The sequence below is a fragment of the Erithacus rubecula genome (assembly GCF_903797595.1).
Source record: "Erithacus rubecula genome assembly, chromosome: 20".
Classification (NCBI taxonomy): Eukaryota; Metazoa; Chordata; class Aves; order Passeriformes; family Muscicapidae; genus Erithacus; species Erithacus rubecula.
The window spans coordinates 8,778,166-8,834,929 of NC_136672.1; the positions used below are offsets into that span (position 1 = coordinate 8,778,166).

Consider the following 56,764-nt stretch of genomic DNA (forward strand, 5'->3'; position numbering starts at 1 on the left):
TCTGAAGATTGAACTGCAAAAAGAAAGAGGAAAAAAGGAGAAATACCCCACCTCTTGGTGCTGGGGGACTGTGAGGGTGAAAAGGGCTTGGTTGGAGGGGCTGGGTGAGCATGTGGGGCTGGGGGACCCCAGTGCTGCTGATGGTTGGATTGGGGGGACCCCAAAGTGCTTCCAAAATGCTTCAGGCAGCTGTGGCAGAGCCCTGCAGGCTGTCAGCAGCAAAGCAGTGCCTGCAGCATCCCCCAGCACTGCTGGGCTCTGATCCTGCAGCAGCAGCAGCAGCAGCACCAGGGCATTCTCAGGGCTGCCTCTCCCAGCTCTTCCAGGCAGGATCCTTCCCCTCTCAGCAGCTCTTTGGAGGGTTTTTCTTGAGCTGCAGCTCTGTGTACACGTGCAGTGAGCAGAGCAGGGTGCTCTTACAAAACCCACTCATCAACAAGTGAGAGCTCCGTGCAGCAAACACCACCCAGCTCTGCTCTGCCATCGTGGACCTGGCAGAATCTGATGGGCCAAGTGATTCATCCATCAAATAATTTCCCAGAAAATCATGCTACTGGAAGATTATGCTTTTTATTAAAGGAAAATATCACTCTCCATGTTTGGTACTTCTTGGCTTTGCCACTGAATTTTAAGCAAAACACAAGATTCTGTTTTGTGGGGTTTTATGATTGATTGAGGAGAATGGAGCTGCAGGGTGTAAATTTGGAGGGGGGAGTTTATCCCAATGCTACTCAAAGTTCTGTTTTGTTTTTTATCAAATGTTAACATTTTAATAGAAGAGCATAAGGATCTCCAACTTCCCCTGGGAAAACAAACTAACCCTTCTGAAGAAAGGGAGAGAAGTGTGGCATAAATGGGGACATTGACTCCCCAGAGTGTCTCTCTGACCAAGTAAGGTATAAAAGCCTGATATCCCTCATGGATCTATGCCCAACTACACCAAACATCTTCATAACAAAGCTGTCTCCTCTGTGGCCTGAGCTGTCTCAGATTTTCCCTCAACTGCATCAGCACAGGGCAGCCCCACATTGGCACGGAGCAGTGCCATTCACACACCCATGATGGTGCTGAGTGGTCTTTCTGCTTTCTTAAAAAAAAAAAGAAACAAATAACCAAAAAAGAGAGAAAAAAATATAGGAAGAAAAGAGATGAAAAGAAAAAGAAAGCAACAATTGCAATCGAACACGCCTTGGTTCAGTAATGACTCACTTGATGGAGAACACATCGTGTAGTGAGACCCGGACATTTCCAAAATGACAAATACTTTCCGAGCCCTTTCAGGCTGTGTTTGGGGGTGCAGGGCTGTCAGTGCTCGGGCTCTGCGTCCATGCAGCTCTCCCAGGGGTTCTGGGGGAAGCGTGGCAGTGCCAGCAGCAGCAGCGCCAGCCCGCACACGAACAGCAGCGCGAAGGCGGCGCAGGCGCAGGCGAAGGACCACGAGTAGCTGTACTGGATCCAGGCTGTCTCCTTGCTGTCAATCATCCTCTTCACGGATTGCCTCATGACTTCAACGGAGATGATGATGCAGAGACCTGAAGGAAGGTAGGAGCGGTGGGTTGAATAACCAGCTGTCAATTTTTCATCCTTAATTAACCGCCTCATCTGTTGTTTTGCATACAGGAGCTGCAGTGAGATTCACAGGTGAGTCACTGACTTCAGTGTTTGAAGGAAGCAGTGCTCAGAACTGCCAGCAGCTCTGCCATGACTGAGGTCAGCCACTGACTTGTTGTGTGTGATCTTTTAGGCAGGCTGGGATGGGGAATTCAGAGTGGGGGAGGAATAATTGCATTCCCTGGGGAGGTTTTTCAGAGGTTGAGGAAGATTTTGTGTTGAGGTGACAGTTTGCACCTCTGTCTTTCGCTCATTGTGGCGTGTCAGAACATTCCTGGCTCGTGTACAAGTGCAGTCTTTGTGAGTTTGGGAGGCAGTTGTGTATTTTGGGCCTGGATCAGCCATCTTGTTGGTTTGAAGCTCAGTAAATGAGATAGAATATTGTGTGTCCCAGACTGGGATTGACAGTAAATATACTAGAGGGGGCTGAATATACTTTTAAAGGGGGTTGGAGAAAACACAGACCTGCTGCTGAACAGGATTTTTTCACACCACACAGAGACCTGTAGTCTGTGGCCAGGAAGGAAGTTCTTTCAGGGCATTTTTAGAAGTATCTCTGTTCCCTTGGGATCCATCTTAAGTTTCTCTGTGTTGTCCTATGACCCAAGTGCAGAAATGTGAGCTGCTCATACCTGCAAAGGTGTAGAACATGGATGCTGGCTTCAGCAGATAATCCCTCTTCTTCCTGAAGGACAAGAGGACACAGATTGTCCCAATGATGGAAAAACCAACGCTGAAGATGGCAATGGCTGCAGCTGAAATGCTGTATTCTGCCAAAGGAAAAAAAAAAACCAACCACAAATGACACAGTGTGCGCATTTTGAGCCATCAGCTGTGGGGATGTTGCAGTAAGTCACTCTGTGCATCTCTGCAAGAGAGGGGCAAGGTGGCTTTGGTGAATTATTTCCCTCAAGTGTAAACAGGGCCAGTATTTGCTGTGTATCTTTGGAATATGAAGGGTATAAAAGCAGAGCAGGAAGGCGAAAATGCTTTCTGAACACCCCCTGAGGCAGCCCAGGGAACCTTTGCTCATCACCCCCCCTGTATGGGGCTGCTGGATCACTGGGCTGGAGCTGCTTTCTGCATGGAAATGTTATTGTCAAAGCCTTGCTGGGTTCCATGCTCTCATCCCTTCCACCACTCTGCTCCTGGACTAAATAGAGAGCTCTCTGCTACCTTTATTCCATGCATTCTGCAGGGCCCTGGCCCCTGGATGGTGCTGATGCTGTCCCAGAGCAGAGAGCAGAGAGTTCCATGGGCTCAGCACAGCACAGCTCAGGCACAGCAGCCTTGGGGTGAAGTGTTCTGCACAGCTCATTTCTATTCCTTTGCCTTTACAACACTGATTTCCAGCTCTGTGAAAACCCAACTTCTTCAAGTCATGGGATTAAACCCTTCCCAAAAGTCCTGGTTTTTGCTAAACCATCTGCTGGACACTTCCCCCAGCCCAGCACTGCTCAGTGCCTGGGTGGAGGGGGAGAGTTGGTAATTGAGTAATTCAGGCCTTCATTTGCATGTTCTGTTCGTTTTCAGATTAGTTTAATATTTAACACATGTAGCCATGCATGAACATCACAGTGCCTGATGATATTTGCCTTTCAAGCCATTAAAAAAAAAATATCTCCCAGGCAAAATCATGAAGAATTTTTTTGCCTGTTACTAATTAGCTCCCATCCAAATGAGCTATTTCTGCAAAGGAGAACAGCAGATCACTCTTTGTTCTCCCTGCTTTTCATATCACTGTTTTATTATCATTTTCTAAATGTTTCTCTTTTCTCTGTGCTGGAGCTGCCTGAAAGTATTCATTGCATTGTAAAATCTTTTGCTGGGCTTAAGATTTTCTTTTTGCCCCAAAGAAAAGTTCTTCCTGGTTTGTTGGTTTTTTTTGTTTTTTTTTTTTTTCCTGAAGAAGAAATATTTTCTGATTTTGTTCTTCATTGCCTTGAAGGCATTGGGTGCATTTTGAAGATCAGGTGGCTGTATCAGATAGCAGATTAGTGAGCAAAAGCAGGTGACTCAGATACATGCTTTTCTATCCAGTTAAAATTCATGTCTTTCCTGTCTTTGGAAGCTACTGTTTTAGGGAACTATCTTCAGGGTAGCAGAAGTAAAGCAGATTAATACATGTAATGTATCCAGTGGCTCACATTTTCCACACTAAATAGGTTGTGTTGCAAACTCTGAAAGAGTTTGTCAACAAAGAGTGGATGAGAAAGAGAGAGGAGCATGTTAGGGGAGCCCTCAAAATATTTGGACTTATTGAAAGTGTTAAATTTGTCCATGGAAGACAGTTCTGCTGTAAACACTGACAGTTTGTGTCTTTGTAGGATTCCTGGTCCTTCCATTCATTGATTGCTCTATTTTTTACAAGACTTTCATATAAAATCAATATGAAGCATAAAATTCTTAATGGTCTTCAGAGAGCCCCTGCACTTCTATTCAGGGTCAAGACTCTGCTTGGGGTATAATTTATTCATTTAGGTTTTATTAATATCTTCCCCTTCAATGGCAAAAGCTGAGTGTCACTGATAGCGCCAATGTTGTAAAGTCATTTTTATGCTGGAAGGGCTTTTTGCAATTTTCCTGGATATTGACATTGTTATATATTTGTGGGACAACTTATGTAAAATCATATTCATGGGTGTGATCATATATAAAAATAATTGTCCCCAGAAAGCTGGGATTTGACCTTGCCAGGGCATTTTCCACATTTTCACCAACTGATGGTGCCTGTTAGAAATTCTGCTGCTTTCAGTGGAACTGGGACTGAACTCTCATTTTGGGAACCCCGTTCCATTAGATCTTGTGTGTCCATCACTTCATACAACATTAGGAAAATATTCTTTTGGACTCATTCTCACCTTTCTGGGTGGTTACTTCAAATATCTCCGAGGTCTCTCCAGGAGTGAAGTGCTTGAAGTAGGAGCAGTTGTGGTCTGAAAGAGAAAAGAAAATTCAATTTTGTGCTCTTGGAAGCCTCTGATAAAATGCAGTAAAACTGAATTAGCTTTTTATTGATGTACCAAACTTGCAGTGGTTTTGAGGCTCCCTACCCTTGGTGCCACTGGGGAACTGGAGTTGGATCTGATTTCCTTGGGAGCAGATGAGGACACTGGGCTCCAGCACAGACAAGGCCGAAGCCCCTCTGTATCCCTCGCTGATTGCTCTCCTGTTTAAAATATGAATTACAGAGGATTTTTCTCCTTCTGTCCTTGGCCATCACAGGTTCTGCCTCCCAGTGTTGCAGCATTTCCTGGGGATGGCACCTGCTGTGCTCACAGCTGAGCTGGCACTCCCTTCCCTCACCAGCCCACCCACATCAGCCCATGGGGTTGGTGGCCTTGGGGTCAAACAGGGAGGATGGAGTGTCCCCATCCACCTTTCCCTCCTGCTCTTCCCTTCTGCAGCTCCCTCTGTGCCAGTGGGGGGGTTTGCTGCATGCAGGAGGTTTGCTGCTCTGGGGGTCCCAGGGATGAGGCTGCTGCAATGCAGCAAATCACATGGTGCTTTACTAAAATAGGGATGCTAAGAGCTTTTTTTTTGGCTGTCAGTAAAAAAAGAACAAAGCAAAAAAGACCAAAGCTTTTTGAAGCCCAAGCAGTTGCCCAGGGAAGGGAATGCTGTATGAACCAAGGGCAAAGAGGCTCATGCTGGGCTTTATCCAAGTTTGATCCCATCAGAGGACCTATTAAGTTAAATTGATAAGACAGCAGAGTTAGATAGAGAGAGATTTATGAAGTTCCTCTGTCTGGGCTTCACATGAGCACAGTGCCAGGTACAGGGTGTTTTTAGGGGGTTGAGAAAGGAGTAGGGATCAGGACTGTGGGGACAAGGGAAGTTTCTAGCTGGTCTCTCCATGGCCACCATCCTTTTTCCTGCTCAGGAGGGAGCAATGTCCCTGCTGCCAGCAGAACAGGAGATTTCAGCCTCAGGCTCCCTGCAGGATGGGAAGGGTCTGGGGAGATCCTGCTGACTTGGAGCTTTGGCAGCAGCAGGGGAGGGGTTGAGGGTGTTCTTGCTATTTATAACTGGTTTAATTGAGGGTTTCAAGGGGTGTGGAGCAGGGAGAGCAGTTGCTTGCCAGGAATTTGGCTGGAAGGGTGCACTGAGCTGGGCTGGGGGGACACACTCAGCACCTGCCCCAGCACCCCTGGGGCTCCCAATGGCCCAGGAAACAGAGCCAAGACTGCCTGAAATACAAAAATAGGGGTCCCTTCCCTTAGGGGCATCTTTTCTGTTAAATAACAGAGTTAGCACCAGCCTCCAGAAGGTGCTGGGAGGAAGCCTGGCAGAAGCTGTGGCTCTCTCCACACCCAGGCTGGGACAGGGGACAGGCTGCTCCAGCACAGGTGCAAGACCACCCAGGCACTGCTGTGGGTTTCTGCCTGTGAGCATTTCAGTGGTTCCTTACAGTATTAGTGTCTCTGGCAGAAGATCCCTGTGTTCTACCTGTTGGTTCTTGTGGGTTTTTTCTGTCATCTAAATGGTGGCTGCTGGAGTTAGTGACTCAGGGAGGATTTATTTTCCCTCTCCCAGGAGATAGGTAATTGCAAAGCAGCATTTTGGGCCTGTTAGGGGAAGATTCCTTCGAGACACTCTTATCTACTTAAGTTTATAAGCTGACTTTTATTTCATCTGCAGATTCTCTTTGCTGGAGACAAGGTTAATGCTTAGCTCTAGAATCTCCTGACCTGTTCTTTATTATCCTTGCAAATGACTGGAAGAAATACATTTGATCTCAGCCCTCTGTGACTCTAATTGTGAATTGTGAGCCTTAAAGCAGTGGTTGTGTGCCTCCACCAGCACTCAGTGGTGGCTGAGGCTGAGCATTGTGTCTGGGACACTTTGGGATTGTTTAGTGTAGTTTTCATTAATTCTCTAAAAAGCCTGAACTCAAAGGAGTCTCCAGGTGTGCAGTACAAAAGTGGAGGCATCCAGACTCGGTGTGATGGGAGCACAGCACAGCTCTGTGCCCACTGCAGGGGATCCAAACCAGCCCAGTCACCCTCCATCCTCATAAACCTTTCAGAGGTGGGCTTGTCTGCAGGGGATGGAGACACCTCTGTCCCTTGTGGTCCTTGGCAAAGCTCTGCCAATGTGTGATAAAAGGGGTCATCACACAAGTGGATCGGTGTTTTTGGAAAATGCACTTGTGATGGGAAAATAGAACTAGATTTGTTTTGGTGAAATGCTGAATTGTTTTCAGTTTTAAGATGCTCCCATGCTCTGCTGAGCTGGGGATATCTGTTTCAACAAGTCTGTTATTCAGCAGAACTGAGGCACTGCAGTCACTCTGGTGCCACCATGACTGAGAGAAAAGCCCATTTGTGTCACAGCAGGTTTACATAACAGGATTTACGCTGGGGTTGATAATGGGTGAGCACTGTGTGGCAATCTTCCACTCTCTCCACCCCAATTGCATTATCTCTGCCACGAGGTCACCCCTAAGTGCTGGTGGGGACAGTCCAGGGGCTCTGTGGCTGCATGAATTCAGGATTGTAATGTGGTTTATCTCAGAGTTTCCTCACCCCTCCAAGACTCCTCTCACAGCCTTCCTGCTCCCTGCCCTTCAGATCCATCACTCCTGGATGCAGGAGTGGAGCGTGGGATGCAGGAGAAGTGCAATCCCACTGAACTGTGGCTGTGCCTTGGGGAGCTGCAGTTTGGAGACTTTTCTGGAGAAAGAAAGGCTGGAAAGACCATGAGATGTTTGTGCCATGCAGAGTTTTGGGTGCCAGCTGTCCCCTGTGAGCATTGGAGGGACAGGCTGGGAAAGGGCTGGAGCCCAGTTTGCTCTGCAGCCTGAGATGGACAGAGCATGGGATGGTGGATGGAAAATCCTGGGTTTTACTGTGGGGCTTCCACTTGTGATGAATTTGGGAGACAGGACCTTAGAGGAGGTGTTAAGGTGGGGCCTGAGCCATGGAGGGGCCAGGCCTCGGCACACACAGAGTTTGGGAGATGGTATCTCCAAGCAGTTGGATTTACAGCTGTCCTGCAGGGTGGGTCTCCTGTAACAGGAACATTCAGCCCTGCAGACAGCACATCTGCCAGAGCACTCCTCCTCCAGAGCTGCCTGCGCTCAGGTTCCTGCATTCACAAGGACCTGTTTAGGCTGTTGAACATCCCTGCTGCTGCCCAGAGCACAGGAGCCACTTTTCAGGACAGCACCAGCTCTGGAGTTACAGGCAGTGATGCTGAACTCTGTTTACAGCTGGTAGTAAAATACCCCAGTGCCCACTGACCACAGTTAAAAATGTCTCAGTATTAATCTGAATTTGCCTGGTTTTAACAACCATCTCCCTGATCTTTTCATTTGTTACAGCAGGATGCTGAACCCTTTTCAATTTGTCAACAACCTCGGATGGGTGCTGTAAAATTTTAAAGCTCTGCCTAAATCACAGCCCTGCTTTGTGGACTGCAAGCCAAGTCATCCTCCCCATTCTGCACTGTGCTGAGCTCAAAACCTAATAAATAACGTTAATCATGCCATCCATTTCCTCCACAGGGAGCGACTGGTAAATGGTTATTAATTCAGTGATAAATTCTGATGCCTCTTTCTCAGTCCTGGCAGTAATGTCTGGTTATATCTCATGATTTTCAGGAAGAGCAGTGCCTGCATCTGCTCTTTTACTGTGCGTTTGTTCATTCACATTTTCTTGGCTGCTGCAGGTTTCACAACCCTGGTGTTTCCCTGCCGACATCCCTTCCCAGAAGTGTGAAATCAATCGAGCAGGAGCCGTGTGGCCACAGCCTCCCTCAGCAGCCCCAGCCCCGGGCTCTGATCCTTTCCCAGCTAAAACAGGGATGAAGGTATTTATGTTATAATTGAGGTGCCAATTTCACCCTTTGGAATGTGATTATGACTCAGGCTGCCATCCGAATTCCTGAATATCTTTAAAAGCTGGATGAGGCAGCTCTGGTGTGGGGGCCAGCCCAGCCCCTCCATAATTCCCAGTTATTCTGTGCCTGGCGGAATGCAGCGCTGGGATGTGATTCAACGTCTGTGCGAGCACATGCTGATGTCTGTCAAAGATAGTGGCTGCTTTCCTGTGCCCTGCCTGCGAATCTGCTTTGTGCAGACAGCTGGATATTTATGAGTTTTATATTTACCCCACGGTCGTGCAGTTTGGCTGTTTATCCACCGATTTCTATTGTTTTTTCCTTTTGTGGGAGTTGTGTGTGTGCAGGGAAGGCGTGCAGCGAGGAATACGTCTCCAGGCACGTAAGTACCTTCCTGAGAGACATTAAGCATATGGATGACACACTCCCAAGTTTGGTTAGAGACAGATCCACATGCTGAGGCTCAGCTCCTCTCTTCACAACATATAATTTGGCCAATGAGATAAAGAATTGCGGTAATACAGGCAATATACAGTCAGCCCAAGCAGGAAGATTTTTCACAGGAAATTTTCAAATATGTGTTAACATGTATTTCATTTCAAGCAGTGAGTCTAACACGAAGGCAATCCTGTTATTTCTGTTCTGGAAAGCATCCAGTACCCTATAAGCCTTCTAAAAAAGCAGCGTGGCTCAGTCACAGAGGGAGCGTATTAGTGCAAACGGCGTGGATGTTGCTGACTTGGCAATCAGCAAAAACATAATGAGCTCCTTTAGCCATGGGAATGGAGCAGCCTTCCCGGAAAGCTGCCGAGCCCACTGCCCTCCCCATCCACTCAGCTGGACCTGGAGATGTGTGTGGGAGCAGGTGCCTCTGGTGGGAGGTGAGGAGGCTCCCTAAGTCCTTGAGAAATTGATTCAAACTCCGGTTATCACTCTTTTTTTCTGGAAGTTGACAAACCATCCTGCAGGTCTCTCCCTCCCTGCCCTGAGGAATGGCTGATATTGGAACAGCTCAGAGACAACCCAGTGCCCACCGTGGATGGGCTGTTCCTCTGGGTTTATATGGATCTGGAAATCCTAAAGGTCCAGCTGTGTTTGGTGGACCCGTAAATCCTCTCTCTTGCCTGCTGCTGTCAACATGCCCTTGGCTGGGGTTCAGCAAGATTCCCTCCATCCCAATCTCCCTCTGTGATTCCCACTGTGCCCAGTCCTCCTCCCCTGCTCCCCAGCACTGTCACTGCTGCACGGGAGACTCAAATATGGTCACAAACAGACCAGGGCACCACAGCAAAGCAGCCCCAGCAGGAGGGATGGCAGCGAGGTGTGTTTGCACACCAGCACGAGAACAGCCCCATGCACCCCATCCCAACCAAACCCAGTGCCTGTTTTCCTCCTGCCACGGGGCACATGGAGCCTATTTTCCTTTGCCATGCCCTCCCCAGCAGAGCCTGTGTGAGTCCCGCTGCTTTCTCACGTACCTCCCGGCAGACTGATGGGCCCGCAGCTCTTCTCTTTGGCACCTTGCTCCTGCACGAAAATCCGCTTGGTGCAGAGTCTCCAGAGGCCGAAATGAGCGGCCTCGCAGCTGGTGGTGTTCTCCTCCAGGCTGGGGCTGAGCACGGCCCAGTGGTCGGTGACCACGGCGGCGAAGAGCAGCGCGATGCCCACCAGGATCACCGAGAGCGCCAGCCGCACCTTCAGGGGTTTGCCCGCGTCCATCCCGCCCGCCGGGGCTGCGGCAGCCCGGGCACATCTGACAGCCCGCAAATGTCACCCGGGGCTCCGGCAGCTGCTGGGCTGGCCCAGGACGCTCCCCGTGCCCGGCTCAGCTTTCGGCCCCGTCCCGCCCGGGCTGGTTCGGATTCCCACGCCCGCCCGAGCGGCTGCAGCGCTGGGATCCCTCCACTTGCTGCATGCCCAGAAATAGGCATTAATAGGATGATTAACTTTTCAGCGAGGTTATAAAAACATCTGTGTTTATAACAGTGCTGGGCCTGAGTTCAGGCTGATCCTAAGCAGTTTAATAGCCCTGGAGCCCTCTTGCCCCACGCCTGTGGCTCTCAGGAGCTCAGAGGTAAATGTGCCTCCAGAGCTCACAACTGTGGCACAGAGTGATAAAATAATTCAACTAGTTTATTTTATTATATATTTTTATTATAGTTATTTTTATTCTAATTTTTTATTGCAATAATTTTTAATTAAACTGTTCTGAGTAGTTGGGGGTTTTTTGTGGGTTCTGTTTTTTTGGGGGTTCTGTTTTTTTAGGTTTTTTTAGTTTTGCTTTTTCTGTTGTTAGGTTTCTTGAGTCTTTTTTTTCTTTTTCTAATGCAATATCTCTTAAATACTTGTTTGCTTTCCTATTAACCAGGTACTCCTTGATGCCTGCAGTAGCCACCTAACACATCCAACCTTTCTCCAGAAATTATTTCTCTTGCCTTAAGTCCAGATTGCTGGGGCTGGGCCAGCCTCTCTCCTTCCCTTTAATATTTCAGCTGATTGTAAAGCCAATTTGATGGTAATATCAATGCAGAGGCCACTGTGGAGGTGACATTACAATTGTGATGTCAAACTGAGGAGGGTGACAGTACCTGAATTTTAAAAGAATGTTTAAAAAAATGCCAGTGGAAAGCTGCAAATATCATTGTGTCAAGATAATGTCAGAGCTACTCCACTCCTGCTTTATTAACTCTCCAGTTTGATGTCAAAATAAAGGTGCAGAGGTGTCAACTCAAGTTGATGAGGCCAATGTGGAGCAAAGAATTAAAGTGTAGGGAGAGCATGGGGAAGGGAGAGCAAATAAAGTGTAAGTTAGAAAATACTGGTTCAAAGTAACTGTAATTGAAATATGATTTAGAGGGGTTAACATCACTCTGCTTGATGTGTGACAGGGATGGTTTAGACACTTCTGTGGAGCAGAGGGACATGTGGGCACTCAGGATGAAATCTGGAGCCCATTCTTGCTGGGATGTGGGAACTGTGGGCAGGAGCAAAGGAACCTGGAGCAAAAGTGGAGGGGAAGGGGCCAGGGAGGGCAGTGGGGACATGGAGCAAGGCAGGGACCAGGACCACAGGCACATCTGTGATTGGGCTGGCAAAGGTATTAGAGGCTTCCATTTAAACCAGAACCAAGACTTGTCATGAAAGCAGAAAGGTCTGAAGGGAGCAGACTTTAAGCCAGAAAAGAAATGCATTAAAGGTGTAATGCCCTTGCCTTTGAAGTAGACTCTTGTTAAATTTTGCTAGACATTACTCAATCTCAGGAGCTGCATCTCGACTTCAATTCCTCAAATCCACAGGTGGAACAGAGGGAAGTGAATCTGTGTTTGTAAATGTGGGCACAAAGCAAGGCTCTGGTTGCTGAGGCATCAAGTGCTAATGATTCTGCTTTAGACTAATTACAACCTACAAGGACTGCAGGGGTGGGAACTCATTAGTTTTTTTTCACTGGTCTTTGTGCCTCTTCGTGTTGGCAAGAACCACACTTTTTGTTCTCATTTAGATCCTTCATTCTGGAGAAGTTCTATGGGCTTGGTTTGGCTTTGAGTTTCCTAATTTTCAGGAAACAACTGAAGTGAAATCAGAAGGGAATAATTGATCCTTCCTGACAGCTGAGTGGAGCTGGGAGTGTGAACAGGCTTGGATGAGCCACAGCACAGGCACAGCAACTGAGGTGAAACACTCTCCCCAGCTCCCAAAAATGACCTAGAGCTACCACCCCACGGGAAAAAAAGAGTTTTGTGGGTTATTTGTAGGCATTTGGCAAATGCAGAAACAAAACAGATTTCTGGAGGAGCACAGGACTAAAGCAAACCCTGGAAGTTTTCTGCACCTCCAGAAGACCATGATCCCTAATCCTCTGGGAATGGTTCCTGCAGCCTCTCCGTGTCACCTAGTAAATACTCACATTTAAAAATCAATATCACATGCAATATAAACAGGCTATTAATGAGGACCTGTTGGAAAGCAGGGAGGGCTGCAATTAGTTGCACTTTAGCAGCAGCAAGCAAGAGACACAATTCTGTTTCTCTTCTGGAGAAAATGCCAGAGGAGGCATCTGAAGCCCAACTGCTTTGTTGTTTTTTTTTCCCCTGGCAGAGGTGGTGACTTGGCTCTGCTCCCCAGCACTTGCACTCTTCTGTGTTTCTTTCAGACCAGCCTCAGCATTTACCACAACCACATTAACCTCACTCTGTGGTTCCCTGCTTGCAGAACAATGCTCTGCAGAAAACCCTTCCCAGGTCACAATAACCCAGGGAAAGGGAAGCAGCACCTGCTCTGCTCAAGTTTGCAGTGGCCACTAAACCAGGCTCAAACAGGGCACTGAGACCACAGTGTGTCTCACATGGGACAGGCGAAAGCTGGAAATGAGAAGGTTTTTCTTAATTTCCAACCAAATAACTGAAAATATTGGGAAGATAGCTTATCTTGGAGATTTTGTGGTCTCTGGGACCACAAGAATTTTATCTCCTCTGAAATACTGGCTCCCAGTAACGTGGCCAGCTGCAATCAAACAGTGAAAAATGTGAAAAAAAAAAAAACAACCCAGAAATCTCAGCTCAGAGAATTTGAAAATTAAAAATCTATATACCTTTCTCCACACAAAGCCAAATACATTTAAAATGGTTTATTTAAAAAGTAAGGATTAAGTACATTATACATGGTTGTGATTATACCAGTAGAACTGAAGCACAGTGGAAATAACACTTTAGAACTGCAGACAGAAATGTAGCCTCAAGGGACATGATATATTAGCCCTTGTGGATATGTGATCCATACAGAGAGAAAAGGAAATAGAAAAATAGTTTATTGTTAGATGTCTGGGCAGCTGAAGTGATTTCTCCTTTTACTCCTATTGTGTATGAGAAATGAGGAAGAGAGAGCTCATGGTACACCTGAAACTTTTTTTCTTGGAAAAATCAAATCTGATCAAATAGCTTTTTTTTCTTTTTCTTTCTTTTTTATTTTTTTTTCCCTAAAGTTCTGCTGCTACAGTATGTTATATACCAAAAGACTGATTATTGTTAATGATATGGTTTTATGGTATCTGCAGGCCTTGCTGGGAAATGGGGCTCATTTGTTCAATGCTGTCCAGGGAAACCAGAAAGATGTGGAAGAACAGATGATTTTTTTAAACTATCACTGAGTGGTTTCAAAGTCTGAGCACAGTCTAACTCTGTTCAGACAGATCAACCATGGAGCAAGACTGTTCAAGGGCAGGAATGCTGCAAATTTTTCAGTTTTGTCAAAATCAAAGTTTTTCATGGGAAACTGGGGTTTTTGAGTTTTTTGCCATTTTTTGTCTTTTTAATTTTTTTTTTTTCTGGAATTGTCAAATAAATTTATATTTTGGTTTTGGCTTTGGTTGAACAATTTACTGCACTGCAGCTTAAGTGCTGAGTTTTCAGTCTCAGCCCTCATTGTCCCACAGGACAAAAGCTCTGGTCCCTGTTATCTCCCCATGACTTTGTTCCCTGTCCAGACCCCATGGGCATCTCATGATCTCTACTCCAGCTCCATTTCTTGAAGGTGCCTGCTGGAGAAAGAGCAGATGCTCCAGCTTGGACCAAAACACTCCTTGAGAGCTGCTGGACCCAGCCCTGCCCAGGGGGGAAGGAGGATCTGGCAAAGAGCAACATCCCAAAACTCTCAGCAAGACTCTTTTTTCTGCCAAAAAATACTGCACCTCTGCAGGTCTGAGCTGGGCTGAGGGAAAAACCTTGGAGTTTGTCTGGAATCTGATGGGTGGTTTGAAGCACATTCACTGGAGAACGACGACTAAAAGAACAAAACCCACGCGCGGAGCAAACCTCACACTGTCCACTTCCAGTTCAAGGTAGATGAGTTTAGAGAAACAGCCTAAATCTAACTCCTGGTTTGAGAGGGAATGGTTTTATTCTTAATTACAGGAAACACGGATGAGGACTTAGTTCTAACTATTAGTTTTTTTTAACACAGTGGGAAACAAATAGTTCTGGGAAATTGCACTTGAAAAATACATTGACTATAATTAGATGTAAATTAATTAGCACTTAGTATGACACACTAATGAGACAGAAGGTTGGTTTTTTTTTTTTTTCATTGCAAACTTCTACTTCTATCATAGCTAATCAAAGTATTTTAATATTACGAAGTCTCAAAAAGTAGGAAATAATTTATTGTTTGAAAGCATAAAGATTCTTGTAAAAAAAACCTTTCATCAAGAACTTTAATAATTTTAGAACCCTTTTAAGTTGTCCTAGCCGAAAAGTAGGTAAAAAAGTTTTCTTTTCTGCCTCTGTTTGAATTTTTTTTTTTTAAAAAGCTTGTGTAACATCTTTCTCCATAGTGTGTTGATACAGAAAGTAGAACAACATTTTCTACTTTTAAATCGTTCCCATCGCTCCATTCGCTTTAGCTCTCAGAGTTCAGAGGTTTGAAAAAAGCATCCCAGCAGAGTTTTAACCTGAATGGAAACTCTTAATGAGCAGGGATGAAGGCTCCAACCCACCCCTGCCAAAATAACGACGTGGCTGTGCCAGGCTGAGGGCCAGGCAGAGCTTAACAGTGACTGGGGGGAAGACTCTCGCTTAAAATTGAGAATTGTGTCTTGGTTCTTGCAAGGAGAGAGGCTTGAGCAGGTTTCTCTGTGGGGAGAGGGGTTCAATTTCCTTTTTGGGATGTTAAGGCAGCTTCTCCGGGATTTCCCTGGAGGACTTGGTTCCACTAGCTGAAAGCCTCGTATCCAAACCACCACTGAGTCTCTGGCCCTGGGGCCATCACAGAATAAATTAAGACTAAAGAGGTTTTAACAGTTTGGCTGAGATCTCCCTCTACCAGTGACCAAACTTTCCAAATTATGGATTATTTTATTGTCACCATTTGTCTAGTGTTCTGCTAGCAAAAGTTTTCTGGGCAAAGATGATGGGGATATTCAAAGGAATTTACAGGAATTAGATGCTCCTCTCTCACTGCATCTAATTCATCTGAGGGGAATTGGACACCTCACTCTCATATGGCTTGGTCGAGTGGTCACTAAAATCAGCATGAGTACGATTAAATTAGATTAAAATACCTTTGAGTCAGGCCCTCGAGCTTTGAGATCCAAGCCTTAGTGAAAAAACTGAAATCAGGAATTTATAAGAAAAAAAATAAATTTCAGACTCTTTTAGAAACATACAGAAGCAAAGGGTACAAATTAGTTCCCTCCTTACGTGATGCATAGAGTTTGCTGTGGCCTCTCTGCACGTAAGTAGACGCATCATTACAAAATAAATTAAATTAGGTGGAACCACCATTTCCATCTAAAAGCAACTATACCTTGCACCATGCGGCACTTAATTCATAATAAAAAGAGTTTAATAAATATCTCATAAACGGTGATTAATTCTTTTTTCTTCCTTTTTTTTTTTCTTTTTTTTTTTTTTTTTAGTTTTTTTTTTTTTTTTTGTTCTGTTTTAAAAAATACAAAGCTGTCATCTGCTCTGCTGGCGCTCGGCTCCCGTTGCCGCGGGGAGATTTGCTGTGGATTTGGGAGATCTCCTCTCGCAGTTGGTGTTGCACTTGTGAAGCTGTAAGGACAGGAGGAGCGTGGTGGGGCTCAGCCCTGCTCCCCACCCGCTCCAAGAACTCTCCAGGGGCTCCTGACAGCACTCAGCACCTTGCCAGATCAGGCACTAGGGCTCGTCGAGATGAGAATTCAAGTTTTCTAAACGTTAGGCAAGAAATGATATCTGCAAATATGCTCAAGTCCCACCTACTTTTATCTTTTTCCCTTTCCAGGTGTTTCAAGAGGCACCCACCCTCTGCTCCTCTGCGTTGCCCCAAGGGATGCCTCACCCCAGGAATGGGAGACCCCCTTCCCACCCCTCAGGGTGTCTGTAATGCTCAGAACGTGGGTGCTCTGCTGTTTCAGTGGCACAGGTCAGTTTTAGAAAGTGTTGCCTTCAAAAATATTTTCTTTTTTTTCTTGGTTTTTTTTTTTAATTTTATTTTTGAAAGAGGCAAAGCTTACGCCATGTCAAAGGAAAGTGGCTCACTTGATGAGTAGTTCGTATTCATCCTTGGGCTTGGTTATAAATTATATTTGCAAGTCTGTATTAAGGGATCTCAATATTAAAAAAAAAAAAAAAGTACACAATTTTTCTGTAATCCTTTAAAACACACTGGTGGCCAGTCTTTTGCAGTTTCTCCAAGACTGTGTACACACTACAAAAGTGCAGGAACATGAACTGCCTTCATCTTGTGACACCAAGAACGGAAATAAACAAACTCCAAATAGCTTCAAAAAAAGCTACGAGCGTGTGAATATCTTTATGTCGGTCCAGAGGATCTCCACTTGCTACCTCAACACATGCCACAATTAAAGAGGTGAGAGGGTATTTAAACAGATCCATTCTGTTTGGGCATCTCTTCAAAAAGCTCGAGGAAGGAAAGTGCTTCAGACCGGCGTCGTTCTCCTGTTGACCATGTTGACGTGGAGTCCTTCCTTAAATTCCTTCTGGAGGAAGTTGTGGACCTGCAGGAAACTGGCTTCTTGGTCTGCATTGTAGCTGGCGGCCGTGGTGACCTTCAGGGGCTCCCTGGAAAGGGTGTACATGGAAATTTCGTTCATGGGGATGGTGCCTGCTATCTTCATGCCAACTGGAGAAATGTCCCTGGATGGAGAAGGCTCCGTGGAGCGGGAGCTGGATCTGGACCTCCGCCTCCTGTACCTATAGCTTGGCATCCTGGCATAGGGAGAACTGGAAGAAGTCTTAAGGAATTCCCTCTTGGTCTTAAACCTCAGCTCTTTGTTCTTCTCAATATAAATGTTCACAGCCAGAACACCTATGGTTTCAGCCACGATAAAAGACAAGGCTCCAAAATAAAAAGACCAACCATAGTTGTAATGGTTCTTTTTGTCCTCATCTCGTTTGTCACTTGGGTCACCTGCATTGCTCGAGATGTAGACAATGATCCCTATGATATTACTTAGACCTAGAGGAAGAAAAACATAAATCAATGTTTATGTGGCTGGGGATATAAAAATCAAGCCACGTTACTTTCTGGACCTGAGCGGTTCTAAGACTGGGACAATGAAATTTTATTACATTTATTTACACTTACATTTATGTCAAGGATTGATTTATTCCTAAAAAATAACCAATAGATCAACACATGGATCACGTGTGCTAACATGGATCCCAAAATACTCAGCAGGACTTTTCCCCATCTCTTCATGGCAACAGTGGAAAAGCAGAATGTGGGAGCTCACTAATATTGTGAGTGGGATTCTAACATCCAGGAGAATGATAAAAATACATTTGGAGCTCAGGGCTATGGCTGTTCACCTTGATCAAGATAAGTTCTCTTCCACCTTGCTGAATTTTCATGTAAATGCAGCATGCTTAATACAGGCTGCAGGGAGAACTGTTAACAATGGGGCTGACTCTCTCAGATGTTTCTAGTGTGAAAAATGGGCTCACCTATCAGAGGTGAATGTTTTCTGCCTTCATATTTAAAATAAAAAGCCTTAGGTATAAGAGATGCTTGATTCATCTAATGTTTAATACATTTTAAATAGTGTAAAACATGCTTGTTACTGAATTTCACTTCTTTCTGCAGGAAAACCAGAAGCTTTTCTAGAATATACTTATTGTGGGGCTTCAAGAGCATAATTTTGTCTTGAGAAATTTGCCTGGTGTGGTGCTGTTACAGCCCAGGAAAGGGGTGCAGGGAAAGCTTTTCCAGAGTCCTTTCCAGCTGAGAAAGGCAGCACTTCTCAAGAACTCAATTTAAACAGAACATACCCGCTGCAACAAAGAGAATCCCAGCGCTGAGAATAATGTTGTTTTTGCTGTTGTAAATCCTTCCTGCTCCAACACAGAGTCCTCCCAGCAACAGCAAAATTGTGCTTAGGATGGGGAACACGCTGGAGGCACGGACGATGCCTGCAGGGAGACAGGTAGGAGGGGAAGACAGAGTAATCATTTCAGGTGCCTCCTCGGGTGCAAGTGTGGAGATTAGAGTCTCAAAACCCCTGGTTTTTTTTCCCCTAAAATCGTTAAGAAGAATGATTTAATAGAACCAGAGAATTGTTAAGGTTGAAAAAGACCTTTAAGGTCATCAAATCCAGCAGTGAAACCAGCACCTCCACCACGCTCACCACTAAACCGTGTCCTTGAGTGCCAGCCACATCCACACAATTTTTGAATATCCTCAGGGACATCTGTTCCAGTGCTTCATAACCCTTTCAGCAGATAAATTCTTCCTAATATCTAACTTATTATATTTTTTTATTTCTTTTTGCTAGAATTGCCACTGATTCTGCATTTCTGGGCATGTTTTTGGGACGGTGAAGCCATGAGGTGGCCAGTGTGACACAGATTCTCAGCTGAGTGGCTTCAATGCTTTGAGCTTTCTCCCGGGAAGTCCAGCATTACTGGCATTTTCTGATGCCACAGTGTGCAGAATATTTCTGGCAAAGCACGAGATAAGTGACAGTAAGACCCAGCATCACGCAGGGAGCAGCAGTGAAAAATTCATGAGCTGGCTATGAACCCTACAAGGTTTGGGACAGCTGGAGCAGACGGATCTGTTCCGTGGTGCACACACAAGGTGAGCAAATTACAGCTCTTGAAGTCAGCAGCATCCATGTTTGCCAGCAAGCACGGTTAATAACCCCTTTTTCTTTTGCTGGATATTAAGGACATCGAAACCTTTCAGATTTCTAAGGAAGGAATTTTAACAAGTGTGTCTTAGATGTTTGTGTTTAGTTTCCTGACAGCAAAGTAGTCATTTAAAATTCTGAATGCTTCAGTCCATTCATCAGCGTATAAAAACCCCCACAAAAATATTAAAACACCACTTCAAGCCAGCTTTCAAAGTCGGGTCACAACAAGACAGAGCAGCAATCGACAGGGAAGCGGCAGGGAGGGAACAAAAGGGCTGAGAAAAAATAAACAAGCATGAGAAGAGAGATGTCTGTATTGTAAAACCAAAGGGGTAAAAGCTGGCAGGGGTTCCTGAGAGGCAGAGTGAGGAACCGAGTTTTATTGCTGTAGAGAGAGGATTTATTTTTTGAAGAAGGGTGGATAAGGTGCTGAACACTGCTGTGGAAAATGGGATCACCCCGAAGCCGGGGAAAGGCGAGGGAAGGAGGGGAGCCCCGGCAGAGGCAGGGCTGCCAGGCTGGGGGATCCGGAGGCGAGTGAGAGTCCCAGGCTGCTGTCCCAGGGGCACGGGAACCCCCCAGCAGGCTGGGAGCCCACGGGCACGCAGGGCTGAGTGAGTGCAGAGGAGAAAAATCATCTGGGCCGCTGCGGGCCGTGAGCGCCGCGATCCTCCTGGCTGACACGCACAGCGAGCGCAGCCCGTCCCCGGCAGGAACGGGCAGATGTTCCAGCTGTGCTTTCTCATCCTGCTGTCCACGGCCCTGGCGTTCCCCACTCAGTGAATCCTGACGATTCCCCTGGTAACTGGTGGCGGAGCTCCCAGTGGTGCTGGGGGCTGGGGGCTCCGCACAGCCCCGCGGGGAGGGCGCAGACACAAACCCTGCAAAACCCAAACCCACAGCTCCTGCCTGGGCAGCTGTGCCTCTATCGATCTGCACTAGCGAGAAAAGTCCATCCACCCCTCCCCAAACTGCACGTGTCCCTCACAGATGGGGCATTTTCCAGCCGGATCTGAACGCGGTCCAGGCGGGTGCATTGCTATTCAGACAGCGTCTCGCAGGAACTGCCAAACCCAGCTGATGTGAGTGGGTGTGCGCTCTCTGGTCAAAGCCTGTTGAGACGTGAGAGCCTGTTCCCTTGTCCTGCGTGCACCCCACGTGTATGGTATGAATTAACAGCACTTTGGCTTTTGGGTCAGTTTTTCCCGTCAATTATTAGGAAAATATTCTAAGTCACTCTCTGTGCTGGACTTTAAGGCACTCCAAATCTCTGTCTCTCTGTTTGTGCCCTGGCTAAAGGCTTAAAATCTCCCCTGGCCCATCCTTTCTGGATATTGTTTCCTGCACTTTGTGGTCATGCTGTTTATAATAATTTCAGTTAAAGAGCTTTCCCAAAATGCTTCAGTGATATCATTGGAAGTAACTTGTCAGACATACCAAATATAGGGGGTGGGTTGTTCTATTTGTACTAATAATCTCCAGAGATAATTTTTCTGTAGTAGGTAATTAATGCGAAGAGAAGCAGAACACACAATGTTCTCTTCCTGAAAAATTCCACAGTATATTTTTTCTTGCAATGTGTACTTTTAGCTCTGAAATTTCAAAGGAAGCTCATAAGGTACCACGTAGAATTTACATATGTCTCCTGATACTGGTAATAAAATGACAGCACATCAAAAAACATTAAGGCAATCTGGTTTTTGCTTTCTCCCTGGCTTCTCTCCCCCCCTTGTTTACCGTCCTGTCGGTTCGCATCGCCTGCTGTGCGCCGCTATGTGCGGTGACACCTCCTTCGGTGGAGCCGCGGAGCTGCTCCTCCCCATGGGGCTGCAAACCCTGCTCGGCTCGGGCTTTTAATCTCCAGAAAGCCAGGAGCCGAGGGAATGGCTGTGAAAAGAGGATGCTAGAACACGCAGGGAGGAAGGGCATGAAAGGAGAGATGCCCCTGAAGCAGGGTCCCTCTGTTTAGAGCAGCGGAGCCCCGACATCCCCAGCGCACGGCGAGGATGAGATCCGCTCCTGCAAAGGGAGAGGGGATCTGCTCTCTGTGCTTTGTGCGAGGCTGGATGGGAACAGCTCGGGCTCTGTGTGCCCAAAGGAATGCGGGAGAGAGGGAAGCAGGAGAGGGGGAAAAGCAGGAGAGGAGCGAAGCCGGGGCGCGTTTGCCCCGGGGATGCGGTGGCAGCCCGGGGACCGCGGGGCCCTCCGTGCTGGCACTGAGACATCTGCTGCTCGCTGGGGCCCTGCTCAGGCATGGGAAAGGGATTTTTTAGACGCACAGATGGACGTGTGTTGCCACGGGGAAGGTTCAATAGGAAGGGTCTTGTCTGAGCCCCTCTGCACGTCTCAGTTTGTCACCGCGCTGTCGCTCGCTTGGTTTTGCAGGGAGCAGCTTGAACACCAAAGGGCAAAATCCAAACCTCTGCCCACTCCCTCGACCAAAGTCTCTCAAAATCAGTGACTTTTGTCACTGATTTCCGTGGGGTTTTGAACCAGGGCTCGATCCTGCTTGCTCTACACTGTTTGCATTTCTCTGAAGTCTGAATTAAACTGGGGACTGTGGAAGAGGCTGAGACCCCCCACGCTGCTCTTTCAGGAACACGAAATACATGAGTGTGGGTGCCTTTGCCTAAGCCAGGCAGGAAAAATAAATATTAGTCCCAACATGTTCCTCTGAGAAACTGTGCCAAGAAATGGCCAGAAATAGTGGAAAATGACATGGAGCCAGCAGACTGCAAAGGTGTTGCAGAGGGCAAAAACAAGACAGACACTCTCACATCCCTTTGAAACAGGATGCAAAAATTCTCCTGTCTTAGACAATGATTTGGTCCCTACTACATAAAGGTATGAGCTCATCTCTCATGGATTTAGACACGTTACCTTTCAGTAATCACTAAATCAACTCTGTGCATGGGAACAGCAATTCTTCTTATGAAAGTTACAGCCAAGGAGCCTTGTCTGTGCAGACTCTGCTCTGCGGGGGAGACACTGGAGACTGATTTTGCAGAAGACATAAAGGGTTGAACCAACTTGTTTTTAAGATCTGTACTTAGTCACTTTTGCAAACAGCTTTTAGGAACACCCGTCACAAGCACACTTAGAAACAATTTACCAGTCTTGTATATTAACAGAGAGCTGGAGACTGTTTTTCCCAGTTCTCACTTTTCTCTATATAAAGAAGGCATAATGTGCTTTTATCAAGATGCTACTTAATTCCTCTTTCCTTTTACTAATGATGTTTGTTTCCTAAAGCTGACTTTGCATCAATTTAACATTAGTTTCAAGGCTTTGTATGAAAGATAAATGCAGCTGTGCTCATGCTCTGCCTTTGCCTGAGCTCTGAAATCGTGTCACCCCGGTACTATGACTGATCTAAATCGACAAGGGCAAAAAGAAAAGAACATCTGGGTTTTCTGGTGAGGCAAACTTTCTGGAAATTTTTTTTTCCTTCTTCATGTCTTACTAACTAGAAGTTGTTGCCCAGAAGTGAGCAGAAGGACAGAGGGTTCTCTAAGTGGTGTTTCAGGTAATTAATATTGTAATTGAGGAGTTCTCTGCCTTGCCAGCAGTGTTGTTCTCTGCTCCCTGATTTCCCAACAGCTTGTGAGCTGCAGTTCCTCTCCCTGCTAAAGGGCACTGCTTTCAGCTTGGCTGCTCAGCTCTTTTGTTCAGAAGGAACAACAAGGCAAGGAGTCCTCTAGAGAAGGGGAATCTAACTCCAGCTTTGCAGGTCTCATGGTTGGGTTCCAAGACTTGCCATCAGCTCAGAATGGTCACATGGAGGGGATGAAACAACTGCCCCTATTTCAAGCACCAGGTTGGTGGGTGAAATCTCTTCTGGGGGGAATTACATGCCAGCATGGAGCAGCAGAGGCTGGGTGGCCAGGCAGGGAAGCCAAGCCCTTGTTCATGCTGGCATTTTGCTGGTAGCTGCAGAAATTTCAGCTTCCCTCCTATAGTGCAGTAATTTCACTGCAGGGAGAGGTGGCTCACCAGCTGCAAAGGCTGACACTTGAGAAAGGGTTGGGTTTCAGCATTTGATAAAGCTTCCTAATGGGCTGGAACCCACTCCTTAAACCTATTTTGTAACCCTATAAATACTCCCTCTGTAAAATATCCTCACCAATCTGGGCACAATAGCTGTAGTTTGCATTTGAAAATTTGTCGTATGACGTTTAGACAATAGGCACCAAAATTGTGAACATTCTCCTGGCTGAAGGAAAAACTTGGAGAAAATCCTTTAAACTGCATGGCAAGAGGCTTGGAGCTAGATGGAATCTGAGGTCCCTTCCAACACAAACCATTCCATGATTCAATGACTCCACGGAGTGGAGTCCCCAAGGGTGATTGTTGTGCCAGCTGCAGCATGGACTGGACATGTGGCACAACTGGGCTGTGCAGCCCAGTTTGGGCCAGTCTGGCAGTGAGTAAAACTGGGGGTGCTCCCTGCAGAAGAGAAGCCCAGGGGAGGCTCTCTGGGCCCTTCTGTGTGTTGGGTGTCACTGCTCACTTACGGAGAAGGTACTCTGAGCTGTCGTGGTCGTAGTCGTTGTCCTCAGGGAAGTGGTTGATCCGGAAACAATGTCCTTTGTAGATTCCTAAATGGAAACAAAGCAAACAGAACCCATAAGGAACAGAACCAGGTAAATGGGTTTTTTTTTAACCTGTCAGGGAGCCATCTCCAAAGTCATGAATTTTGGGCAGATTGAGCTGAAGGGACAGCCAGGATTGCTGGGCTCTTTCCTTCAGCCACTTATATCGTTCTCTTGAGTTTTTTTAATCTCTAAGTGCTTCACTTTATCAGGGCTGTGCTTATCTTACAAGCATACTGAGTTTGCAAAGCCTCTTTTTGTTCCCAGAGTGGCTGTCAGGCTGGGTCCCTGCTCCATGGCTGGGGCTCCCAGTGCCAATCTTACTCCCATCACCCTTCCCATCTCATCCCAGTGAAGTGCAGCCTTCCCTTATCAGAGCTGGTAAAAGCTGTATTGTCTGAGGCCTCTTCAATTACTCTCTAGGCTGTGAAAACAAGTCCATAAATCTCTTCCTGCTGCAATTTAAGCCTGGATGTCCCACTCCAGGTTGGCTCAGCTTTTAATGGTGTATTTGTTTAGCTAACTGGGAGCCTGTGCAGTAAAGTCAGGGCACAGTGTGCACTCCTGATCCCTGCAGGGACAACTCCAGACCAAACCCCTCACTCAACCAGACACCACAGCACTTTGTCCATGTAGGTAAAGCTGCCCATGAGCATTTTGTGTTCTTTCCTGTCACAGCTACCCATAGTCCAAGCTGCAGTTGGGTCTCTGTGGCACAGGGAGCTCATGGGGGCCTCTCCCCAGAGAGCTTCCTGCAGGAGTGAGCCCTGAGCTGTGGTTGTGCCCTGGTGCTTTCATTATTCATTACCCAGTGCTCTCCTGCTTGGGAGCACATCACCCAGGCTGAGTTATCCCTGCACAGGAGCCTCGCTGCTTACAGCTCGAGCTGGCAGAGGGATTTAAAACCCATCAGTTAATACTACTTTAACAGAAGCACAGCTGCAGTCTGTAGGATATAAATGTGGATTTATTTCACTACCTATTACCAATGATTACAAAGATCTCAAAAGAATTACTAATCCAGAGGATTTAAATTGCACCCTGTGAGTGTCAACCGCAGGTTTGCCACTACAGCGCATTTAATTCTTCCAGTAAATGATGTATCAGCTCTAATTGCAGCAGCAGCTCAGGCTTTCTCTGCACAGCACTTCAAAGGCTGGGAACAAGATGTAAGTGGCTCCTGTCACATCTGGAAGTGGCACACCTGTCCTGGCTGCCAGGTGGGGAGAGAATTTCAGCTGGGCTTGCTGCTGCTGAGCCAGTCAGGCTGTGCATCCCTGTGCTGCCCATCACTGGGGCTGCTGCTCCTCGTGGCTCCAGGGCAAGGCAGTGCAAAACTCAGATTTTAAAGATCCCAGTGCTTATTTCCATGGTAGTTAACACAATGGAACTGAATGAACCCCAGCATTACAGAGCCCAGATGGTCATTTCATTGCATTTCTCCATTAAGGTGTGCAATTTACAGGAAATATATTCAGAGTGTGATTTTTATCCTCTCTATTTATTAAAGAAAAAAAAATCTAAATAATTTTCCCATGCTAATTTCTCATAGAAATAGGCTTTCCTATGACTGCTTGTGGGTGTATGGTGGGGCATCTCTCAGTCTGTACACACTTCTCTGTAGGTGTTGCATTCTGTGTCCTTCTCACACTGGCAGAAGGCAGGGTTAGAGGGGACATTAGGATTAAATTCTCCCTGTGAGGGTTGTGTTCAGAGAAGTTGTGGGTGGAACTGGGTGAGCTTTAAGATCTCTTTGTACCCAAACCATTCCATGATTCTCCAATAAACATTAATGTAATTGGTTGAATTTACCCAGATCTGACATAAGAGCAGAGGTACTGCAGGTCACTGAGCTGTGGTGCAGGAGGGAGATGCCTGAATTCAGGAGAGAGCTCTGTGCCCCCACCAAGGCTCCTTCTGCACGTTCAGAGTGTGGACATGGCAACAGCCCCAGCAAACACCTCAGCTCTCTTAGACCAGAAATCTGCAAGAATGAAACCTTCTCAAAGCCTCGTGTGGTGCAGCACTGATGGGCTGATGGAGGGGTTTGGGCTCTGTAAATGGCTCCACATCACTGAACTGCTGGGTGAAATGGGCCCATCAGAACTTCCACAAAGGCCATGGAGCCTTTCCTTCCACTGCAGGGCTGGGATGCACCAGCAGGGCAGCACTGAGATCCTCATTTCCTGGCTCTTCTATTAGAGCCTTTCACATGAAAGAGCAGTAGCAAGAGTAGCAGAGGGAAAAAACAGAATAATTACCCCCTCTGCACCCCCCAAAAATATGGATAACGTTGAGAGTTCATTTTTATTTTCAGTTTTTAGGAATACTGGAATTGGTCTTTATTAACTGGTCATAATTTATCTGGCTACATTATGATAGAAATAGCAAATGACTGTAAAATTTGTACCTGTATCAAAGCCAAGGAATCCAAAATATTCTCCTCAGTATTTTGGATGTAGTTCAGGCCAGAGATGTTGGTTCAGGGTCTCCTCTAATGTTTGTGATGTTTGATAGCTATTAACAGCAGCAGACTAGATAACTTTCTTCTATAAACTTAACAAGTGCAAAGTAATTCAGCAGCAGCTTATTAAACTCTCAGTGAGGCTTGAAGCTGTGATCAAGAACTCTGGTGATCTACAGGGTATTGAGGCCTCTTTCAATCCACAAAATACCTGTAATAAAGGCTTGCTAGGAAAAGTAACAATATCTCTCTTCTTCATAAGAATGGACTTTGGAACTCAGATTTGGCAAAAATTAAAACTAGCTGGAGAAGTGCTCAGCTCTAAAAGCACAACAGCAGAGTCTGAGTTGTATTTGTACATGAAAAATAAAAACAAAACAAAGTTGGAATTTGGTGGAATACCCATGTCCATGCCCTGGCATGTAAAGCAATGTAAAAAGGATAAAAGTCATGGAATGGCAGAGGTGGCAGAAAAGGAAATGCCTCAATTAAACTCACTAACAACCATTCTGCAAACATCTGCACAAGGGCTGAGCTCCTTGAACTCCTCTCAAAGGCTCCCAGCAGCTGCCTGGAAGCAGGTCCACACTCACTGAGGCACACAAACCATTTCCCACTCCAGGAAAGGGTATGGGACAGAGATTTTCTTCCTTGCTTGAGTTTGGGGACACAGTCCCTTAAATCCTTGGGAGAGGAAGATGGAATATTTAACTCCTACTGCTGTACCCACTAGAGAGAGATAAATAAACTGCAATCACTGCCTAACAGATACTAAAATATTGAGAAGCACTTCTGGATACCTCTTGAGAGTGAGATATAATATCCCACTGAGATGCTCTAAGTGTTGCTCCTTTCTTTGAATGATTACTGATATGTTTTTAATTATGCTTTTAGAAATACAAATATTAGAATGCATTTTTTCCCTTCATAATAGCAATGATTTTGTTCAGAATTTTGAGCCAGGACTTCAGGATCCATGTTAATGATAATGAAGAGGTAAATTTTCTGAAGTGCTGTTGATGGTGTAAGAACAAATTTTTTCCACTGGTTGCAGCATACTTAGCTGGCATTTAGGAACTAAAAAGAATTTCTGACTTGGTTCTACTCTGTGTTCAAGGGTTTCTCTGGCAAGGTTAGCACTTCCCAATCTCACTAAGTGTTGTTCAGACAACTATAATTAGAGTGTGATGTACTTGGATAACATGATAAGGGAGGCAACTGTAGTGCCTAAGTGGAGATTAAGCTTTGTTTAGGGGTTTGAGATCTCAAAATACATAGAGATTTCAACAGAAAATCAAAGTAGTGATCCCAAATTCTGATGACATACTGTCTTCTCCTTGCTCTTTATCAAATAAGCCTTTAATAATACTGCCTCTATCACTGCAGATTGTTCACTAGGTTTTTATTTTTTGATGACTGAGAGTGAAGGTTAATGCTTAGGATGCAAATGCTTATTAACTTGGTGGCCATGCATTGCACAACCCTGTTATTGTCCATACCATCAGCCATGCCTTTGAGAACAGCAATTTCCTGTGCTTAGTGTTTACCAATGACAACATTCCCTGATGCCCTGGAAGTGTTTGCACAAATCAGGTCTAGAAAACAGAGTCCTCAAATGTCTGACAGTATTTGCCAATACAAAGCTGCACTTTTGTTTTCTCCCTTCCCTAACCCTGAAAACTCTGCACAACAAGATCTTGCCATAGCATTACTGCTCTGCTGCCATTTAAAATAGGTTTCCCCCACTCCAGAGTGGAGCAGCCCTGCAGCAGAGGGGCCTGGCTGTGGGGATCTTGTGTCAATAGCAATTTCTGTCTCGCTGTGCTGAGCAGGGCTTAGGGGAGGTGACACCTGATAGCAGAGGGAGCCACTGGAGAGAGAGGGCTGAGCTGCTCCCTCCTTCTCCATCATCTTCTGCTCCATTCACTCCTTCAGCTGCCAGCCCCCCTTTATGCAGAAAACACTGGGTTTGGGACCTGCTAGGGAAGCCTTTCTTGTTTTCTCATGGCCCACCAGACATTTGCTGTGTCTTGGATCAAACCCTCCCCTGCCCACAGCCACATTCCTGCAGCTCCCGAGCAGCTGAGGGCACTTGGAGCACACACATGCTCTCTATTAATAGTGTGAAGCAGGGGATTCTCCCAAAGGAGTTGCACTGGTGGGATGTATGCTGTAATGGCAGCTGCAGAAGTGGTCACTTGGCTTCAGCAGTCACCTGCAGGCAGGTAAATACACCCACAGTCACCCCAAAACCCCACCAAGCAGCTGATTGCTTTCTGCCAAATCTGGGACTTCTGGGTTGGATTGAGGACATGGAATGAAATTATTTCAGGATCATTTGACAGCAAGTGCTTGAGGAAACAGGGAATACAAGTTGAAGGAGCTGGCTGTATATTAAAAATAAGGCAATTAGTAAACTACCATGGGAAATTTGGACCGATGGTTCTGCTTGTTGCATCTATTCTGTGATTAAATACTGTGCCTCAGTTCCAGAGCTGACTGTCAGTCTGATTTACTGCAACACATGAATATCTGAATGTTTAAATGACAAGTTTTCTGAATGTATCAGCACAGAGAGGGCTGACTGACAGCTAGCACCCCGAGAAAAGCGTGATGGGCAGAGTGGGGCTGTTGAAACAGGAGTTGCCTGAACACAGTGTCCATCCCAGCACAGTGTGCAGGGCTGGGTTTCCTTAATGGCATGGCTTTACACTTCCCTTGGACATCACTGGAGAGCCTCTATTTATAGTGGGTGAAAGTGTCTCAGTGCTGGACTCTGCCAGGGGAGAGGAGGAACACTTGTGTATTCTTTTCCTTAGGAGGATTTCTCTGCTGACAGGTTCTGAAGTCCTTTGCCGAGTGATTTGAGCAACAGTGAGCAAAGGAGATCAGACATGCCAAAAAATGTTCTTCTCCACAAAAATATCTATCTGTGCACTGTGTTCATTTGTTTGATTTTCCACCAGTACAGCTCCCCTGTCTCACTGGACTGACACCACAGCACACGCAGCTGCTGCCTTTGCTTTCTTCTCATTCCTCATGTCACAAAACAACCCTGGAGAAGAGCAGTCCAGGGTGCACCTTCTTTTACTTTCAAAACCTGCTCTGTGGTGCTGCTGGTCAAACAGGGGTTATTCTAGTTCTCACCTCTCCCCTCAGACCACAAGGAACAGCACAAGATATTTTCCTGTGGCTTGGAACTTTGTGCATTAAACTGTCCCAGGTTTGATTATTTGTCTCCTGCTGGCTGCTGAGAGTTTCACAAACCTGTCCTTAAGTTACTCGAATGAGCAGAGATCCCATGAGCCTCTGCCTGAGATGTTTAATGCTGTTGTTATAAAAGAAATCATGAACTATTGATGCAGGTCATGTGCAAAACACACCTCTTGTGAATTTGCTACTCCACAAGGCTGCTGTGAGCCTCCCTCATCACCACAGAGGATGGAGCCAGCAGAGGAAGAAGCCTTGGGAGGTTAAATACACATTTATTGGGTGTCTGCCTTTGAAAAAGTTTGGTGTTGTGAGAGCTGGAAACTTCAAAGCATAGGCTGTTTTTGAGACAGATTCTGTCTGACACCCTCGGAGTCCTGCCAGTCCTGGAAATTTGTCCATGTGACAGTTAGTATTTTTGTTTCATCCTGGAGATGGATTTGATGAACAGCACTTCTCATACCTGGGGTTATTGTTATGCTTTTGCCAGGGTAAGTGCTGTGTCCAGAAAATGGTCAGGACATAAAAGAGTAGGAGTTTATTCCCATAACTGTGGGCTACCCTGGTGCCATAAACCAGAAGGGCAGGACGAGCTGCCTGTGTGTGTTTGGTCAGGCCAAAGCAAATTCAGCTCAGCTGAGTCTTTAAAAGTAATTCATCCTTACCCCTAACCATGTTTCTCTACAGGTCTTGAGACTGTGAAAAACAGAATCTTTTATTTCACTTTTAGAAATCCTTTCCTTCTTTCTCTATGTTACATTCCCTAACTCTGAACTCACTTTTTTCTCATTGCAGGGAGAGGAACTGCCTGCTTTTGGGTCAGATTCTGATTTCACTGTAGTGGATTCAAATCTGTCTCACCCAGTGATATCAGAATCTGGCCTACTCCCTTTTGTTTGCTTCCCATCTACTTCCTGGGCAGGAAGAAAATTATTTTAAAATGTTCAAATGTATGAAATTTGCCCCACTTTCTTCCTTAGGAGCTGTCATCTCAAACAAACCCTTTGGGTTCTTCTTTTGATCTATTTTCAATTGTCTGGTGGGCAAAGCAAAACTCCTCCTCAAGTCTCTTATTTTCTTATCTTCTGCTGTGACATGAATTTCCCCTTTCTCCAGTCCTCCCCCTCTGCTGCCTACAGACCTTCCTCTGCTCAGAGCTCCCTGGCAGTCCCCTCTGTGCCAGGTGAGGAGCAGCCACTCAGGACTTGCTGCCTGCTCCATTTTGCTCCTCTTGAAGGCTTTTGAAGGCAGAACATCTTCCTGGTGTGCTCAGCACCTCGGGAGGGCTGCGAGGAGCTGGAGGAGACACAGAGCAGCTGCTGCTGCCCACGCACTGCAGAGGAGCTGGGGCTGGCAGGGATCTCTTTATTTAGTGCTCCCCATTCCTCTCCAGTCTGGCAGGAGCAGGTTTTCTCCAGGAACAGGTCTTGGTTTGTCTTGTCATTTGATGTGCTCACTCTATTCTCTTACCTTCGTGTAGTAAATGCCCCCTCCTGTATTTATGGTAGACTTTCTGTCAGAAGAGATTCTCTTACACCAGCACTCTCCAATGCTTGGAATGTTCTGATCTGCTTTCCCCAGCTGGCCTGCTCTGTGGCAGTGCTTGATCTGATTCCCTCTTGCAGTCTCTCCTGGTGCTCCTGGACAAAGCTCTCTCTGTTGGAAGCTCACAGCCCCTCCTTTCACCACAGCCCCACAGAAGGGAGGCTGTGCTGTCCTGCTCCCTGCATTGCTTTTCTCACAGAGCTCTCAGATGCAGTGGAGCTCGTGCTTGGCGTGGCTGAGGAGCCACCTCCAGTGCTCTGAGTGCCAATTCCAGAGCTGCAAATAGCAGCTGGAGAGGTTCCTGCTTGTGCAGCCTGACCTTCATGTCACAACCACCCCTTTCCAAACACTCCTGAGCTTCCCGTGGCCTCAGCTGATCTCCTGCAGATGCCAGGGGATGTTCACTATTTCCCAAAGAAGTTGGCACCATAGCAGAAGGTGTATTTTGCTTAAGGGGTAAAAAAATCCACTGGATTGTTTTTCATGTTCATTTTCTGTTCATGGAATGGCAGAATGGTTTGGGTTGGGAGGGATCTTAAAGCTCATCTTATCCCAACACCTTCCACTAAACCAGGCTGCTCCAAACCCCATCCAACCTGGCCTTGAACACTTCCAGGGATGGAGCACCTCTGCTCTTGGGGGGGGTGACTTCTAATTCTGACAGGAAAAATTTTACTTTCTGAGCAAAACACTCTTTGTTATTTTGTTGTTCTGCAATCCAGCATGCACCAAGCACTATTTTATACAGCCTGGTAAAGCATCTCCAGATTCTGGATCACCTACACCAGAAGATATCCCAGGAAACGCCTACAGAGGCTCAGTCACTTATAATTCATGTAGAAAACACACAGCCTCAGCAGCTGACCTCCTGTTTTCAGCTGGGCAAATATCATCAGAGATGTTGTGCATTTGTATTTCTGTGTAAGCAATGAACAGATTCAGAAAAGATGCTTTGCCAAAGATGCTTTTCCAATTGTATGACAGCCTTTTGTTCCGTTATAAGATTTTGAGACCTTGAGTGATGTTAGAAAATTCGTGGCAGCAAAACTCATTTCCCAAAGATTCTCCTCACCTGCACATCTGGAAGCTAATAAAACACATCACAGTGTCTGGCTGCTGTCCTTTGAATTCTCTTCAGTCATTACAAAACTGCTGCCAAAAGTACTAAGTGTCCTTGTGCTACCACAGTGAATACCAATGGTACCAGGGAAATGCAGGGCAGCAGCAGAGGAGGGGACAGTTGTGTTTCCTGTTGGTTTAGGCTACTCAGTTTCCATTTTTTTTTCAAATATTTGTCTCATAAACCAGCATTTTGGCCATGGAATTCACGACTGAGGTTACTCAGCAGTGCTCCTATCCCTTCCCAGCTGCCTTTCCTTGGCCAAGCAGCAGATAATGGAGCGTGCTGTGTAATTCCACAAGCCCTGCTGATGGGTCTTCCTACTACAGTTTGCAATTTTCTCCTTATCAGCCCCATCCTCTCATGCTGCTGCTTGGATTGCTAAATGGGGGAATTTCAGGGGGTTCTGTTTTAGTCTCTTTTGCTTTTCCTTTTTACAGAGCTTATTGAGGGAATGACTCTGTGCCTTCTAGGGAGAAAACTGACAAACTTCCAGCCCTGATGCTCAGTTTGCATTTTGTAAATCAACTGCACAGGGAAATAGGGGCAGTCCCTCAGCCTGGGAATGTGGTGGTTGTTGTGGGGCAACACTGGTGATGCTTTTTGAGGAATATTTTCAAGTCAGAGAGAAAGGAGCCCTGCCACGGTGAGCGTTCTCATGCCTGGCTCAGTCTCAAGAAACTGTCAACATCTTGAGTTTGTCGTGGGGCTGTTAACTCACTTCTCTGTGTCTGCTTTTCTCTGCACCACCACAGCCCACACTTGCTGTGTTCTGCCTTCACACCTCGTCTCGTCCTGCAGCTCCTGCCACAGTCCTTTATCCCAGAGCCCAGGAGTTTGTCTCACCACTCACTTCCATATTTTGCTCTGCTGCCACTTTGCTGAGGCTGTTTCTGCGTGGCTGATATAATCCTCCTTGTCCTTTTAAAGTGAATTTGGAGCTTGGATGGAAACCTCCATTAGAATTCTGTAGTTGGCTTTTCTACCTTAGCTAAAATCAGTCTAGCACTTGAGGAGCTGTGTTGGCTTCTTAGGTGAGAGCCTTCATCCATCAGAGCTCTGAACTGAGAGTCACCCTCCAATGAGTTTCCAGCTCTTACTTACATTCTGGCACCAAACACCTTAATTTAAAGAGGTACTTTAGTAACTGGCAGTGCTTTTGGCACAATATGTCAGAGAATTACTTGTTTTTCACAACTGTGAATGGCCCCACAGTGACCATCACGGCTCCAGCACCTCAGTGTGGGAAATGGACAGTACTGGCCTGAACCTGGCCAGGATTTGGAACAAAATCTGTTCTTTCCCCCCAGTACTCCTGACCCTGACATAGATTCAGTGGTACAAAGGCTGCTCATGCAGTGCATCAGTCACTGTGGGAGGGCTGAAGTGCCAAACTGCAGTTCTGAGAACAGACCCTTGTTCTGCCTGGTGAGGTTCATGTGCTGTAAAATGACAAATCATGTTTATTTGCACAATGTCAAACTATGCCTTTTCCCACATCTGCACAATTGGGATTAAGTTTCCCTTAAGGAGTAGTTTGGTTTTTATCCATATGGTTTCCCTTCCTTGGGTAAATCATCAGTTCTCCCTCATTAATGTGGTGATCAACTAGGGCTCGATGGCTTCACCTTTGAGGATCACAGCACATCTACAGATCCTGCCCCATGGCCTGGCATCTCCTGGGGGTGAATTCAAGGAAATGGACATTGATGTCTCTTCAAAGCCTCTACTGGGTTTGTAATTGGAGTCACTGTCATGCTCACCACTGGGGTGCTCCCTGAACTACCTGAAACACACCCAGTGCAGTGTCTGCTTAATTTCCTGTATTTTCTGCCACTTCAACTTTCACACATGCACGACCTCCAGCTGTTGATTTCCTCTTCCTAATTTCTAGTTTTAGACCTTCTTAAACTATCATTTTTTTCCCCATTTTCTGAACCATTTTCATTTCACACCAGGCAAGGTTTGCAGCTGGCATATAGCAGTCTAAAATTTAAGAAACTCTCCAGAATGAGGATCTGGGAAATCCTTGGTGATGTTTGGGGTAACACACACAGAGTGCACCTGGTATCTTCTTCTCTGATGGAAAAACCTCCCAGATCTAGTCACTTGAAAAAAATATTCATATTATTAATGGTTCAAATTATTGATAGTTTATTAATAAGGTGATGATTCATATTATTGATGCAATCAATAGTAGACAATTGATAATTTATGGTTTTGATTATTGATGGTGAGATCTCTTGGTGCAGCAGAAGCTTGCAAGGCACTAAATAATTATCTCTTTGCATTAAATAATTTATTGTCTGCTCCAATAGCAGGGAATGTTTATAACCTGACATCTAGAGCTGAACTTTCTTTTCAAACTTTCTTTTGGCTCATTCATACATTGCCAAGTTGGAGTTTTTTAATGAAAAAGCAGGAGGTTTACACTGGAAAGGAGTGATAAGGATCTTGCTAGTGAATTGATTAGGAATATGCAGGATGCTTGGATGCTCCTGGAATCTTGTAGTGATTCCACATCTCTTCATTCCATGGAGATTCATCATAAGATGATGACATTCAGAAAAATAGTTGGACATTGAAGAAGCAATAGGGAAATAACAGTCCATAAATCATCTCAGTTGAAAGGAAAGCTTGTAATGTGTCTGTCTTTGGAATGCAGTGACCTTGAGTTGGGTCTCCATTCGTTTTGGAGCACACAAATGATCTTCCTGCTCTCCCTGCCAGCTTGTTGGGTTATAGATAGAAGCAAAGCCCCTAGAGACTGATCATGCACAATCAGTGATGTGGGACAGAAACAAGGCAGATGACAACAGGGAATCTAAAGGTTGGGAGAAAGGGGTGGAACTGCCAAGCCCTCCTGATGGCTGGATTTGGGAAATGCAAGGCAAAGGTCTCAGTATCATCTGCATGGTGTATCAGTGTGAAAGACACTCCACCAGAGAGATCAGTGATGTGTGTGCTGTGGAGCTGATGTCTAACCTTGGGAACAAACAGCAGAGCTTCTGGAGAGACTGAGCAGCTTCCAGTGGGAAAAAACAAAAAGAATAAAAGTATTTCACCATTGTTAAATCCTGGATGGGAATATAAAGACAGCATGTAGGATTTTAAGTTGAATTAGAGTTACTACTGACTTGGTTATTCCTGATTCCCAGCAGTGCAACCTGAAAGGTGCTGAAACTTTATGGAGGAAGGCTGAGAGCAATGTGAAAAAAAGGAGCAGAAAAAGAGCAAAGGAGCATTTTGGGGCAGAATGTCCTGTTTGAATCCCAGCCCTGCCTGAATCCCAGTGTTTCTGCATCCCAGCCCTGCCTGCATCCCATGTCTGCCTTCACCCCAGCCCTGTCTAAGGAGCTGGTGCTCCTTCCTGCCAGAAGGCAAAGGGATGCACAGCCACTGCCTGAAGAAAATTAAAAGCTTTAAACTTTCTAATTCCCAGGACTGATTTAAATTATTCCAGCTAACAAATGACCTAATACATAAAAATGGAGATGGCTACTGAATAGATCTGTTTAAATGAACACATGCAAAAGAGATTGCATTTGGCTTCTGCACCTGAAACTTCCTATTTCCTAATGCAAACTAAGCAGTGACAAATAAAAATGAGGCTGCAAAACCAGCATGACCTCTTTAAGCTTTAATTATTCATGAGAACTGTTTTCTTCTCTGCTGAGATTCAGAGCAACACATTTAAGTGGGTTCCTCTCAGGTTTATGGGAGACGTACGTTCCTTGTTACACCAGCTAATAAATGCAACTAAACACAATGACCCAACAATATTTGTAGAAACAGCATTTGGGAAAATGTGTTTAATGAATCAGAAGAGCCTTAATCTAGTCAGTCTTGAAAAGCAAAACATATCATGCAAAATTACAATGCACCAAAGCACAGGCTCATAAATATTTTATTGTCGAGATTTCTGAGTTTACTTTCAGTATTTCAGGATTGTGTTTTACTATGAAATGTCTCTACCTGCACTGGGGAAGGACAGTGGTAGTGGGAGCCTTGAACAATCCAATTTAGAATCCCAGAATTTGCTTTTAAATAATATAAGTGAGAGTCCCAGCCCTTAACATCATCAGGCACATCTGCCATTGTAACCAGAAATGCTCATTGCCTTCTGCTGACCTGGGATGGCAGGGAAGCAGCTGGGGATGTTCACAGCTGGGAGGAGAAAACCAAAACATTTTCCTTGTGCTGGGAAGACTGGATAAAGGGCAGGTCCCCTGTGCCTGGCTGCAGTGGCTGTTTTGCCACTGACTCCTTTTCCCTCAGCCCTTCATGCTCCTCTTTGCCCTTGGATAACAAAATCCTGGGGACCTGATTTCCCCCTGAGCTCTGAAAGCAGGGCAGGACCAGTCTGTCACCCCTTTGGTGACACCTCCTGCCAGGTCCCCATCAGGAGCCAGGCAGCATCTCTGAGCCCTGGGAACCCTGCCATGCCCAGGGGGAGATTTACAGCTCCTCTCCCCTTCAGACACCTCCCTGCTGCCATGCAGAGCTGACAGCTCCTCATTTCCAGCTCCTGCAGCCTCCTCTTCCCCCTCAGGAGCTGGGTGGGCTGTTTGGGGCTGAGTCCCCCAGGGCAGCATCCCTGCCATGGTCCTGGCAAGGGGCAGAGGCAGCCAAGGGGCAGCTTTCCAAAACCTGCTCAGCAGGGCCATGCTCTGGTGCTTACTCAATCTTTACAACTCACTGATATGCTGCCAATATATTTTTGCCAAGGAGACAAAAATACGTCTCTTCTTCCTACTCCCCCAGCCCATGAAAAATCTCAGTTGTGTGTGCAAAGAGATGCTCTGTGTGTGTGTGTGTACATTTAGAGGGGGGAAAAATAGAGTTTCTGTTAACTTATTTTCCAGTTGAAAGTCTGCCTTGTAGCCAGGGAAGCACTGTTTTCATTGGTTATAACTTTGGGCAAAAAAAGCCTTACTTTGTGCAGAAATGGCAGTGAGGGCAGTGGGAGCTGGGAGCAAATCCTTTGACTTCTCCATGGCTCATGCTCTCTGCTCCAGGATGGATGCCTGATGGCTTATAAATAATTTGGGGATTTATGGGTCAAACAGCCCTGTATGAGCAAAGTTGCCTAATAATGGGCAAAGAATTGAGGCATGATCCTTGAAGAGTGGTGGGGTTCAACCACCCCAGGTGTTTCACATTTTAATTAAGACTCTTCTACCCAGCCATGGTTTGGAATTCTAGCTTTGTTTTCTGCATGGTTTGTGTCCTTTAAAACCACCTGGTACAAAAGTGGAGGCTTTTTCTAAGCTTCCCAGCAACTTAGCTCCAAAAAGGTGTATCTCTTTTCCCTCCTTCCCCTCCCTTTCCCCCCAGACCTTGCATGACTTCAAGGCATCAAATGTTAATGAAAGTTTGCCAGGCTTCAAGGGCTGTGAAATGGAAGTTAAAAATCCTGCACTATAGGATGGCTCTAAAAATACTCAGTCATGTTGAAACATCACCCAGCTCCAGCAGGATGCAGCAGGGCTTTCTCTCCCAATAAGCTCTGGACAAAGTTTGCCCAGTGACTGTGGATTACTTCTGCTCCACAGACTGGAATCACCGGGTTATGGGCAGCAAATACCTGCAGGAGAGAGAGGATCTGCTGCATCACTGAGCTCTGGTGGAGCTGTGGAGGGATGGGCTGTGCACTCCTGCACTGCTGACTCCAGCCAGGGCTCAGGGATGTGATGATGAGGATGAGCACAGCCACAAACAGCAGCTCTGTGGTTTCTGAAGGGAAGGTCTGGTGTCAGCTTGGTCACCATGAGGGTCCAGCTCCTGAGCTCTGCTCTTCAGCATCATTTGCTGTCCAAGGTGCAGGGCTGTGGGCTGAGCTTTGTCTTTTTAAGCACAGCATCACCTAAACTCCTCTGCAGAGCTGCAGGCTCTGGAGCAGGAGAGCTGTGCCCTCAGGAGACATCAGAGATTTCTGCAGCAGCTCCCCACAATCCCACCTCACATGTCCTGCTGGCCTGCAAATGCTGGATACACCAGGGGCTCCTTCATGGACTTCTGGGGGGCTCCAGCAGGGACAATGCCATCCTCTTGTGCTTTAATGTGGTTTTTCTTGGAGATTTTTGGTTTTTTTTTTCCTAACAGTGTTCCCACAAGTGAGAAGCTGGGAGCTGCTTTTCCCACACCACAACCTCCTTCTTCTCAGAGGAGCACAAAGTCCTTTCTCCCTATGGAACTCAGCACCATGGCTTGGATGGTGACTGAAGCCCAATCCCAGCACAGTGTCTGAGCCATTCCCATCCCAGGAGGAGCCACAGAGGCTGTGACAGCTGCACCTCTGAGTCACACAGCCTGAAGAGCCCTGCTCCCAGGGGACAGCACTTTGCCTTGGCCTCCAGTGACTCCAAACCACAGCTCAGACCTCAGCAAATGCCTGCACCCCAAATTCTGGCTGTTCCACGCCCAGGAAGGGACAAGGGACACTCAGAGCCTGTCCCCAGCCACAGTGCCAGACCCCAGGTGGGGCACATGGTCCAGGTGTGTGCAGTTTTGTGTCCCCACCTGGCCAGGCTGCCTGGCCACTCTCCAGCCTGTGTGAACACATTGCACAGGCTCCAATCGCTATTTTTGAGCCAGTCACTAGAAATAATTCATGTATGTGCAAGTTAAAATTCTGTTTAAAAATTACCCTCTGCCTCAGAAACTTAAAACCTGAGACATCCACAGAAGCAGATGCTGAATTTAATCTTACAAGGTTCTTTCCAGCTGTTGTGGTAAGCTTAGAACCTCATCCTGCATTTCTTCACTTTAAGGATCTTTTTTCAATCAAATATCTCCAATTCTAGTTCTGGCAGAAGCAGAGGCAGGTGCAAGTGTTGTGAAGAATTTGCCCCTTTTACTGGACTAGATAAATTCTTGCACCCATCACCGAGATCCATATTTCTTAACACAAAAGTTCAAGTAATAAACATTCAATTTTTAAAGACTTAAATTTCTGCATATTTCATTCATTTATTTGATGGTATGAGCCAGGGTTTTGGAAAGCTTAAAGTGTATGTTTGTGTCTGTTAACTGTGAGCAACAGTGCAAAAGGAAAATGCTTTTTCATCCATATGAGCTTCTGTAAAGTGTGTTCTATTCTTAGGAGAGTAAACATAACACACAAAAAAATATGTAATCATTTAAACCTTGCAGGAAAAGAGGCAGGAGTGATGGGAACCTCTGAAATTATAAATGTATGAATTTATTCCACTGCCACAGTGGGGTTTTAAATTAGTTTTATTTCTTCTTTTATTTCTTCTTGTTGACAAGCAGGGCTGCACTGCTCTGCAGATCTAATGTTTACAGATAAGGAAATATTGAAGGTCAAAAATTCTATTCTTAGTTATTCTTGTATAAGGTAATCTCCTTGTGCTGGTGACAATGCAGAGTGATCTCATGTCTCCATGGGTACCTGAATCATGCCTGTCTAACAGCAACATTCTCCATTCCCACCCCCTCCCCTGAAGTTCTTACGTAGGAAACCCAAAGATATCTCCAAGAAAAGCTTCGTGTGTGATGCAAATGATGGACTGGAGCAAACACTTTCCTTTGAGACAGAGCACTGTGCCAGCACCTCCCTCATGCACAGTTGGGGTGATGAATTAGTTTGCATTTGTCTGTGACCAGGAAGAATTCTGCCAGGAATGCAGGCTGAATCCAACGTGTTACGAGTGTTCATTTAATGCCTGCAAATAAACACCCAAACTGGTAAATTCAGAAGGGTAACTCTGTCCCTCAGATGGGTCACTTTGCCCCCGTGGCAGCCTCAGCCAGGGGGATGCACAGAAAACTGAGCTGAAATCCAGATTATGGGGGGGGAGAAGTGAGACCAGCATCTGCTCACAGGCAGATCGTGGCAGGGAAGCATAGAAATGTGGTGAAAAGAAGGTGAAAAAAAACCACCAGAGAAACATTAATTACGTCTTCCCATGTCTCTGTAGTTAGCTCAGTGCTCTAATACCCACAGGATGCAGCTTTCCTTGACAGTTTTGTAACATCTGAAGGGAAGAAAAGAAACCAAAGAGGAAGCAAAGGGGGCTTTGGTGGTGAAAGGGCTCCAACTCTTTGAATGCCAGCTCTTCTCCCTGCTGCAGCATGGAAGTTTTGGTCTCTGCTTTGAGCTGATGTGGATGGATCAGGCACATGAAAGACCTGCAGCAACAGCTCCTAGAGGCTGACAGCGGGGCTGTGGATCAGGACTTCTGCCTTTTCCTTTAGCAGTGGAAGGGACTGAAGTCTAAATCTGGGTCTTTGTGCTCACAGTCTTCATATAAACTTATTTTAAAGGGAAAAAAGAAACCCACAACAAGAAGAAAAAGAATACTCTCTGGGAAGGAAGACTGAGCAGTGTGAGCTGCACATTCTTCTTAGCATCAGGATTCCTTTTAACTAAACCATTTCTGACCTCAGCAGTGTGCAGCAGGCAGGAAAACCAGGTTGGACTTGCAGTTTCTGGCGACAGGATAGAGGAAATCAGATAAACCAGCTTGTATCTACCACCTTGCTGTGAATTAGGGCTGTCCTTGTGTTTCACTTTTGTCCAATCAATTTTCAGTATAAAAGCCTTTCTTCTACACAGCCAAGGGGTTCAATTCAACCCTGTAATAAATGGCCAGCTAACAATGGGCCAAACTCGACTTGGATGTTGCTGTAGTTAATTAAGAAGAGTAGCATCAGGGCTAAATTTGGCAAGGAGTGTGAAATAACTGCCTTCAGAGGCAGGGAAGAAAAATCCTTGCTTAGCTCATTGCATCCAGCTCTTCAAATGCAAATTAACCTGTCAACATCTGCATGCAGCCACCCAGGACAGCTGCAAAAAGGAGCTCCCTGCACCCAAAAGAAGGGCTGGGAGTGTTTAGTTCCAAACAGCTATTTTCTAAAATAATTTCTAGTAAATAAGAATACATTTAACGTGGTAAACTGAGCATCTGCTGCATGAAATGAATGGAGGACAGCATGTGAAAAGAAGCATATGTCAAGTATGCACTTCAGATGCATTGACTACTTGCCTCCAAAACAGAGAGAATTTCAATTTATTTGCAGCAAACATTAAAAAAAAAAACCACAAAAAACAAAAAACAAAAAACAAAAAACAAAAACCAAAAAACAAAAAACTTGGCCATAGCTTGCCTTTCCCGTGGTGGAAGGGAGCAGGTTCTGGGTTTCAGCTGCTGCCTGGCTCCTTTTCCTCAGGCACCTGTCAGGAATGCCAAGCCCAGGCAGCTTTTGTTTGGAGCAAACAATGTCCCTTTACCAGCACATTTAAAATCCCAGAAACCAAGTCACTGCTGCAGCCAAACTCTACCAGATTTGCTTCACTGGAGGGAGGACAGAAAATACCCCAGTGCCTTTTGCAAAGTGCCTGGTGTGCAGTGCAGGAGACAGTGACATCCTGCCTGGGACCCATTCCTGTTCCAGGGAAGGACACTGCTGGTGACTCAATCCCTGCCTTCAATTCCCTGCAACTCAGGGAAATTGCATTTCACTATTTCCTTCAGCCCATTATCCTCAGACAAAATCTCTGCTGACTTAACTGAAGCTCTGACTTGCAAAACAAGTGCAGGGTAAGGCCCTTTCAGAGGAGGAGAGGCTGGATTCCAGCTAAGCAGTGTGCAGGAATATTTTTCAATATAATAGGGCACAGGATAAACTCTGATGTCCCTTTTTTTGGTCAGGGGAATAATCTTCATTCCAAAACTGGGAGAGGTGTACTGCCTTTCTGTCTGTCTGTCTGTCTGTCTGCTGTTTTGTTAAGAATTTGGTTCTGCAGCCATCCCCTGTGGTCCCCTTGGGAGGGAGGGGAAACAAGCCATGAGCAACTTCTGCAGAAACTGCTTTGCTATGGTAATGTGGTGCAATTAAGCAGGACTCAAAAATCCCAGAGTTATAAAAACCCATGGCTTGTACCAACACTTTTACTCATCTGTAGGTTTTCAGGCTGAATCAGGGTGAGCAGAGAGATCATGAGAAAACATCTTTGACTTGTTGATGGCTTTGGTCATGTTCACCTTGGCACATTGTAACATCCTAATAACAGTATTAAGAAATAAAAAAAGAGAGAAAAACATATTGCTTCTCAAGGAGAATCTTGAAATGAAGATGTCTCTTCCCTTGCTTGGGTTTCTTGAGTATTTTTCCCCCCTGGGATGCTGGGAATTGCATTTCCAGGAGGGAGGAGCTGCCATTGCACTGGCACTGAGCTGGGGCTGCATCCCTTGGCTTGCAGGGCAGCACAGAGCTGCTATTGAGTGTGTGTCCACATGGCAACAGCACTGGTGCTCCAAGAATCCCATTTCCACTCTGCCCCTGGGGCTTGCCTTGACATCTTCATTGTTCCACGGAGAAATAAAAAAGTAAAAATCCACGGGTAGAGTAAATGCAGTGCAAAACACAGAACACCATGGGACAGGGTTATCTAATGGTTAATTTAGAAAGGAACATATCATTAAAAACGTATGAAGGTGGCTACATATTGATGCTGTATAAATATTTAAAGGGATGCTTCTCATAAGGGCAGAGTTCCAAGCTACACCTAAAATAACGTGTGTGAAAGAAAATTAAAAGAATATTTCACCATTTGGACTTGTTTAATCTGCCTTGGAAAGGCTTTTTATGGCCAGCTACTGAACATTAGTATGGGAAAGGATATCAGACAGAACTCATTTTTGGTGTAATTCTACCAAAGTCAGCAGAGTTAAGATGATTTTTCTGGCCTTTTTAAATAGAGAGTAATTTTCTCCATGGGTAGTTATTAAATACTATTGAGAGAGACTGTGGCTGCTGTTGGAAGGGCTTTCTGGAGAGGTCACTCTGTCCCATGTGAACAGCACCAGTGAAAAACCAGGAGCTTTGTAGTTTTTACAACTTGAAGAGCTCCTGGAGGCTCTAATTCCTGACCCAAAGCCAGAGCACATCTCTATTCTGAGCTGAGATACCCTGGCTTGACATCCACTCCTACATCACAAGAATTCTGCCTGTAGAAATTGCTTAAAATATTGGAGGGGGCATTGCAAAAGATATCTGTGTGGACATTTGGTCCATCTCTGTCAGGAGGACATATTCCTTAAATACACTTTCTGAGGCTCAGCTGCTCACTCTTGACATTTTGGGGCTGTTGGGGTTTGTGTGTTTTTTACCAGCTCTCCTAAGCACTGGCTGAGGTGCCCATTCTTTATCCTTGTTATTTGGGACCCAGATTCCTGCAGCCTTCTCTGCACCTGGATCAGTTTGAAGGGTAAAAATGTGTAAAAATGCCCAAAAGGTACCTCCTGCATGGGCATAAGGCTGAATGAGTCCTAGACTAAAAGGTTCCTGTTTTGGGGAGGGATTGGGAAGATGTCAGAACCTCTCAAAAGGCACCTCAAGGATGTGGGTCCCCTGTGGATGGCTCTGCCCTCACATGGAGTGCTGAGCCAGGTACCCAAAGTGTGGGGCTGGGCAGGAGCCAAATGGATTTTCTTCCTGCCTGCACAGCCAAGGACTCTGCCCTCTCTTGCAGAAATTAAGCTCAATCCTCAGGCAAAGCAACAGCAAAATTTGGATCATAAATCAGGAAGAAAACTTGGTTTTAATGGGGGGCAGAACCCAGAGAATTATTTAGCCATTTTACAAAAAGCCTAACATCCTCTTGGGATGAAATGGGAACACATGAGACCTCATAATTTATATACGTATTAACTTCCCACTGGTGAAATTAAAATGCAAAATACTGTCTCTAAACAAAACTGTGAAGCTCTGTCCCTTGAGGGAGTTAAAAATGAAATGGGCAAAGCATCTCCCACAGGATCTATTCTTACCCTTGTAGGACTTTGGGCTGGATCCTAGGTATTTTCTTTCTCACAGTCACAATGCTGAGCTCCAAGAAAGGATTTGTCTGTGCAATACAGTGAAGCTCAGCAATAATTACCCATTGTGCTCTGTGATGAGCCATCCCTTTGCTTCCTCAGTAACCCGTGCACCTGGACTTTAACTAAAACCAAATAATATGCACAGAAAACATTTTTATGTAAGAGGAGGTGAACATCACTAAAAATCAGAGAGCCTTTGTATGGCATGCCAAACTGCTGAAGCGAAAAAATGTCTTCAGTGAAAGGGCTCAGATGTGAGCATGTTTCAGTGCACAGCTCCAGGAAAAACTCTGATAATAAATGTGAGCTTGTTATCGTTGCTTTTCAGTGGGAAGTAAAGCCGGAAGCAGGGTCGTGCTGGCTAATTGAAGCTTGCATTTTCATTCAAGCACTGCATTTTAATTATAAACTGGTGACACAAGTGTCACTTAGTTCCTACCCTGTTTTAAGTGTGCACACGTAGAAAAAATATTTTCGGTTATTAATTTATTCTTGTGATCATATTCATTATCCTGCATTATGTCTACCAGGCACGTGTCTAATGACATGTTTGATACATGCTAATTCTTATGCCTCTTTTAATGCAGAGCTCACACAGATATTTTCGGCTGAGCACGGTGCCAGTTGGCCACCAAAACAGGTGCACATTAATGCTATAAAATCAGCATTAGGAGCTGTGTACCCATATTCTGGCCAGCTGCAAGCACTTGCCCAGCCCTCCTGGGGCACAGCAGTCATGCCAGAAAATGGGATAACCTGTGGCAGTAGCTGCATCCAGTGCTGATGCTGGAGATGCTGATGGTGAGGTCCTGCTGCCCAGGTCTGGCCCTGGACCTGGACCAGGATCCAGCTCTGGCGTGTGAGCTGAGCCCTTTGTGTGGCCAAAGCCTTGGGTTAATGCTTAAAATTCAGGTGGAAAATTTCTGGCCTGTTTTTTCCTTCCCTATGGGGTTTTTGTGCTGTGCCCAAAGAACGTCTCCAGCTAGAATGCTGCCATTTATACACAGAAATTAAAATGAAATGAGCAAAAAGGTCACTGAGAAATGGCTACCAAGAGACACCGAGTAAGTCATTAAAAAACCAGACCAGGAGCACAAGAGAAAACAATGGAAATATCCCTAGAAAGCAAATTATGAAGGTAAGCCTCTTTCAAAGCATGGGATGGAACAGGATAGCTGTGTTTTCCCCTCTTAATTTGCTACCAAACTATAAAGAGGATTCTGTTTTAATAAGCACAACCGTAGCGGGACGCTGCAAATGAATTGTTCGAACTGCTATAATTGGAAGTGGTGCTGTGAACATCACTCCTAAATGCTCCATGGTTTATTCCAGGTCTTGCATCTTTAAGGATCCCAAAGCCCCTTGGAACTGTCTGTGTTTGTCAGTGCTGAAGGCAAGGACAAGAGCACAGCACAACGAGCAGAGCAAAGGAGAATCCCCTCCCATCCTCTGGAGCAAACCACAGCATGTTCAATCTCACAGAGAGCAGATATTGGCATAGTCTTGGATAAATATCTTTGGAAACACCCAAGTAACTTAAAAAACATGAAATCTGGTTGGTTCTCAGTGCAGTGTAAGCTTGGATAGAGGTTGGGAGCCTCACCCTTTGGAAAGTCTGCTCACTGTCTTGAAGATCTCTTGTTGACAGAGAAAAATGTGTTTGCACAGTGGGCAGAGCTGGGGGGATGTTGACCAGCTCTGATCCAAACACAAGGTGGGAACATCCAAGCAGGTCCAAGAAACTCAGCCCCTTGCCACGTTCATTGGCTTGGGCTCAGTGTGTGCAGAGGGGTTCTGGACTGGAGCTGTCTGTGCCCTACTGCTCCATCTGGAAGGGGTCAGTCTGTCTGCAAAGAGCACTCTGGTGACCCCCAAATTGCTGCCGTGGCCAACAAATGAGCCCCTGCTGGCTGGCAGAAGGATGAGGGTGAGGACCCAACTGGTTTGGGTTAGCAGTTCAGTTTTAAGATACCATTTCCAAACTGTTACTGAGCTCCCAGATTCATTAATTGATATTTTATCGTGTTTAGGAGAGCTCTGTCTGATTCTGATGTTTTCCAACAGTTCCCCTAATAAAACCCAGCTGAAATGTTCCTGAGCTCAGCTGTACAGGATAAACTGCCTTCAGTCAGGTGTACATCAGGTGAATGGGAGATGTTAAATCTGGGAGGAAGCAGAGTCTGGGACTCTCCCTCTGCAATGTTAATCAAACTCCTGAAGTTTTGCTGGGTCACATTTGCCTGCAAATCACCTTCCCACACTCAGCAGAGTCATATCTGGAGTTTAACAATCCATTTTGGGCTACTGGCTTCACTGGCTCCAGTAACAGGGCTCTGTTCAGTGAATTTAAGGGATTCAACCCTGTTCAAAATCCCCGTGGATGAAAATGTGATGTGACACAATGCAACTTGCTGTTTCATCATCTGGCTAAAACCAATCTAACACACAAAGAAACCAAGTCTAGAGAATTTTGCATTAAAATATATGCATTATGTAAAAGAGCATTGCTATGGTTTACTTGAATTTAGAATATCCACTGGACAAAGATGATTAAAGCCCACTACTGCCATTAGTGAGTCATGCACGGAGGAGTATCACAAACTTTCAGATCTGGATACCTTTGAAAGCTCAGCCTAAATAGTCACAAGGTCTTTCAGCACTGAGAGTTTGTTATTTCATTTGCTTGCAGGCAGTTGAATGCTGGGGGGCTGAACTCTAAAATACCCCAACAGCACAACAATTCTTCCAACAAAATCATGCAGTGCCCTGCTATCAGCTGTCACTGATAGCCAGTGAGCTGGGAGATAGGTGTGCACAGCTCTGAGAGGTATTTGCAATAAGTTATAGTTTAGATTTGATTACATTTAGGCAATGTTCCTCTGGCAAGATCCTATTTCAAGTCATAATTGTGACATGCCATGGCTCCTTTTTAATGCCTTCCAGCACCAAGAGATAAACTGTGCCTCTGGGATGCAAGGAAGACAATAACAACCCCAGTGATATTGAATGCTATATATTTGGACAGCAGAAAATATCCAGTCATCCATATTCCACACAAAACTGCATCATTTAAAAAGTATAAATGGGAGACAACTGATCTGAAACCCTGGTAGAGAATTGGCAGTGGCTTAAAAATGGTTATTAACTTAATCTGAAAAAAAGGGGGAAAAAAAAAATCTCTGGCAGCTAAACAAGGGTGCTAATTCCTGCCTGAGCTGGGTCCCTCTCCCACTCGAGCAGGGGATGTTCAGTGCTCCTGAATGTCTCAGAAACATTTGGCATTATCAAGCTAACAGGACTGGCTAAGTGAGAAACATTCAAAGGGCACAACTAAGTGGCACAATTCCAAAACAGCAATTAAAAGGCGGAATGCTTGAAAAAGAACAATAAAAGAGGTTAATTTGTATCAGGGCTTGGCAATTGGTACAGGAAATACTGTAATTCCATAACGTGCTCTCCTTTCACTCATCTCCTCATACCATGACTGTGTGTTTATAATCTATCATTCCTTCATGGATTACATTTGACAAGAAATGACTCAATTTTATTGAAGAAGAATTTACAGGGTTATTTGTTAAGTAGGCAGGAGCCTGGATAAATCCTTGGAAAGGAGTGAAGCAGGTAGAGAAAAAGAGAAGCTAGACTATACCTCTGAACAAGTAATTGATTACAGGTTTTTCATTGGCAGGATGGCACAGAGATGGTCAAGAGTTAAGAAGAAAAATTAAAAATCTTAAATTTCTGCCTAGGGCAGTGTCTACTCATTTTCTAGAGAAGGAGTCATGTGCTGTCATCGAACTAATTTCAAAGGTATCTCTTTAGCAGAAGGAAAGTTACAACATTTCAGCCAGGGGAGGAAAAAAGAGGAAGAAAACAAAGATGTTGAGATGACAGGATGCCATGGGAAGGAGGAGAAGAGGGCCTGGACTATCTGCCAGGCTAAATCAGGAACTGCTTCAACGCTTCCACTGCATTTGACTCCCAGCATGCAACAACTGGCAAAAATGCCCCCAGATCTGAAGGGAAATCTAGCTAAGCCTGTCTAGGCTGGGCTATCCATCCTGCAGGCAGCTTGCCTGGAGCCTTGCTATTTTGAGATAGTAGAGAGGCCACTTGTCATTAATATTATGATAAATCTCAATATAGAGAAAGCCTCAAATGTGCTGTGACACCTCGAAAGAGTCACAACCACACTGAAACAAAAAATAGGAGCTGAAGCCCAGGAAAGAGCCACCTTTCCTGTTAAAATGTTGAAGATAAAATGAACTGATGTACCTTGGGAGTGGAGACAAATAACTAAGAACTATCTGGGAGTAGAAGAGGGAGGAAAAAATATATTGCAATTTAACTGATCAAACACACTGAAAAAGTGAGAGGCTTCAGAACAAGGCAGAAAAAACCATGCAGTCCTGCCCAGCACTGCTGCTGCCTGCTGCAAACACCCTTTTGTTCTGAAGTCATAAATGAGTATCAGCCTCTCAGACATATGGGCAGTTGTGCATTTATCCTGTTTATTTTATGACTCCTGTGCATCCTGCCTTGCCATCTGTTGGGAAGAATTTGGATGCTGAACCATAAGTCTGAGACATAATAAATACCAGTAAACAGAAATCTAAAATGAAGATAAGCACCAAGTAATGTTTGGAAGCAGGACCAGTTTTTCAGTTTGATAGTTTGATTTATTTCTTGAGATGAGTCTTGGCTCAGAAAAATAGGACCAGCAGGAAAAGGTCCAATTGAAGGGACAAATCTAAGATCCCTTCTCTTATATTGGCTTCATATTGGCATAATTCCATCTCCTTCCTAGAAAGCAGTTAACTTTACGTAGGTGGAGAATCAGACTTAATCCTGTCCCTCAAGGAAGACATGCTTAAACACCAAATATTGCATGTATAAAACATAAGTTGCAAGCAAAATGCTTCAAACTCAGTTAAAGCTGTGTTCATGCATCTTCCCCAAGCTGGGCAGCCCTCTCACCGTGTCCCAGTTTCTCCACATCTTCCTTTCCATTTTATTATTAGAATGAGAGGGAAGTGGGTGGAAAGGAAGCACAGTTATCCCTCCTAGTCAGGGGCAGGAAGATAAAGCAACCCCAGAGAGTCACAAGCCCATCATCATCCTCCTCCTCCTCCTTCCTCTCCATTTTCAGTTTAGGGATACAGAAATTCTACAGAAATTGCTGCTCTTTAACACATAAGCCACAGAGACACCAACTAAATATCTGGGAGCTGATAGGTGTTAATAACAGACTTCAGATTACACTCGGTATCTAAGCACTCCTACCTCCTCAAAGGAATTAGAGATGAGATGAAAGCACTTGCTTCCCTCCCTAATATTTGCTTCTTTTTTTTGCTCTGGTTCTGGAAAAATACACAAGACTACAGGATGGAGACATCAGGTACAGTCCCCTTCTCCCTGAGTTTTTTACAAGGTGTTTTGCACCTGGCAAGACTGACTGAAGCTACAGGTGGGAGAGCACGACCTGAGCAGAGGTGACACTGTATGACCCAGAAAATGGGACTGGGTGCATGAAGGAATAATCACCATGTTGAAATTTCACAGGAGCAAAAAGAATACATTGTTGTATTGACTTGTTTTACCAGTTTACACTGGTGAGGGTCAGTAGAGCTGTCAGAAGGCAGGGCAAGCCCTGTAAAAAGAGCAATAAAATCCCATGGCAGAAGGTCAGTTAAAGGTAACAGTGCTGGACAAAGCCCAGAGACTGCATTACATCATTGCAAAGGTCCCCACAAACCCCAAAATGAGTTACTATGGCTCTGACAGATCCCACCACAAATGCCATCTGTCAAGTCCTCAGAACATGCAGCGTAACTAAATACAGAATAAAACAGTGACTGCAGCACAACACAGCCACGAGGATCCTGTTTGTACAACCCAACGCCTCCTTGACTCTTCACAAAACATTCCTGAAACCTCCCCAGAACAATCCTGAAACCGAGGTGAGATTAATGCTCTCCACATTGCATGCTGCACAGTAGAAGGAGCTTTACAGCTGGATTACAAATGTGCTTTCATTGGTTTGCAGCCTTAGGGGAGCATGGCTAATGCACAGAGTCTTTGGGATCTGAGTTCTGCACTGGGATATCTGACATGCTGAGAGCCACGGAGAAAAAACCAAAACCTTCGTGTAGCCTGATAGCTCCCTACTGGCTACAGAGTAGATCGAGTTCAAGAAAGCAAATTAATTCATTGAAGTGACATATATTCAGTCAATTAGCTTCAGATCCCTGTTTCATAGAGCAGGGAAGAATGGACTTTTTGTGACATCAATAAGATCATTTGAGAGCCTCTGTACAAATGTTCAAAGAGGTGCATTGAGAAGACACATGCTTTTTTTTTTGTATGTGTAGTTTTTTTGGTTTTTTTTTGTGGGCATAGACAATACCTTAACCCATTTTCTGCTGACAGGTCCTCCGAATTTCTCAATATTTTTAAGTATTTTATACTATGGACAATATTTCAAAATGATTGAACTCTGTGTCCATAAAGGCAGCTCCAAATTCAGGAACTCTAACAAATCGAATGCTCCTAAAAAAAAAAACCTCAAAAAACCAAACCTAAAAAGTCTGTTAAAAAAAATCACTCCATCAGTTGCCAGCAAAACAGCTCTGCTTCAGCCAGGGTTGCAAAGCTGACAGTGGAGTGCTAAGAGTTGCTTTTAAAAACAGTGAGTAAAGCACATGGACCTTCTCAAGAGCGTGTTTTACAAAGGAAACGGAGACGGTATGAGCAGCATGTATGCAATGAAAGAGTGAAAACAGCCTCTGCATCCCAGCAAAGTCCTTCACTGATGGGTTTGTGTTTGTGTTGAGAGATTCATGGGTGAAAGTTCACTCTTCAGGAGTGCAATAATACGTATGTATTGTCCTAGAAACAGGCTACAGCAGCACAAAACAAGTTTTTCAGAGCAGAGACATCCATTTGTGCATTCTCCATTTGCAACCACTTTTCTTTCACAGTATGAAGACAGGCTCATGTGCCTGCATGGACTGAGAAGAGCAACCACTTCTCACTGTGCCTGTGGACACAACTTACTAGGCAGGTCATGTTGATCTTAGAGTGATTTAACCAAATAACACTTTGGCCACAGCATTGGAATAAAAACTGCATTGTATTCGGTTTATTACAAACAGTGGTGGTGCTGGAGCTTCATAGCTGTGCTTGGAGAATATTAAGGAATATTCATTCTTTTCAGATGAGCCATGAATTTGCAGTATTGATGGATAGCAGGCTGCCTTTATTTGCCTGCATCAAACATTGGTATAAGCATTTTTATTTTGTTTTCAGGAGTATCCATGGAAGCAGCGCATGCGGGTGCTGCAGTTCCCGTGCTTGTGAGCATTCATCCAAGCTGGAAGACTTGCAAATAATTGTGCAAATGTGTGTTTGTGCAAGTTTTCAAAATCCTAAATGATTTACTCAATCCTTCCTCCCCATTATAAATGTTCCAGCCATGCAGCCAGCAAGGACACGTGGGCCCACGTGAGCAAAATAGCCAATTGCACCACTTGAAAAGTAAATGGCAAACAGGGAATACTAAAAGCAGTAGACACAATGGGTTCAAAGAGATTCATGGGCTGAAGTGTTTAATAAAATACTCTTTGAATAAATTTAAATTACAAGTACATTACTTGAGTTCCTATCTTGATGTCACAGCCTGCAGAGCGCTCTATTGTGAGCTGTCCTATTAACTTCAGCACGATTGTTCACCCAGATAAGCAGTTTCAGTGGATAAAGTGGTGTTTTTAACATTGTTTTTTTCCCAGGCAAATATTTTAATCAGATCCTCCTGGTGAGTAAGACTGTGCAAGGCTTAGGAAGCTGTGCTGCCCATTTCCCACAGGAACAGGGCTGCTGGGAAATCAGAGTGGTTTAGTCTCCCTTTTTCGGGTTAGGCTGGCCACAGACTGGTTATTCACAGGACACAGCACCCAGGGACCCAGAGCTTGTGACAGCCACCACAGCTCAGGTGTGGGTATGGCACAGAACAGCAGCCACCCAAAATGGGGCTGGTTCTTGTGAATTTGTGGGCTGGGGTGAAGGTTTCAGGCTGATGGGTTGCATGGGGGCTCTGTCAGGAACCCCCTACTCTGGTGACATTTTACCATCAGCTGCCAAGGCTGCAGCTATCGTGGTTGTCTTGGGCTCAGAAAACCAAACCCCAGCTTTGCCAGGGAGCCCTGGGCCATCTTCAGAGGCTCAGCCACCTCTGTTCTTCACATCCACACCAGGAACTATTTCAATTTCTGACTGAAGACAATTACCTTGGATAAAACTTTTAAAAATCCATGCAGAAACGGCACAATTATTCAAAATCCACTCAATGAACCTCCTACCTCCACAAACACCTTTGGCAAACACGCTAAAAGAACAAAATTGGGATTAGACAGGCAAGAGTTTGACTGATGTATCATTAGTGCTGCTTCTTGAGTGACTAAGCTCCATAGTAGTATCAGCTACTAGGACTGAAACATGATTTCATCCCTGCAGCTCCAAACAAAGAGAATATGCTTGATCCCCAAGCTGTATCACTCCAATTACAATGCCAATTTGTTGTAAAATATTGTTTCAAAGAGAAAACAGGAAAACATTGAGGAGCACCTGATAATTGATTTATAAGGTTATCCTTTTACATCTTGTTTCAGCAATTTTGTTTGAAATCTTGGAATTGGGACTACAGAACAGGTGATCGCTCAAAATCCAGCATACACGTTGCTTTAATGAGGGAGTTGAGAAACATTTTACTGGGAAATTTCAATTGACCTGAAATTTGCTCAGCAAAATGCTTTATGTATGTCAAAAGCAATTTCAGAGGCTGTTTAAGGCATTTTCAGCTTCTGCACATTTGTGTCTCAGATTTGTCTTTTTGACATGAGTGAAATGGCAATAAAGACCTTTAAAATAAATTAAGGAGGCTTTAACAATTATTTCTCCAAAAGACCAGAATACTTCTAAAAATAGGTTTGAAGCCAGACCATTTAATCACATATAAAAATCCATGACTGAAGTTATTTTCCTGCTATGTATCTCCTCAGAATTGCAACATTACCTTTAGAATTCTAAAAGACTCAGCCACTTCAAACGAGCGAGGCTCTGAAATGGTCAAGGGAGTGTTGTCTTAAATCAGCTTCTAGAAATGGTTTTATTATTTTATAAAACAAAGGAATGGTTCCATGTTGAATCCAAGTCCCATGGCGTGGTTTAAAACATGAATAATTTACTGTATCTATAGATTTTATCTTACAAAACAGAACATACTGAAAAAGGAGGAGAGAATGTAGTCTCTGCTCCTCAGCTCTGTGAACAGATGACAGCTTTCTCAAATTGGGCATTCTTAGCACATATTTGACAACTTTAAAAATTGTAACTTTATAATTTGATTATGAGCACTTGAATTTTGAGCAGAACAGCTCCCTTGCTGTGGGGATTGATGTGTCCCTTTCCATCCCCCGAAGTGATGGGGGTTTGAGCTTCACTTGCACACAGCTCCTGGGAGCAGCTGCCCAGCAAACCCCTGGTGAGTGCCAGCAGGGCACCAGGGATGCAGCCAGACCAGAGCTGGGCCGTGCCACTGCCAGCTGCTTCAACACTGCCCCTTCCCCACAGCTCCCCTGGCTGCTGTTTCCTAAATAAAGTTCTGACTCAAGCCCTGGTGAAATCAAGGCAGAAATTCAGTTTCAGTCAAAGCTGCACTTGAATTCTATGAATGGTGTTACTGGGAGACCACACAGAAATCCTGAAGTTGGGAAGCTCAGGGATTTTTCCCAGAGGTGACAGGTCCAGCCTAGCTGAACCAGCTCAGCAACTCCAGTAAGATGCAAACAAACTTATTTTCCATGAAAAACGAAGGCTGAAGACACTTAGAACAAGCTCAGTGAAGATCACAAGATTCAGTTCAAGTGGAGGATGCTCAGCACCTCTCAAGCAAACTCAGGAGCTCTCAGATGCAAGCCCTCATTTTCCAGGTGCCATAAAAGCCCATGCTGAGTGTTAGATTTCCTTTAAGAGTCATAAAGCCAAACATTGCTATTACCCATAAACCTTCACATTTCAATAATTCTTTCTCTCTTTAGCATCTAAAAATATTTATTTTCTTTCCCTACAGCTCTTCTATGTATGCCTACTATTACTAGGTAGCAAATCCGGTATTTTAAGAGAAAAATCATCTTACACTGTAGCCTTAAATCATTAGCTAAATGAGAAAATGAGAACAGACGTGAGAATGAGGTGTTTTCTACCACGCCACAGCCTTTTCTAGGGAGAAAGAAAAAAAACCATCTGAACACAGCTGCGAGTCTGAACCGGAGCTGGGCTCGTCTGGGCTGAGCCGTCTGTCAGTTGGAATAAACACAAAGCCGGGTTTGCAAAGTTGCCGTGTGCTGAGCCGTGCCGATGGAGCGAGGCGCGCAGCAGCGCCCGCCAAGCGCATCCCTGCGGGGAGCGGGGCTCCGGCCCCGCAGCTCCCCGAAAAGCGGCTCGGCACAAGGCACCAGCTCCTCCAGCACCACGGAGGCTCTGCTGGCCGCCCACGGAGAGAATGGACCAGCAGCTGAGGGGGCTTCTGAGCCACCCTGGCCAAACCCCCGCTGCCAGCGCACGTCGCTTTGCCGGGGATGTGCCGCTTTCCCACGGCCGGAGCTCCGCGCTCTCGGCTGACAGATGTGGTTTCACATCTGGGCTTTGCGACCTGCTCCGCTAAATCTCGCAGCACCCATGTGCTTCTTTGTCCCCGCAGTTACCGCCGCGCCTTCTCCACAACTCCATTTTCAGAGCGGGAGCCACATGTTCGGCCTCTGCGGGGAGCGGGGTCCTGCTGCCCAGCTCCCAGCTGAAACACCCGGCTTTTTGTTGCTCCCATCCTTCAGCCTGACCCTCGGGCTGTATCAAGGAACCCCGAGCCCGCACTGAAGCACCTGAGCGGTGGCAACACCCCCTCCACCCGTGCTCCCCGTGTGTGTCTGAGGGCAGACTGGGAGGAACTGGAGTTCCCGCTGTCCTGCCCGAGACTGGGTTTCAGCTCCGAAGCTCCTAAAGCCAAAGTCCCGGGGGAGAGCGAGGGGCCCCCGACCCGAAGCCTGCAGGGCTCAGGCGCGCCCCAAAGCCGCGACCCCGGCAGGAGCCCCCCGAAGCCCCGAAGCGCCGGCGATGGTCGCGGAGCGAGGTCGCCCCCCTGGGCAGCGCTCCCCTGGGCAGCGCTCCGCATCCCGCCGCCGGTTCCCATGGCAATGTCGGAGATGCCGGTTGCCACGGTAACGCCATCCTCCTCCTCGGCCGTGTCCGAGGCAGCGGCGCGGCTCCGGCTCCGGCTCCGGCCCCGGCCCCGGCACCGGCACCGGCACCGGCACCGGCGGGGCTCAGCCCGGCGGCTCCGGCTCCAGCTCCCGCTGGGTTCTGCCCGGGAGCTGCCCGCCGGCTCCGCCAGCGCAGCCGCGTCCCCCCGGGAAGTTTCTCCCCCCATCCCCGGCGTGGCCCCGGTACCTTCGAGGCAGCAGATCCTCCAGAGCCCCGAGTGCGTGAGATCGCCCCGCGCCCGCCGCGGCGGCCCCTGCGCCTCGTCCGTCGTGATGTTGGTGCCGTTGCAGATGTGGGCGCTGGAGTAGAGCCAGTAGTCGGTGCCGATGGCGATGGCCATGAGGCTGAAGGCGGCGAAGGCGCCCACCGTGGTCAGCAGCATCTGGACGCCACGGTCACACCACACCATGGTGCTTCATAGTCCCCGCACGGGCGCGGGGGGCCGCACGACACCGCCCGGCACCGCCGCGCCCGCGGGAGGCTCCGAGTCACGGGGCGGGGGGCGGGGGCCGGGCGGGGGGAGCCGCTGCCGCCGCCGCGGGGCCGGGCTCCGCCGCCGGCCGCGCCCCCGCGCACCGCCCCGGCACCGGGCGGGGGCGGAGGGAGGGAGGGGCGGCCGGCCGCGGTACCGGGGCCACGGAGCCCTCCCGACCCCCGACGGGATGCTGAGCCCAGCCCCGGCCGCGGTACCGGGGCCACGGAGCCCCCCCGACGGGATGCTGAGCCCAGCCCCGGCCCCCGGAGCGCGCCCGCGGAGCATCGCTCCGGTCTGAGCGGGATCTGACGCGTTCCATGCCGGGCAGTGCCCGAGGCCGGCTGGACGGGGCTTGGAGATGCCTGGTCTAATGGAACGAGATTGGGCTTTAAGTTCTCTTCCAACCTAAATAAATGTGCCGTGCTGTGGAATTCACAGGGCGTGAAGGTGTGAATGTGAGCCAGGCTGGCTCTCAACCCTGCAGGCTGTCTGGAGAGCAGGGAGGTCTTGCCCAGTCTAGAGGTGCAAAGCTCTGCACCTTCACTGCTCTTTCTTGGGTAGGTTTGCACACCTTCCTTCTGCTGCATGGGATGCCCTGAAAATCACCGTGGAGATGGTTCCAAACACAGTGGGGATGAGGCCTTGCAATTCCAAAAAGATGCCCACATTTCCAGGGAGCTACAGCAGAGACATCAAGGGGGTCTAGCCATGATTTCCTCCTGCAGCCTCACTCCGAGATTAATTATGCAAGGAGGTTGTAGGCAAGTATTTGGGTTGCTGGTTTGCTCCTGTTTGGCAGGGTGTGGAGACAATCCAGCACCTGAAAATATTTTCCCTTGGAAAACCAAGGGGAGAAATATCTACACCATTTTTGTCGTGCTATCCTGTCTTCCACCCCTCACTCCCATCACCGCCAGCTGACAAGTCAGTCCTGCCTCCACCTCATGCAAGTGACAAGCCAGATGAATGGGAAGGCTTCCTGATCAGCTAATGCATTTGTGTGGAGGGAACGTGGCAGCACACCAGTTTTATGTATATGAATTAGGGAGTGGGAGGACAAGAGCTACAAACCTCGAGAAATACAGCGCTCTTGCCGAGCAGTGCATGGATGG

General features: G+C 46.1%; 2 protein-coding genes across 2 annotated transcripts; both read right to left on the minus strand.

The window, feature by feature from the left end:
- Positions 1-1,302: 1,302 nt before the first annotated feature.
- On the minus strand, positions 1,303-10,174 carry CACNG1 (calcium voltage-gated channel auxiliary subunit gamma 1). Its single transcript, XM_079323792.1, has 4 exons — positions 9,933-10,174; positions 4,473-4,547; positions 2,244-2,381; positions 1,303-1,532 (listed from the first exon to the last, which is right to left on the minus strand). Exons 1-4 carry the CDS (start codon positions 10,171-10,173, stop codon positions 1,306-1,308), a joined length of 681 nt encoding a protein of 226 aa, XP_079179918.1. The 5' UTR covers position 10,174; the 3' UTR covers positions 1,303-1,305.
- A 5,715-nt stretch (positions 10,175-15,889) lies between these two features.
- On the minus strand, positions 15,890-55,663 carry CACNG4 (calcium voltage-gated channel auxiliary subunit gamma 4). Its single transcript, XM_079323335.1, has 4 exons — positions 55,364-55,663; positions 23,599-23,682; positions 18,222-18,362; positions 15,890-17,409 (listed from the first exon to the last, which is right to left on the minus strand). Exons 1-4 carry the CDS (start codon positions 55,584-55,586, stop codon positions 16,871-16,873), a joined length of 987 nt encoding a protein of 328 aa, XP_079179461.1. The 5' UTR covers positions 55,587-55,663; the 3' UTR covers positions 15,890-16,870.
- Between the last annotated feature and the right edge of the window lie 1,101 nt (positions 55,664-56,764).

What these genes read in the sequence shown, in the direction of transcription:
- CACNG1 (XM_079323792.1), bottom strand. Translation starts at nt 10,173, where the DNA reads ATGGACGCGGGCAAACCCCTGAAGGTGCGGCTGGCGCTCTCGGTGATC. An exon ending in TGAAGTAACCACCCAGAAAG is followed by an intron (nt 2,382 to 4,472) that starts GTGAGAATGAGT and finishes TTCCTTTGGCAG; the next exon opens with AATACAGCATTTCAGCTGCA. An exon ending in CATGTTCTACACCTTTGCAG is followed by an intron (nt 1,533 to 2,243) that starts GTATGAGCAGCT and finishes ACCTTCCTTCAG; the next exon opens with GTCTCTGCATCATCATCTCC.
- CACNG4 (XM_079323335.1), bottom strand. Translation starts at nt 55,586, where the DNA reads ATGGTGTGGTGTGACCGTGGCGTCCAGATGCTGCTGACCACGGTGGGC. An exon ending in GAGGATCTGCTGCCTCGAAG is followed by an intron (nt 23,683 to 55,363) that starts GTACCGGGGCCA and finishes GTTTCCATTTAG; the next exon opens with GAATCTACAAAGGACATTGT. An exon ending in CAGCTCAGAGTACCTTCTCC is followed by an intron (nt 18,363 to 23,598) that starts GTAAGTGAGCAG and finishes GTCTCCCTGCAG; the next exon opens with GCATCGTCCGTGCCTCCAGC.